The sequence below is a fragment of the Monodelphis domestica genome, chromosome 6, assembly GCF_027887165.1.
Source record: "Monodelphis domestica isolate mMonDom1 chromosome 6, mMonDom1.pri, whole genome shotgun sequence".
NCBI classification, from domain to species: domain Eukaryota; kingdom Metazoa; phylum Chordata; class Mammalia; order Didelphimorphia; family Didelphidae; genus Monodelphis; species Monodelphis domestica.
In genome coordinates this window covers 10,547,764-10,608,711 of record NC_077232.1, presented here as the reverse complement: position 1 = coordinate 10,608,711, position 60,948 = coordinate 10,547,764, and the positions used below count along the sequence as shown (strand labels likewise).

The 60,948-nt window shown below is 41.7% G+C and overlaps 2 protein-coding genes across 3 annotated transcripts in view; both read left to right on the top strand.

Annotated features, from left to right (window-relative positions):
* The first annotated feature begins 22,092 nt into the window (after nucleotides 1-22,092).
* On the top strand, nucleotides 22,093-52,169 carry LOC100012557 (zinc finger protein 239-like). 2 transcript variants are annotated; one of them, XM_056801597.1, is made up of 5 exons: nucleotides 22,093-22,145; nucleotides 23,129-23,181; nucleotides 36,553-36,679; nucleotides 38,071-38,166; nucleotides 49,077-52,169. In XM_056801597.1, exons 2-5 carry the CDS (start codon nucleotides 23,149-23,151, stop codon nucleotides 49,952-49,954), a joined length of 1,134 nt encoding a protein of 377 aa, XP_056657575.1. In that variant the 5' UTR covers nucleotides 22,093-22,145; nucleotides 23,129-23,148; the 3' UTR covers nucleotides 49,955-52,169. The 2 variants fall into 2 exon arrangements, with proteins under 2 accessions (XP_056657575.1, XP_016279070.2); XM_016423584.2 differs by lacking the exon at nucleotides 22,093-22,145 and having other exon boundaries at nucleotides 22,329-23,181.
* A 4,462-nt stretch (nucleotides 52,170-56,631) lies between these two features.
* The window catches only part of LOC130453590 (5'-3' exonuclease PLD3-like), a 24,188-nt gene continuing 19,871 nt past the window's right edge, over nucleotides 56,632-60,948 (top strand). Inside the window, exons 1-2 of the mRNA XM_056801595.1 lie at nucleotides 56,632-56,857; nucleotides 59,986-60,078. Coding sequence (XP_056657573.1) covers nucleotides 59,995-60,078 — 84 coding nt within the window. The 5' untranslated portion in view covers nucleotides 56,632-56,857; nucleotides 59,986-59,994. The remainder of the gene's footprint in view (nucleotides 56,858-59,985; nucleotides 60,079-60,948) is intronic.

Genomic DNA, 60,948 nt, shown 5'->3' with positions numbered 1-60,948 from the left:
GACTTTCAAATTCTTTTACTTCTCCAAGTAAGTGATTTTGAATTTTCTTACTTGATGGCTAACAAAGTGTTAACTCAAAATAGACAGAGAAAAAAGAATTCCCTTTCACAATCACCCCTGTGATTCTTTGGGAGACTGATCTTTCCAATGAATCATTTAACATAACCAGTTTATTCCTCTAAAGATCTTCTAGCTAAAGGTGCATACCATATTGCCCTTTCTAGGAAGAAACTGCAATACGTTGACATAGGAGAGAAATAAGAAAGAGAGAGAGAGAGAAATCAGTGTTTGCTAGGTGAATTGACAAAAAGCCAATTGGGGGCAATCACTTTTGGCATTAGAGTTTACATTCACAATAAATGTGTTCAACCCCTTTAGTTCAATCATTTACACTCCAAAGTTCATCCTGGGTCTTCTGCTGCAGTGGAGGTTTCTTCATGGCACTTTCCCTAAACAGTTCATTTTCTTGATTCAATGAGTTAGGGAGCTTCTTTTCCTGAAATTTTTCTCAAAACATTATAAGCCTTGGATTAAAAAAAATAATTATATAGAATTTAAATATAAAATTTAAAAATTCTATAATCTTATATAAAATTTTCAGAAGAAGAAGCTCAGCTCAGCCTGACAGAGCTTCTTAACCTTCAACCAGAGTACTTGGAGTTCCACCCACAGAGCCTCCTCTAAGAAGGGAAGTTCTCTCCAAAACTAATCTTTCTCCAGACCCCAGAGAAGGAAGTCTGGCTACTCACTCACCCAAGAGGCAGGCCAAGTCCCAAATTACTTCAAAGAGGCAGATCACCAGTGTAGGATGACTACTGAAGATGACTACTTCCCAGTCTTTGGGCAGTGTCTGTGGCATCCACCTCCTGTCCTCTGAGGGTATGAACTCTTTTCAAAAGGATTCACAAGTTCCTGATTGATTGGGTTAAAAGGGTGGAACTCCCCAAGTAAATGACTTGTGAATTCTCTTACTTGACCCCAAAGTGTCAAGTAGAGGTGTTTTCAGTTTTGGTTGATCAATTTAAAAGTTGCTGATTCTAGACAAAGAAAGTCTGATTCACACTTCACAGTCAGAACATAAATGGCTTTATACCTATTTCCTTGGGTAAGAAGAAAATTCTTCCAACTTAAATGGGCACAATTCATCCTTTGAAAATGCCATTACCTCAAATCTGAAGAACATTTTAATTAACAAAGAGACTCATATATGATCACATTACCTCTTCATAACAAACCTGTGATTTTGGCAAGAATAGCACTATTATATTCCTAATTCAGACCATGACCTCAGAATGGTGGCTGAGTGACTTGATTCAAATCCTGACAGCCGAGACCAAACCTTGTGACTGGGCATGCTGTGTCATTAATACTAAAGAATTCACTTCAAATCTTTCCATTTTGCTTTCAGTTTCGTTGCCTATCTTCATAGGTATGACACTACTGGGTAGTGTAAATGTTAAAAACTGTAAGTGCCAAAACTGTAAAGGGTTTTGGCTAAAACTGTAAAGGATAATTTTAATGTTTTAACTTAAAATCTAAAATAAGTGGTCGCCATGGGAAATTCCCAAATATGAAAATACCCAAGTCAGCTGGGATTTTATGGAGATTTTAATTAATAAAGAAAGAAGGAATTAAGGGAAGGAGAGAGAGAGAGAAATTAAATTGCTCTGGCTCAAGCTGAGCCAAGCAGTAAAAGGCCTGAGCCTAAGGGAGAGCAAGTCAGTCTTTATCACTCACCACAAGATTGTCTCTAAGCAAGCTCTGGTCCTCCACTGAATCTCCTGAACTGAATTCAGAATCCTATCCAAACTGAATTCAATTGCGAACTCAATTCAAAATGTCTCTGAATTCCTCTTACCCCTTCCTTTTAAAGAAATTTTCTCTTATGTCTCCTCCCCTAAATTTTCACATCTACCAATCACAGTAGATGCTTTTTTTCCAGGACTGTCCATTCTTAGTTCTCATCTTCTTTGGTTCTCACCTTCTCTGATTAGATTAAATCCTCTGAGTACTTCACACCTCTTTTGTTAAGCTTGCCTTTTGTAAGTTACTTGACCTTTTTGTGATTAATTTAACCTTTATAGATACTTAGCACCTTTTTGTATTAAATCTAAAAATAGACTACCTAGCTTAAGGTTTTGGCTTTACTATAAGGTGTGAGTTGGGGACTTTCATTGTTCAATCAGGAGTTTATATGTAAACATTATTTTAAAAAACAACAACAAAGTGATATATGCCATTGATCTGCAGGTACATTTATCATTTAGGAAAAACAAATCTTTCAGAGGTAGCGATGCATTTTGTTGACTGGTTAGAGAGCTCATTACAGTTCTCCTTTTTTCCACCTCATATAGATGCCAACATTTTCATGAGATTCTTCTTAAAAATCACAATGCAGGTCATGGTGCCTTCTAATTCTACCTCAGAAACTTCATAGGACTTCACAGGGGCTTTGTCTTCTTCTCCTCAACTATAACATGGGCACAATAATATCAAGTGACTCCTAGAGGTCCTATGAGGATGAAATGAGAAAATATTTACAAAGCGTGTGACACACAGTAGGTGCCATATGCAAATGGTGGCCTTTATTTTGTTATTATAATTTGGAGTATTTCCTCCTTTGATTGCTTTTCTTCTTAAAATGTCCTCTTCATTCCTCTATTTCCTTATTTCCCTGTTGAATGAATGCATTTCCATTCCTCAACATACTTTTCTCCCTGGATCATCTTTATAAACTACCTCCATGTTGGGATATTAGACTGTGAGCTCCAGAACAGGCCAGACTGCTTTAGTCTTTCCTTTGTATCCTCAGGGCTTAGCACAGTTCCTAGAACTTATTTGATATTTAATTCATGTTTACTGACTGGGATCAGGGCTCATGTCAGACCTAAACTCTACCAGGATCCTTTCTTGCCCTTATTTCTCAGGAGTCAACAATAACTCCATTGGAACCTGAGCTGACTCAATCCTGAAGATCCCAGAGGCTTCCTTCTGGGTTCTGATCTCCCTAAATTGCCATGGTGTGGGCACCCACTTTTCCAAGAACAAGACAAAAATAGAGCCTCAATGGCCAAGAAAGGGCCAAGAGCAGGTGAGATCTGCAAAGCTGAGCCTTGGATTGCTTCCAAGGAAGGCTGCATTCCTCACTCCTCTTCATGTCCTGCATGCCAATGGAGAGAAAGAAAATCAGGAAACCAGCTGCCTGGCTCCACTCCACATTTATTCTCCCTAATCTCAGCTGGGTCCTCACCATGGCAAGGCAATCCTGTGACATCTCCCTAATGGATTCCCTTTGCCACCCACCACAGCATCCTTCCAAATATGTCCCTGGTCTCTAGCTCTCCCTTAGAGTTTCCTTCCACCCCCTGCCCAGAGCTTCTGAGCAGAGAATTTGGCCTCATATTTCACTGAGCAAAAGCTGGGCCTTTCTGTAGAGCTCTCTTTTCCTCCACCTCTTGCCCAACTCAGCTGCCTCCTTTTCCTTTCTGGCCTCAGGATCAAAGAAAAAAGTCATTCTTTTCTTATCTAAAGAAAATTTCTTTACATGTGTAAAAAATCCCATTCCATTCCCTCACGTTAAGTCTTTTCCTTCCTCCAGTCTTCATAATTTTCTTTAATTTTCAGTGCTTCCCACACTGATGAACTAATGACTCTCTTCTTATTGGCACCAATACACCATTTCTCTTTAATCCTCCAGATGCTCTCCCTTGACCTATTCATCTCCTTGGGAAAGTATCCAATATCTGTCCTCGGGTTCAGGGCTAAATTGCTGCAGATGGCCATTTGCAATTAATTGTGCCAGAGCGTTTCCCTTGATTTCTCTGCTATACTCACCCCCAGTATCCTCAGTCTGATTCTTTTTAAGCTGGAGGTTTCCTCTCCCATTAGACCTCTCTAGAGTTCTTTCCCATTAGAGCCTTCCCTCTCTTGATTGGCTGCCATGGATTTAGTATCTAGAGGACCTCTAAAAGTTATTGGCAAGCTGTTCAGGTTCATGAGATCAGGGGATGTCCACTGCAGCCCTTTATATCCCCGATAACTTAGCACAGGACTTGGCACAGAGCGAGGCCTCACACATGTTTCTGGATACCACAGAGCTCAGAGGGGATAAGCTCAGTCCTTCCTGCACTTTCAGGAGAATTCCATGTTCCTAAATTCCAATCGATGACATCTGATAGGGCATACACTGATCTCCTGATGGGGGCTGACAAGATATGGAGCCCAAGTCACTTCTCTTAAAGATAAGGAAACAGGCTGAGGGGTTCAATGACTTGCCCAGGAAGTCACTGCTAGACACATCTGAAAAAGAATTCCACCTCAGCTCTTTCTGCCCTCAAATCTAGCCCCTGCTTCACTGCAGCACAAAGAAACATCTGGTAATCCCACTTTTCTCCTCACTCACCTGGATGGCAGTTTCTCAGGCCTTCTTGCTCTAGTATCCAGGGGGCTTTTGCTCAGAAGAAGAGATCACATCTTCTCTGGGAACTGTAAGCCTTGGGCAGAGGAATCAGACAGGGAGGATAATGGAGAGAAACTTGTCATTGACTTCTCCTGAGGGAAAGGCATGTGAATCAGGGGCTCCAGTTACAGAGGGGTTCATGGGGTTCCCACATAGTCTGCCCTCACCCCGAAGTGTCTATAATGCTAGGAAACTGGGATAGGATGTGCCTGTTATTGTGCTGTGGGACCTCTAATGAGCAGCAGCCAAATCCTCTGCTCCACTCCCCACAGCCAATCCTGCCACTTTCCCTTGTGGGAGAAACTCTTAACCTCAGGCTGGAGAAAAGGGTTTTTGTTCTAGATCAATCTGAAGTCCCAGACACAGGGACCTTGAGGAATCAGCTCTTGTCCCATCACCCGACCTGCTCCTCACTCCCTGGGCCTCATTCAACCTCAGTGCTCCCAAATCTGTTTCTCAACCAGTCAGTCAGTCCTGACAGCAACAGAGGAATGCAAGCAGTGACTGCAGGATGTTTACAAGGACTCCTGAAGAGTTTCCAGAACATTTATTTTGGGGGAAAAGAGGGGAAACAAGATCATGAAAGCAAGATGGAATTAGAAAATTGGGTTCTGGTGCATTTTCTTTGTAGAAGGATGGACTCATTCCATAGCTTTCCATTTTCCCAAAATTAGAGGCAGCTAGAAGTGTAGTGGACAGAGGCCTGAGGTTTGAGTCCAGAAGGTTTCAATATGGTGTTACAGTTAAGAGTGGTTGGCATAAACTGTGACCGCGAAAATATGGTTTCAAGACAGTGTCTTGAGTTATATCAAAAATAACGTGGTCGCCATGAGAAAATTCCCAAATATTAAATACCCAAGTCAGCTGGGTTTTATGGAGATTTTAATTAATACAAATAAAGGAATTAAAGAAAAGGAGAGAGTGAGTAAGAGGAAATAATGAGAAAAGGGCTAGGCCAGCTTAGGCTTAAGCCTTAAGAGAGAGATCAGTCAGTCTTTAATCCACTCACCACAAGATTTGTCCCAAGCAAGATTCTAGTGTTCAGAGAGACCCTCCAGTTCAGCTCCTCAGCTCAACTAAGTTCAGCCACCGAGACCTTCAATTCAGCTTTGCCAAGCTGAACTCCCTCAGAGGCCTTTCTGATCTCCTTTTAAAGAGAATTTTCTCCTATGTCACCTCCCCTAAGTTTTCACATCTACCAATCACAGTAGATGTTTTCCAAAGGATTGACCATTCTTAATTCACACCTTCTTTAGTTCTCAACTTCTCTGGGTAGACTAAAACTTCTGAGTAAGTTCACACCTCTTTGCCCCTTGCAACTTTGCAAGTTGCCTGACTTTTAGTGATTAATTTGACCTTCATAGGTACTTATCACCTTTTTCTATTAGATCTAAAAATAGACCCAGCTTAAGGTTTTTTAGCTTTACTTTAAGTATGGGTTAAGTACTTTTCATTGTTCAGTAAGGAGTTTTACAACTTTATCTTCCCCTAAAGTATGCTTAAGTATGGGTAGAGTAATGTTAGAGTTCTCACATTCCTGATCAAGTACCTTCATTGTTTAGGAATGGTTTTAACCAAATGTTCTAAGGTAGAGTCTGAGAATTTTTAACATTCACAAGTCTGAGAAATTTTAAGATTCACAATGGCCACATGCAATTATATCTGTGCCACAGAACAAGCCACTTAATCTAATCTCTTTCCTCAACTGTAAAAAGGGAATAATTGTGTGGGAAGATTAAGGTGAGGAAGAAGGGACATAATTTTTTTTTTACTTTTTAAACATTATTTTATTTGGTTATTTACAAACACTATTCATTGGAAACAATGATCATTATCTTTTCCTCCCCCCAACCCTCTCCCACCACTTCTCCCATAGCCGGTGCACAATTCCACTGGGTTTCACATGTATTCTTTGTTCGAACCCATTTCCATGTTGTTGGTATTTGCACTAGAGTGTTCATTTAGAGTCTCTCCTCAGTCATTTCCTCTCAGCCCCTGTAGTCAAGCAGTTGCTTTTCATCAGTGTTTTTACTCCCACAGTTTATCCTCTGCTTGTGGATAGTGTTTTTTAGATCCCTTCAGATTGTTCAGGGACATTGCATTGTCAATAGTGGAGGAGTCCATTACCTTCGATTGTACCACAGCGTATCAGTCTCTGTGTACAATGTTTTCCTGGTTCTGCTCCTTTCGCTCTGCATCACTTCCTGGAGGTTGTTCCAGTCTCCATGGAATTCCTCCACTTTATTATTCCTTTTAGCACAATAGTATTCCATCACCAACATATACCACAATTTGTTCAGCCATTCCCCAATTGAAGAGCATCCCCTCATTTACCAATTTTTGGCCATTGAGGTATATTTTAAACCTTCAACCATAGGATTATTTTAGTATTCTCACATATATAATCAAACTTCTCGATTTAATCCTTATATAAGAGAATTCACAAGTCACTTACTTGGAGATCTCCACCCTTTTAACCCAATCAATCAGGAATTGTAAATTCTTTTGCTAAGAGTTCACACCCTCAGAAACTCAATCAGTCAGGAACTAGTGAGTCCTTTTGATCAGAGTTCACACCCTCAGAGGACAGGTGGTGGATCTCACAGACACTGCCCCACCCTGAGCAGTTCTAGGCAAATTGGAAGCTGTGATTGGCCCCTGTGAAGAGGGGAAGGGGCAAGAAGGACTATAAAAGTTCTGAACTTTTTCAGCTGAAGTAGTCCTCTTCAGGAGTTGTCTTCAGGAATCGTCTTCAGCTGATGACCTGCCACTTGGAGGTAACTTGGGACTTGGACTGCCTCTTGGGTGAGTGAGTAGTTGGCCTTCCTCCCTTGGTATTTATAGAGAGATTAGTTTTGGAGAGGCCTTCCCTTCTTAGAGGAGCCCTTGTGGGTGCAACTTGGGATCCTCTGGTCCAGAATTAACAAGACCTTGCAGGCCGAGTGGAGCACCAGAACAGTATTTAGTGTGATAGGGTAGGCATCTCCGTTACACTTTTTTATGTATTTCTCTACCTTCACTTTTTCTATACTTTTGTATATAAAAGCTATTATTTTAAATTTACTACCACAAGATTATTTTATAATCCTCATATATTTAGTCAAACCATTAATTTACATCATTACATGACAGTGGAGGAATGGACATGCAGATATATATATATGGATATGTGACTATGCCTGTACATCTCTTAGAAGGAGAGATTAGACCTGATATGAAGATGACGCCAACAGAGACGAGCCTTTCTGTGGAAGAAAGTGGCCAACAGAAATTCAGAAGTGAAGGTCCCAAAAATTTCACTTGGAGAAAATTATGTAATGAATCTCAAAATTCATCCCTTATTGAACATCGAAGAATTCACAGTGAGCAAAAACCTAATGAATGTAATCAGTGTGGAAAGACTTTTATGAACAGAGGTGCTCTTGCTGTTCATCAGAAAGTCCACTCTATTCAGAGAACTTATGAATGCAAACAATGTGGAAAGACATTCTGCAAGTGGTCCAGACTTATCAAACATGAGAGAATTCACAATGAAGAGAAACCTCATGCATGCAAGGAATGTGGAAAGACATTTCATACGAGATCCAGTCTTGTTGTTCATCAGAGGATCCACACAGGGGACAAGCCTTATGAATGTAAACAATGTGGAAAGGCATTTATTCATAGCTCCCATCTTGTTCAACATCAGAGAATCCACACCGGGGAGAAACCTTATGAATGCAAACAATGTGGGAAGATTTTTACTTGGAGATACAGTCTTAGAGTACATCTGAGAATCCACACTGGGGAGAAACCTTATGAATGCAAGCAATGTGGAAAGAAATTTAGTGGGAAATCCAATCTTAGAAAACATCAGAGAATCCACACTGGGGAGAAACCTTATGAATGTAATCAATGTGAAAAGAAATTTAATGAGACCTCCAGCCTTATAAAACATCAGAGAATCCACACCGGGGAGAAACCTTATGAATGCAAGCAATGTGGAAAGAAATTTAGTGGAAAATCCAATCTTAGAAAACATCAGAGAATCCACACTGGGGAGAAAACTTATGAATGTAATCAATGTGAAAAGAAATTTAATGAGAACTCCAGCCTTGTAAAACATCAGAGAATCCACACCGGGGAGAAACCTTATGAATGCAAGCAATGTGGAAAGAAATTTAGTGGGAAATCCAATCTTAGAAAACATCAGATAATCCACACTGGGGAGAAACCTTATGAATGTAATCAATGTGAAAAGAAATTTAGTGAGAAATCCAATCTTAGAAAACATCAGAGAATCCACACTGGGGAGAAACCTTATGAATGAAAGTCACGTGGAAAGACATTCACACAGAACTCCACTCTTGATCAACATCAGATAATCCACACTGGGGAGAAACCTTATGAATGCAAGCAATGTGGAAAAACATTTCATCTGAGATCCAGTCTTGATAAACATCAGAGAATGCACACTGGGGAGAAACCTTATAAATGCAAGCCATGTGGAAAGAAATTTAGTGAGAAATCCAATGTTAGAAAACATCAGAGAATCCACACTGGGAAGAAACCTTATGAATGCAATCAATGTGTAAAGAAACTTAGTGAGAAATCCAGTCTTAGAAATCATCAGAGAATCCACACTGGGGAGAAACCTTATGAATGCAGTCAATGTGGAAAGAAATTTAGTGAGAAATCCAGTCTTGGAAGTCATCAGAGAATCCATCAGAGGGCAAAAACTCATGAATGCAAGCAATGTAGAAAGACATTCATTCATAGCACCCATCTTGTTAAACATCAGAGAATCCACACTGGGGAGAAACCTTATGAATGTAATCAATGTTAAAAGAAATTTAGTGAGAAATCTAGCCTTAGAAAACATCAGAGAATGCACACTGGGGAGAAACCTTTTGAATGTAAGCAACATGGAAAGACATTCACACGGAACTCCATTCTTGCTCAACATCAGAGAATCCACACTGGGGAGAAACCTTATGAATGCAAGCAATGTGGAAAGACATTCACACGGAACTCCATTCTTGCTCAACATCAGAGAATCCACACTGGGGAGAAACCTTATGAATGCAAGCAATGTGGAAAGACATTCACACGGAACTCCATTCTTGCTCAACATCAGAGAATCCACACTGGGGAGAAACCTTATGAATGCAAGCAATGTGGAAAGACATTCACTCAGAGCTCCACTCTTGCTCAACATCAGAGAATCCACACTGGGGAGAAACCTTATGAATGAAAGTCACGTGGAAAGACATTCATATGGAACTCCACTCTTGCTCAACATCAGAGAATTCACACTGAGGAGAAACCTTATGAATGCAAGCAATGTGGAAAGGCATTCATTCATAGCACCCATCTTGTTAAACATCAGAGAATCTACACTGGAGAGAAAGCAAGGAAAGCTCCACTCTTGCTCAATACCTGAGGAATCTCAGACTTTTACAGTTAGCTCTCACCTTGCTCTAAATCATACAATTCACTCTAATGACATAAGCTTGCTCAGTGTGAAGATTAAATTGTAACCCCCTATCTATTTTTAGATTTTAATCTCCAAAGGATAAACCCAGTACTTAAGTAGATCTACCCATTTTAACCACAAAAAGGTATGAACTAACAAAAAATGGTGTGAACACCCACTTCATACACTGAGTGGGAGGTCTCTGACCCACGTATGAAAGAGTGGGAAGTCCTGGAGAGAAACATCAACTGTGATTGGTAGATGTAAAATTTAGAGGAGGTGACCCAAGAGAAAAAGGTCTTTAAATGGTGGAAACAGAGACACACAGGATCAGTCACTTGGAGTTGGACTGGAGGACAATTACTTGGAGTTGGATTGAAGACAGTCACTTGAGCAGAGACTGGAAGGCAGACACTCAGACTTGGAATGAAGACACTTGAATGTGGAACTGGAAGCCTGGAGGAGCTCTGGCAGGAGACCTCAGACTGCTTTCTTTTTAGATGGTCACTGTGCTGAGTGTAAAGGCTGACTTCTTTCCTTGCCCTTTCTGGAGATGTAAACCTCTGAGAATGGCCCATCATCTTGACACTCCTTTCCCTGACTAGTTCATCAGAATTTCTAAGTGATTCAGAGGAAGCCGAACCTTTCTCCAGCATTCTCTCTCTCTCTCTCTCTCTCTCTCTCTCTCTCTCTCTCTCTCTCTCTCTCTCTCTCCATCTCTCCCCCTTACCCCTTTTCTCTCTTCCTTAATATCTTCCCTCTATTGTAAAATAAACTACCATAAATTACATTTTACTATAGTAATTCATTTGGGGATTTGGGGATTTGGGGATTTAGAAATTAAATCTCTGATGACAATCAATTTAATATTCAGTCCAACAATAAATTGAACATCAGATTAAGTCCAAAAGGGCATATGATTTAGGCTTAAATTTAGGCCTCTACCCATGCAAGTAAATTCTAATATAATTTAAGGGGGAAAAGGACTCTATGCCTAGTTTTATTTCTTATATGATGGTATCCACTAAGCAGAGGAGGCTCATTGATCTTTAAGGTTTTTAGAGGAGTTTAAAATAGACAGTAGGGCAGATCAGCTCAGGGCACCACCCACCTCCCACCTCAACAAGAAAAGGCTGTAGCTGTCACAAATTTCAGGCTTGGTCAGATAAAATCTTTTCCTTTTTTTGAAGGGGTTATTCCTTCTCCTCGGAGTCAGTTTTTAAACCCCCACATGGCTCCAGCCTTAGCATAGTTGGGGTAGGGTGTTAGAATTTCCCTTCAACCTTCCACATCACCTCCCAGCCAGTACCTCCCCATTCTGATTCTAATACCCACTCAGCTCCAACCCAAACAACAAATAAAGCTCCAGAAATCACAGACAAGTCAAATATAGTCCTTTTCCCTTAAGTGATGTTCCCACTTATGCTAAAAAAAGGGAACTTAGTAAATATTAGACATCATATAACTTTTTCTCCACAAGATATTGAGACATTCAAAGAAAAACTGTGATGTGTTTCTGTGATGAAGAAACAATACAGAATATTAAAAAGTTTAAAACATTTATCAATTTCATAATCCAAGCTGGGTTGACAATAATTAATTATTACAGGCATTATTAACAGAAATGAAATCTGGAAGAAAGAAAGTTGAGATGAAGTAGTGGAATGGGATTCTTTGCACATGTAGAGAGATTTTCATTAGTTGGAAGAAGAATGACGTTTTTCTCTTTTCCAAAAAGGAAAAGGAGACAACTGAGTTGAGTAAGATGTGGAGGAAAAGAGAACTCTGAAGAAAGATCCAGCTTTTCAAAAATTTAATTGGTTAATTAAAAAATTTTTTTCCATGTTTACATGATTCATATTCTTTCTCTCCCCTTCTACCATAACCAATGTGGCATTCCACTGGGTTTTATATATGTCATTGATAAAGATCTATTTCCATATAATTGATATTTGCACTAGGGTGATCTTTTAGATTCTACATCTCCAATCATATCCTCATCGACACATGTGATTAAGCAGTTGTTTTTCTTCTGTGTTTCCCAGCTTTTGTTCAGTGAACAAACAGCTAATGAGAATCTATGGATGCCTGTGAGCATGAATGGCCAACCTTCCTGGAATTTTGGAAAGAATGTCACGTTAAGTGGAAAAACTAAAAGAATATGTTACACTTAGTCAGAAGTCATTAGAGTTTGGGGTCATCACTGAATGCAGCCCCAAAGCACCAAATACCTGGTTATGATCATTTGGAAACATTGTAGGAAAAAAAAAAGATTCTGTTTGAAATACTTGTTGACAAAGAAGAAAAATATTATTATAACAAAACTGAGCCCTTATTTACTGCTTAAGGTGCCAGTAATTAATTTTTAGCTCAAGTCTGTTTCAACAATATCTCACATGTGCAAAGGGCTTATGAAACAAGAAATGGGAAGGGTTCAAAGGGTCTAATAATGAAGCATTACATATGGATGTACAAAAGGATGATGGTCTCAAGTTACTGTAAAAGGCATTTTTAAAAATTGGAAATGCCATTTCTTTGCTTAAATTGTATTTAGTAAAAAGGTTTTATTTTAGTAAAAAAAGGCATTTAAAGAAAATAATGGCTACTCTTGAAAAGTAGGGAGCAGAACAAAATCACTGATGACTTAAGTAAATGCAAAAAAGAGGGCTGGTTTTCTTGAATTTATCTCAGGTAACACAACAAAAAATATGTTTGACAGCAATCACAAAAATTACATAATGCTTACAGATAAGCTAGGTGATGAAATAATAAGAATATATTGCATTCATGCACCCAGTGGTGTCATACCTATGAAGACAGGCAATGAATGGAAGCAAAATGGAAAGATTGGAAGTGAATTGTCTAGTACCAATGACACAGCATGCCCAGTCACAAGGTTTGGTCTCAGGTGCCAGGATTTGGGTCAATTCACTCAGCCACCATTCTGAGGTCATGGTTGGAGTTAGGAATGTCATAATGCCAGCCTGGCCAAAATCACAGGCTTGTTATGAAGAGCCAAAGTGACCATATATTAGTCTCTTTGTTAATTAAAATGTTCTTCAGATTTGAGGTCATGGCATTTTCAAAGGATGAATTGTGCCCATTTAAGTTGGAAGAATTTTCTTCTTATCAGAGGAAATAGGATATAAAGCCATTTATGTTCTGACTGTGAAGTGTGAATCAGACTTTCTTTGTCCAGCATCAGCAGCTTTTAAATTGATCAACCAAAACTGAAAACAGCTCTTCTTAACACTTTGCTGTCAAGAAAGAGAATTCACAAGTCACTTATTTAGGGCGATCTGCCCTTTTAAACCAATCAGTCAGGAACTTGGGAATCCTTTTGATAAGAGTTCACACCCACAGAGGACAGGAGGTGGATGCCATAGACACTGACCTCCTGGGAAGTAGCTGTCATTGTCTTTGGTGGTCATCTTCAGAAGTAGTCCTCAACTGGTGATCTGCCTCTTGTAGTTAACGTGGAACTTGGACTGCCCCTTGGGTAAGTGAGTAGTTAGACTTCCTTCCCTGGGGTCTGGAGGATCTTAGATTTGGAGAGGCCTCACCTTCTTGGAGGAGGCCCTGTGGTTGGAACTCCAGGTCCATTGGTTGAGGGTTAAGAAGCCCTGCCAGTATGAGCTGAGCTTCTTTTCCTAGAATTTTGGTGCAATTTTATGCAATATTTAAATTTTATAATTTAAAATTTTTAATTTTATATTTGAAATCTTTTAATTTTATAAAAATCTATACGATGAATTCTCATAAAATGCAAGACTTACATTTTTTTTGAGAAAATTTTTGGTAAAAGAAGCTCACTAAGTGCTTGAATCAAGAAAATGAACTGTTTGGAGAAAGTGACATGAAGAAACCTCCACTGCATCAGAAGATCCAGAATGAATTTTGGAGTATAATTGATTGAACTAAAGAGGTTTATTCTGAATGTAAACTCTAATGCCAAAAGGGATTGCCCCTCATTGGCTTTTTGTCAATTCATCAAGCAAACATTGATTTCTGTCTCTCTTTTTCTTCTTTCCCTCTTATCTCAAAGTATTGTTGTTTCTTCTTAGAAAGTGCAATATGGGGGGCAGCTGGGTAGCTCAGTGGATTGAGAGCCAGGCCTAGAGATGGGAAGTCCTAGTTTCAAATCTGGCCTCAGACACTTCCTAGCTGTGTGACCCTGGGCAAGTCACTTAACCCTCATTGCCTAGCCCTTACCACTCTTCTGCCTTGGAGCCAATATTCAATATTGACTCCAAGACAGAAGGTAAGGGTTTAAAAAAAAAAAGAAAGTGCAATATGGTATGCACCTTTAGCTACAAGATATTTAGAGGTATAAACTGGTTATGTTAAATGATTCCTTGGGGAGACCAGGCTCCCAAAGTCTCACAGGGGTGATTGAGAAAGAGAATTCTTTATTCTCTTTGTTTATTTTGAGTTAACACTTTGTTAGCCATCAAGTAACACAATTCAGAAGTCACTTGCCAAAGTGAGAACTCAAAGCACTAAACACTAAGTAAGAGTGTCCTGAGGTCATTTGCTAAAGTGATAACTCAATCAGTCATAGACTTGTGAATCCTATGATGAAAAAAGTTGACACCTTCAGAGGCCTATAATAAGAGGTAGCACCTTCAGAGGTGAGAAGTGGATTCCAGAGACACTGCCCAATGGGCAATGCTAGGCCATTGGAAACTGGGATTGGCCCTTGTGAAGAGGGGAAGGACCAAGAAGTAACTAGAAAAGCCCTGAACTTCTTTGGCTGGGAGCAGTCTCCTGGAGATAGTCTTCCATAGGGAGTCTTTGGAGAAGAGAGCTTTGCTGGAGACTTGGGCTTGGAGCGTTAGCTGTTGACCTGCCTCAGGAGGTGACTTTGTACTTGGACCTCAGCTTTGACTTTGGACCTTGGCTCTTGGACTGTTTGAGTGAGTGAGTGAGAAGTTGGCCTTTCCTGGATTCCTGGAGAAAGATTAGTTCCTGAGAAGCCTTCCCCTCCTGGAGGACTGGAGCAATACTTAGTGTGATAGACATCATCTCAACCCTCTTTTTGTATTTCTCTACTTTCACTCTTTCCACCCTTTTGTAAATAAAAGGTATTAAAGGCTTTTTGACTTGAGGTATAATAGTTTAAATCTTCAACCACAGGATTATTTTAGAATTCTCACATACTTATTCAGATGCCTAGATTTAATCCTTACATAAGAGAATCCACAAGTCACTTACTTGGAGAGCTCCACCCCTTTACTCCAATCAATCAGGAACTTGTGAATTCTTTTGCTACAAGTTCACACTCTCAGAAGCTCAATCAGTCAGGAACTGACACTCTTGACTGGCTGCCGTGGATTTAGTATCTGGAGGGCTTCTACAGAACTGTTGGCATGCTGCTGAGCTCCATGAGAGCAGTGGATGTCCACTGCAGCCCTTTATGTCCTTGATACCTTAGCACAGGACCCAGCACAGGGCAAACCCTTCTACATGTTTCTGGATAACATAGTGCTCAGAGTGATAAGCTTTGATGGGAGCTGAAAAGACATGGAGCCCAAGTCACTTCTCTTAAAGATAGGGAAACAGGCTGAGGGGTTCAATGACTTGCCCAGGAAGTCACTGCTAGACACATCTGAAAAAGAATTCCACCTCAGCTCTTTCTGCCCTCAAATCTAGCCCCTGCTTCACTACAGCACAAAGAAACATCTGGTAATCCCAGCTCTCACACACCACTTTTCTCCTCACTCACCTGGATGGCAGTTTCTCAGGCCTTCTTGCTCTAGTATCCAGGGGGCTGCCCTTTGCTCAGAAGAAGAGATCACATCTTCTCTGGGAACTGTAAGCCTTGGGCAGAGGAATCAGACAGGGAGGATAATGGAGAGAAACTTGTCATTGACTTCTCCTGAGGGAAAGGCATGTGAATCAGGGGCTCCAGTTACAGAGGGGTTCATGGGGTTCCCACATAGTCTGCCCTCACCCTGAAGTGTCTATAATGCTAGGAAACTGGGATAGGATGTGCTTGTTATTGTGCTGTGGGACCTCTAATGAGCAGCAGCCAAATCCTCTGCCCCACTCCCCACAGCCAATCCTGCCACATTCCCTTGTGGGAGAAACTCTTAACCTCAGGCTGGAGAAAAGGGTCTTTGTTCTAGATCAATCTGAAGTCCCAAACACAGGGACCTTGAGGAATCAGCTCTTGTCCCATCACCCGACATGCTCCTCACTCCCTGAGCCTCATATAAACCTTGTGTACTGTCTACTTTGGTTAATCTGTGCCTTCCACTGTGGAACTCAACCACTCCTCAGTGCTCCCAAATCTGTTTCTCAACCAGTCAGTCAGTCCTGACAGCAACAGAGGAATGCAAGCAGTGACTGCAGGATGCCTACAAGGACTCCTGAAGAGTTTCCAAAGCATTTATTTTGAGGGAAAAGAGGGGAAACAAGATCATGAAACCAAGATGGAATTAGAAAATTGGGTTCTGGTGCATTTTCTTTGTAGAAGGATGGACTCATTCCATAGCTTTCCAGTTTCCCAAAATTAGAGGCAGCTAGAAGTGTAGTGGACAGAGGCCTGAGGTTAGAGTCCAGAAGGTCTCAGTTTCAATATGGCCACATACAATTATTTGTGTGCTTTATAACAAGCCACTTAATCTAATCTCTATTTCCTCAACTGTAAAAAGGGTATCCTCATGTGGGCAGATTAAGGTGAGGATGAAGGGACATAATTGAAAGAAAAACCTTGGCAGAGCATTTGGCAAAGAGCAGGTCAGTATAACTGCTTAAATCTCTTCCTTCCCTTTCTCATCAGCTGAGCATGCTTTAGGTTTAGGTTTAGGGCAACAGGAAGGACAATGAAGGACAAACCTCATCTACTCTGGACACCTAGGAGCTGTGAGCTACCAGTTTTTGTTTGTTAAAGAGAAAAATATCCCCAAAAGTAGATCCACCCTGTAAAATCCCGTACAGTGGGGGCTACAGAAAGAAATTTTTCCTTTGTGGATTGGGGCTCAAGAAGGGGCGAGGAGTCTGAGAATACGGGTGAAGAATGAGAGACACAGACAAGTAAGTATTTCTGAATAGGGAAGGCGTGAACCCTATGATATTCTCATTGGTAAGAAAATAGAAGAAAAATATAAGGACTAATGGAACACGTGGAAATGAAAGAAAATAGGGTAAGGGTACTCAATGAATAATTAACAAAGCATAGATAATTCAGATTGGACAGGATGGTACTGATGACACCTTTTGGGCCTGTTGACTTCAACCTGTGCTTTCACAAAGGAATTTGACTCCACACCAAATGTTAATGAGTTTGCCTTGAGCAAAGGCAGCATGGCTAGGTCAAGAGTCCACCCACAAATATTAGAGTTCAAACCTTGTGTCTAAAGACACAATAACCATACATCATTTAATATTTCTTAGATGTGAAGATGCTTGGAATGCTACACACCCTCAAGAGGAAGAGGTTGGGAGGAAAACCTGCCTGAACCATCTTCTGAGATGGGTTTGGGAGACATATATCTGGGTTAGGTAGAGGGGAGACAGAATCATCTGTGATTACTTCCTTATTCTTCAACATGGATTTGATCTCAGACTTCAGGAGCACCAAAGGGAACTCCCAACATCCCATTACACAATGCAGAGTCCTTTTACAGGAGAACCAGGCAGCAAGACGGTCCTGGCTCTGGGACTCAGCATAGGAGCCCTTGTCCCTTCCTCATGACTGAAAAATGCTCTTGCCTGCTCCTGAGGACCATATTCCCTTGGATGGCAGACTCAGGCAGTAGGGAGAGGGCCCCTTACCCACAGACAGCAGGTTCCAGGCATTCTCCAGCATCACCTCCTTGTACAGCTCCTTCTGGGGAGAGGTCAAGAGGCGCCACTCCTCTTGGGTGAAGTCCACAGCCACATCCTTGAATGTCACAGCCTCCTAAACCATCAAAAGTCATCAGAGGACAGAGGGCTGAAAGGCATGTCAGGATTAATAATCCAAGTCTCATCAGGCACAGGAGCACACAGAAGGTCTGGCCTGTAATCCTTTATGAGTGTCAGAGTCAACCCTGGAAACTAGTCTTTCAGAGCCCAATTGAATTTTGAGAGAACAGCTCTCCTTGGAGTAACACTAAGGAACGTCTAACTATGGAAGTGCCTCTCTATGAAATCATGGAGAGAGTCTGTGCTCTGTCTGTGAGTTGTGCAGATCGGTGGAGGAGAAAAGAGAGAGCAAAGCTCTTTCTTAGCAGAACTTATAAGTGACACCTGAAATCTGTGAAGAGTTTGAGGGAACCTTGCAAGTGTGGAGCACTCTGGAGGGAAGAGTTTTACGTGATGCCACTTTCTTTATGAGAAAGAAAAGACTTAAATACACCCCCGAGAACTCCAGAAACTCCAAAGAATTAGAGGCCAGGAAATGGGTTGAGAGTGTTACTGATGGATAACATCAAGGTTAGATTGGCCAGATCTGAAGACGCTCTTCTCCTCTGGAGTCATCCCTAAGTCTACTCTGCTGCTGCTCTCTCCAAAGGTGTGTTTGGCCACTGTGCCTGGAAGTGTCTTGCGTTTCACTTTCTTTATTCTTTTAATTTACTTCTCAACAACTGAGGAATGTGTTGCTATTTTTTATATTTCCCCAAGAATGTCTGAATGTTTTCTCTTCTCTAGTATCTCGAGTCGATCTTCTTCGTTGCATCATATTCACTGTGCTGGTTCTCACAGTCCTCTCATGGACAGATAACTGGTCTCGAATTGACTCCGTGACTTCCACTCAGCAGATGCTACTCGGAATCTCTTCCCTTCTCAAACCCGCCACATCCAGGAAAAAGGAAATCTCCAATATCGTATCTCTCACCTGGCTCTACTTTGGGGTGTCTTTTCTGACCCTTGATATGGGCACATTCTCTCCCCTCTGCAACCCCTGTTCATCCCTCTTTTGTGTTTAGTCTTCCAACGTGAGACTGCTGGAACCTTGATACTAAGAGAATAGAAAGCCTAGAATCTAGGAGGAGGTAACTGGTGATCAGACGGGCCAGTCACTGGCTAAGGGTCCCAGAGGGAAGGAGAACTCCCATCTGCCTGATTCCACCAGCAGTATGTGATCCGCTTTGCCAGGCTTCCCAGCTAACCGCTTGGACCAGGACAAGCTGAGATCCAGGCCCAGCTCCAGTGGGGAGGGCCCTCAGCACACCTCCTCCCCCTTTAACAAGCCTGTTGCCACCCCCTCAAAAAGTCAGACAGTGGGATCAGGGTGGCTGCAGCCAAATTCCCCCCGATTTCTACCCAGGCTCTCTCCTGAGCTACCAGCCTGGACTCCCAACCACCCTTTTGTTGGGCTCCAACTGAACTACGTCCTGTTGGAAGCTGAACCCAGTGATGCCCCCGACGGCCCCTTAAACACCTTTTCTGCCAGCTGTCCTGTGACTGTGGAGGTGCCTTCAGGTTCCTTGGATCACCCCCTGCCGGTCCTCTCGGGCTCCTCATTGTCCCTCAGCCCCACACAGGCCATCCATGAGCCTGTCCTGTGGATTCTGTCTGTGGCTCTGAACGACATCGTCCTCAGCACTTGGCAGCCAGAAAATGGCAGGTGTCAGTGACCGTCATTGCCAAGTCCGCTGGCCTCTTCTTCTTCCTCAGCCTTCCTGGCCTCCTCTGAGATCGCCGAGCACCTTCTTTAGATCTTCTCTCCTCTCTGGGTTTCCAGGACCCTGCTGTCTCCTGGGCTCCTCCAAGGGGCCCTACTGCTCCTTCTCTGCCTCACCCACTTCCTCTTCATCTGTGGGGCACCCATTCAGCATGGATCCATTTGCCCTGACTCTCTGTCTCTGTCTCTGTCTGTCTCTGTCTCTGTCTCTGTCTCTGTCTCTGTCCCTGTCTCTGTCTCTATCTCTCTGTCTTTCTCTCTCTCCTTCCCTCCCGCCCTCCCTTTCTCTCTCCCTGTCCCTTTTCCTCTCTCTCCTCTCTGTCTCTCCCTCCCTCCCTTCTCCCCCCCTCTGTCTCTCTCCATCTCTGTCTCTGTCTCTCTGTGTCTCTCTGTGTCTCTGTCTCTCTGTCTGTCTCTGTTTCTCTCTCTCTGTCTGTCTTTCTGTCTCTTGCTCTCTCCCTCTCTCTCTTTCCCTCTCTCTCTTTCTCTCTCCCTCTCTCTCTCTCCCTCCTTCTCTCTCTCTCCCTTCCTCTCTCTCTCTCCCTCTCTCTCTTTCCCTCTCTCTCTTTCTCTCTCCCTCTCTCTCTCTCTCTCCTTCTCTCTCTCTCTCCCTTCCCCTCTCTCTCTCCCTCTCTCTCTCTCTCTCTCTTTCACTCTCTCCCTCTCTCTCTCTCTCCCTCCCTCTCTCTCTCTCTCCCTCCCTCTCACTTTCTCTGTCTCTCTCTCTGTCTCTCTTTCGCTCTCTCCCTCTCTCTCCCTCCTTCTCTCTCTCTCCCTTCCTCTCTCTCTCTCTCCCTCCCTCTTGCTCTCTCTGTCTCTCTCCCTCTCCCTCTCCCTCCCTCTCACTCTTTCTTTCTCTCTAATAAGCCCTTACCTTCCACCTTGATTCTAAGGCAGAAGAGTGATAAGGGCTAGGCAATGGGGTTAAGTGACTTGTCCAGGGTCACTCAGCTAAGTGTCTGAGGCCAGATTTGAACCCAGGACCTCCATCTCTGGGTCTGGCTCTCAATCAGCTGCCCCCATGACATTCTCTTTTTTCTCTCCCTTCTGTCTCACTGACTTTCCCAGGTTCAATTATACTCTCTGTACAGATGAAGCCAAGATCCAGGCGCCCAGCACTAGGCTCTGGTGATGTTGGGAGGTCCAGGGTGGATGCCTGTGCCAGGGGCCTTGGCTCCATGAGGGAGCTCTGAGGGTGGGGCCCCAGGCAGGGGCCTGACTCAGGAGACAGAACCCAGGGCCGTGCTTGGACTCCCTGGACGGCCAGTGAGGTCTCCAGGCACCCAGGTCCAAGCCTGCTCCCCTTCCCCCATTGCTGCCTTCCCTCGTGTCCACACAGAAAGGCCCCAAAGTGGCCCTGGAGGGTTTAACCTATCATTGGCACCCACTGACATAAAGCTGGGCTTGTCCCCCACCCCTGGGCCAACAGAGAGCATCATGGGTAAAGCGGCCTCAGTGCCTTGGCAATGACAGGGCAACATCCAGCCAACAAGTGACCCCTTCCTTAGTCACTGATCAGGATGGAAAAATTCCCTGAAAACCCCGGGGGGGGGGGATGGGGGATGGGAGGGGAACATTCTGTGGCCAGGCCTGGCCCTCTCCAGGGCCAACCTACCCCCCTCCTCCCTCTCCATCAACATTGCCCAAGTCATGAATTCTTTGGACAAGACCCAAATCTCACTGCCCCCCCCCCATATCAGCCTCAGGCACTTCCTAGCTGTGTGACCCTGGGCAAGTCATTTCACCTTTCCTGCCTCAGGTCCTCCTGTGTAAAATGGGCTGGAGAAGGCGTGACCCTACAAAGTCAGACAAGACTGCGGGAGTTCTATTGCTCAGGGCCAGTGAGGGGTGACCGAGAACTCTGCAGTGAGCCCCCTGGGGGCCACGACGGCCTCAGCGAAGCCCCAGCCCTGGGAGAGACTTCCTGGGACGTTGCACTGACCTCCAGACAGTGGGGGCTGCAGAGCTTTAGCAGGGGGGCCAACACGTGAGTGACTCCCTGACGCTCGGGCCAGGCTGGGGACAGCGGCCGAGGCACCCGCAGGAGCTCCAGCGGCCAAAGAGGTGCTTCTGGGTTAAGAGTCTTCCTGGGCTCCACCCTGGGCAAGAAGGCAGAGGCAGGCCAGAGTTCCTGCAGTCTCTGCCTAGGAGGAGCTGGACTGGCTGGGAGGAGATCTCTGCTGCTTCAGCCTGGACCGGCCTCCTTCCAGCTCCGGCCTGGAAGTCTGCCCGCCGGGAGATGCAGGCCGACCACTGGCTCAGATGGCCCAAGGAAATGGCAAAGAACTCCTGTCGCTGCCCAGAAAACCTCCAAGGAGGGAAAGAAGCGGGACCAAGGGGAGCACAGAGGGGTGCATTGTGGGGGGCTTCCAGGAGGCCAGAGCTGGGCCTCGGGAGCCCCGCAGGCTCTGACTGGCCTCTTACCTCCAGGAAACTCTGAATCCCTTTCTCGAATTGAACTGGGGACCTGGAGGTCCTGTTACCATAGAGATGCAAAAAGACAGACCGGCCCACTGTGCAAGGAAGTAGAAACCAGGGAGACAGGAAGTGACATAAGAAGGGACAAATGAGGCCAGAGGGAGACCTGAGAGGGGCTTTCTGACCTTTATTAACTGAAAGTTGGTCCTTGGGAGGTCCTTGGTCCTTGGGGGTTGGCCACTGGTCTTTGGTCCTTGAGAGGGGGTTGGTCACTGGTCATTGGTCATTAGTCCATGGGGTTGGTGCTGGTGGCTGGGCTGGTGATTAGTTGCTGGTTGGCACATAGATTATAGAGAGAGATTCTGCCTGGTGAGCTGAGCTGGACTTTCTCTAGTGGCAGTTATAGGCAGTTTTGGGGAGCTCCTTGGGCAATTTCTCTCTATCTCTTTCCCATGTTTCCCTCCTTTTCCTCTATCCTCATTCAAACTAAGATTGCTCGAAGCTGCTCCCTCCTTTTGTCCAAGTCCTAATTTAACCCTTATACATCCCAAGGCCCTGCTGCCTCTTGGGGGTCTGGGAGGATGCAGAAGGAGACAGGGAGGGGACTCATCTGCCCCCTCAGGCCCTCTTCTTTTCCCAAGCTGCCCCTCACTCAGGCTGCCTCCCTCCCTCCCTCTGTTGGTGGCAGGCTCTCCCCTGAGGGCAGGCCTGGCCCTGGGTGACTCCTGTGGTCCCTCCACCTGTGGAGATCCCTGTGGGGCAGCCCCCAGCCTAAGTAGAGAAGGAGAAACCTCTGCCCCTCTGGGTCCCTTCTCCCTCCCCAGCTCCGGGTGCAGAGGCCCAGGGCCTGGCCCCAGGAGGGATGGGGCTGAGCCAGAGGCCAAGCTGGGAGGGAGATGAGGACAGCTTTCTTCTCAGGATCAACCAAGAGCAATTGGCCCAGAGAGTGAGCCCAAAGGCAGTGAGGGGGCTCCAGGCCATCTCCTGTTTCTCAGAAGGGCAGAGAAGTCAAACGTTCCCTGGGAAAGGGACGCCTTAGTTAGGAAGAGCTTTGACTGGAGCTTCATTCAGGGGGTCAGAATGTCAGGGGAAGGGGAGCAGGACCCCGAGGGGGAGAAGGCCCAGGAAAGATGGAGGAACTTCACCAAAGGGACTCATGGGGGCTACTTTGCTGCCTCTACAGGGAGCCTGGAGGCAGAGGGAATGGCCTTTGAGAGGGACAGACTCCCAGCCCAGGTAAGTGCATTCCAGCCCCACCTCTGAGCCCCATCAGCCAGTGAGGCTCTTCCATGGGTCTGACACAAGTGGGGCTGGGAAGCTGCACCCTCCTTCCTGCTGGGAAATAGATACACACCACTGTGTATACACCTTTGTAGCTTCTGTATCCCTGGAGGTGATCCTGTGGTTTGGAATATTTCGGTTTTGATTTTGATTATGATGTCATTTTCCTAATCCTTTTTCTGGTTGGCATGAATCCCTCGGGATCGTGATGGATGATTTCTTGGACAATTTGCTGTGATTTGGGGGGATAATATTTTGTTTGAAATTCCTGAGACAATGATCACGAGCGACATTGACTCGTAGTTGGCTTTCTGTGCACATGTTCTGATTCTCTCTTATATTTCTCATGGTTTCTGTGTGGTTTTACCTTTCTCATTTGCTATTTAATGCTTTGATTTTCTGCTCAATTTTATTACATTACCTACAAGTTTATTGATTTCTTAAAGAGTCAGATTTTAGTTTTATTTATCATTTCTATGATTTTTGGTTTCCAGTTGATCTAATTCCCGTCTATCTTTTAATATTTTCTCCTTTTTTGTTCTCATTTTAGGTTGTTCAATGTGTTTTCCCTAATTTTTAAAGTGTATATTGAGTTTATTCATTTTATCTTTCTAGTTTCTTAATGTGTGATTGCAAGGAGATGTTTTTCCCCTCTTAGGACTGAGCTGAATCCCACACATTGTATCACATTATTTTGTCATGATCATTTTCTTTTACAAAGTTATTCATGTTTGCTGGGATTTTGTCTTTGACATTTGTTTGCACTTTCTCAGTGCTTTATTATGTGGCTAATTTTGAGAAAGTTCCATGTGATACAAAGAAATATGCAGGTTCCACTTATAAGTTGCCATAAATCTTTTAAGGTGTTTCTTCAGAAATCTGCTCATCTCTCCTGCTTTCCATATGTTATATATTTCTTCTCCTTCCCTTTTCCTCTCAGTTAGTCAAATTTATCCCCCTTTTCTCTTTCATTTCAACTGGTCCATTGTATGGTGTTTTTTCCCCTTCCTTTTTTGTGCCCCTTTCCAGCAAAGAGCTCCTACTCTGTTGTTCTGTTTCTCTTTCTCTGTTATCTAGATTCTCATGCTCTGATTCATAGTCACAGAAATCATCTTTTCTTTCTTTTCTCCGTATCCTTGATACACTCAAAGCATCCTCTATAGGTGTTGTATGTTCTGCCCTCCCGATGCTTTCTGCCCCTGCCTTGTAGGGGATATCCAGTGGATTCCCCCTTTCCATCCTACAATACTTTCACAGTAATGTAGATCATTGTAGGTGTCACAGAGAACACTTTTCCACAGAGGAGAGCATCCCTTCTTACTGAATCGATACCCTCTTAGGGAATGACAAGAGCAAAGGGTTAGTGGTGGGAACTGATTGAACCACACTCTCCATCCTGAGACTCACTTCTGAAGGTGACTCCATTCCCTTTCTATTCATTGGCATGCCTAGTCCAAATTCTGTCTCTTGACAAAAGTTTATTCAGCTATGAGCATTGGGATGAAGCCTAATGACATTACTTGAACCTAGTCCTGCATAGCGAATCCATGAGTCATCTAAACATGTGATCCATGTCCATCAATCATTTATTGTTTTCCTGTTCCTTTGATTGTTTTCAGATGTTTGGGAAGGAGTGGGACACCTATTTCCAGGGAACTGCATCTGTACACTCTTCCCCCTCCCAAGTTGATGTAAGATTTAAATTAATGTCAATAACTCCAAGTATTTATTTTATAAAGTTTATTAATAGTGACTTGAACTAGAATAAATAAAAAAAAGAAATAGAAGTATAAAACCTAATTATCTAACTAACATAAGACCATGTGTGTAAATTCTCCTGCCTGGCTCAAAGCCAGCTTCAGCAGTCACAGGGAAGGGAAGAGAGAGGCAGGTCACAAGAAAATTATATCCTACCTATGTAAGCACACAGTGCTGGCACTGAGCACGAACTCACAAATGGAATGCTGGGTAAGAGAGTCCTGGGGAGCAAATTCTATCCACACATTGGCACATCCTACTCTTGTCTCCAATTAGAAGTCAGAAGGCCTAATATTGAATTGTTTCCTTTTAATAACTTGGTCTTCTTAAAATTACTTCATTTTAAGGAATAGAAGTCTCTTTCCCCCCTGTATTTGAGGTCCAGTCCTAAACCAGAGCAATGCATTGCTTTAATCAATGGATATTCTCAGAAAATCAAACCTTTGATTCCTCAGAAATTTCATCTTTTGCTTTTTACACTTGACCTCTTTTTCTTCTGCATTTGCCTAAACATCTGGACTCCAAGCCAAAGCTATCCTATTCTTCCAAGTTCCTGTTTTCTCCCCCCCACCTTTCCCCACACATACAGAAAGTTTGCAATCTCCCCCAAATCGAGACCAGACACTAACTCTCTCTGGCCTCAGTGTGAGGTCCTCATCTCGCTTCACCCATAAGAACATTCATCAGTGGAACCCCTTCCACTTCAAGGTAATGCTTCCTTCTTTTCGCTATCTTTTCAGGCTTTGCCTCTTCCTCCTCCCCTCCTCCCCTGAATGTGCTTTTCTTCCTGAGATGAAAGAGACCACCTTCTCAGTCCTCATTCTCTCAATCCTCACTGCAACCTTTGATGCTTTTGGCCAATCTCCCTTCCTTGATACTCTCTTCTCTTTGGGTTGTTAGGACATCAGTCTCTCTTGGTTTACCTCCTTCATCTCTGATCTCTGCTTTTCTGTCTTTGCTGGATCCTCCTCCAGATCACACCTTGTAACAGCAGGGTGAGGCTGAGGGGACCCTCAGGGACCTAACTTTGGTTCTCTTCTCTTCTCCCTCTACATTTCTTTTCTTGGTAATCTCATCATCTGCCAGGGACGTAATCACCATCCCTGCTGATGACTCTTTAAATCTACATTTTCTGTCCCAATTTCTGTGCTGAACTCCAGGCTTGCATCTCTAATTTGCATACAGTTATTTCAAACTAGATGACCTGTGGACATCTTAAATTCAATGTATCCATTACTTCCGGGTAAACATGGCAGCAGTCTAGACGGAGGACTCTTCCTTTCCTCAGCACCTATAATATAGACTACCTCAAAAGGCCAAAAAAACCAAATTCATATGAATGAAGGGACTCGACAGTAGGGCGAAGCATTGAATGTACATGGGATTTGGGCATTTCCACACTATAAGGGGGTGAAAAATCTTCCACCAAAATGTGAGCTGATGTACCCTCCCCCACCCCACCTACAGAGCCAGAATCAGAGCCAGCTCACGCTAGAATCAGTGAGTGAGTGAGTGAGTGAGTGAGGGGCACCTCTAGATCCTCGGCAGCTGACTTAGACTACCAAAGACCTACCCCTGAGAACAGCTAAACCTGAAACCCAAACAGGCTGAAGAGTGCAGACTGTGAGTGCCCATGTGGAGATAGCACAGAGAAGGGCAACAAAGAGTAGAAGCTGCAGATACATGAGAGGTGGTCTCAGGCCCTCTACACTCTACACTCAGTCCTCAAAAGACAACTCCCAAAAGACAACTCTTTAGCTTCCAAGCTAAAGAGAAAATTTAACAAGAAGCCAAATAGAGATAATTCAGATATCAAGGAGCATCAATCAGGATTACACAAGATCTGGCAGCTTCCACACTAGGGACCCCAAGGCTTGGAATATGATATTCAGAAAGGAAAGAGAATTGGATCTTCAACCAAGGATCACCTATCTATCAGAACTTACTATATACTTCCACGGGAAAGTATGGGCATTCAACAAAATAGAAGATTTCCAAGTATTTGTAAAGAAAAGGCCAGAACTAAGTGGAAACTTTGATATCCAAACACAAATATCAAGAAAAACATAAAGAGGTAAATAAGAAAGAGAGGGGGAAAGGGGGAAAATACTTTTTTTATTCAAACCTTCTTTAAGGGCTTCAATAAGATCAAATTGTTTACATTAATATATGGGGAAATGTTATTTGTAACTATCAAAAATTATATTCACTATTATAGTAATTCGAAGAATAATTCACAGGAAGAGATTGGGATAAGTGGTATAAGATGAAATGCAAAAAAGGAAAAAGGATGGGGGGAATCAAAGATGGCACCAAGAGAAACTTGAAGAAATAAGATAAATAGGATAATCTATATCACACAAAGAGGCACATGGGAATGGGGAGGGGAAGAATACTATTATAAGAAGGAGAGTAAGAGAGTGCTAGTAGGTAATTGCTAATAGGTTTCTTACTCTCAGTGAAATCAATTCTGAGAGGGAAGAGCATCTAGACCCATTGGGGTATCAAATTTGATCTTACCCTACAGGGAAAGTGAGAAGAGAAAACTAAGGGAGGGAGAGGTCCAGGGAGTACAAAAAGGGAGGGGGAAGAAAGGGAAGCATAGTAAGAGTGGGGATTAGAGGGACTGATTAAAAGCAAACCACTGGTTTAAAAGGATATAGCAAAAGAAGAAAGGACAGAACTAGGAGAGGATATCAAAATGCTGGGGAATACAGAAGTGGCATTAATAACTTTGTATGTGAATGGGATGAACTCACCCATAAAACTAAAACAAATAGCAGAGTGAATTAGAAACCAAAATCCTACCATATGTTGTCTACAAGAAACACCCATGAGGTGGGTAGACACTCACAAGGTTAGAATGAAAGGTTGGAGCAATATCTATTGGGCCTCAACTGAGAGAAAAAAGGCAGGAGTTACATTCATGATATCTGACAAAGCGAAAGGAAAAATAGATCTGATTAAAAGGAATAGGGAAGGCAACTACATCCTAATAAAAGACAGTATAGACAATGAGGAAATATGAGTAATCAACATGGATGCAACAAATGTTATAGCATCCAAATTTCTAAAGGAGAAACTAGTAGAGTTGAAGGAGGAAATAGATAGCAAAACTCTACTAGTGGGAGACCTGAACCTACCACTATCAAATCTAGATAAATCAAATAAAAAAACAAATAAGAAAGAGGTAAGAGATGTGAATGAAATCTTAGAAAAATTAGAATTAGTGGATATATGGAGAAAAATAAATAGGGACAAAAAAGAATACACCTTTTCAGCAGCACATCATACATTCACAAAGATTGACCATGTACCAGGGTATAAAAACATGGCAAACAAATTCAGAAAAGGAGAAATAATAAATGCAACCTTTTCAGATCATAATGCAATAAAAATAATAATCAGTAAGGGTACATGGAAAGCCAATTCAAAAACTAATTGGAAATTAAATAATATGATTCTACGAAATCAGTTAAATAGCAAATCATAGAAACAATAATTTCATTGAAGAAAATGACAATGATGACACATTCTTTCAAAATCTATGGGAAGCAGATAAAGCAGTACTCGGAAATTTATATCCTTGAGTTCATATATTAACAAATTAGTGAGGACAGAGGTCAATGAATTGGACATGCAAATCAAAAAACTTGAAAAGCCAACAAATTAACCCCCCAGATGAAAACTAAATTAGAGATCCTAAAAATTAAGGAAGAAATTAATAAAATAAAAAATGAAAGAACTATTGCATTAATAAATAAGACTAGAAGCTGGTATTTTGAAAAAACAAACAAAATAGACAAAATACTGGTCAATCTAATATAAAAAAGGAAGGAATAAAACCAAATTAACAGTATCATAGATGAAAGGAGAGACCTCACCTCTAATGAAGAGGAAATGAAGGCAACCATGAAAAACGATTTTGTCCAATTATATGGCAACAAATATGGCAATCTAGGTGGTATGGATGAATATGTACAAAAATATTAATTGCCTAGATTAGCAGAAGAAGAAATAGAATTCTTAAATAATCCCATATCAGAAAAAGAAATTGAACAAACCATCAAAGAACTCCTTAAGAAAAAATCCCCAGGGCCTGATGGATTCACAAGTGAATTCTATCAAACATTAAGAGAACAACTAATCCCAATATTATGCAAACTATTTGACATAATAAGCAAAGAAGGAGTTCTATCAAATTCCTTTTATGACACAAATATGGAACTGATTCCAAAGCCAGGCAGGTCAAAAACAGAGAAAGAAAACTATAGACCAATCTCCCTAATGAACATAGATAAAAAAAATCTTAAATAGAATATGAGCAAAAAGGCTCCAGCAAGTGATCACGAGGGTTATTCATTATGATCATGTGGGATTTATACCAGGAATGCAAGGATGGTTCAATATTAGGAAAACCTTCCACATAATTGACCATATCAACAAGCAAACAGACAAAAATCACATGATTATCTCAATAGATGCAGAACAATCCTTTTACAAAATACAGCACCCATTCCTATTGAAAACACTAGAAAGGACAGGAATAGAAGGGCCTTTCCTAAAAATAATTGAGTATCTATCTAAAGCCATCAGCAAACATCATCTGCAATGGGGAAAAACTCAAAGCCTTTCCAATAAGATCAGGAGTGAAACAAGGATGCCCATTATCCCCTTTATTATTTAACATTGTACTAGAAACACTAGAAGTAACAATTAGAGAAGAAAAAGAAATTGAAGGTATTAAAATAGACAATAAGGAGACCAAGCTATCACTCTTTGCAGATGATATGATGATCTACTGAAAGAATACTAGAGAATCAACTAAAAAGCTAGTCAAAATGATCAACAACTTTAGGAAAGTTGCAGGATACAAAATAAACCCACAGAAGTCATCAGCCTTCCTATATATTTCCAACACATCTCAACAGCAAAAAATTCCATTTAAAATCACCCTAGACAATATAAAATACTTAGGATTCTATCTGCCAAGATAAACATAGGAACTTATATGAACACAACTACAAAACACTCTCCACACAATTAAAACTACATCTAAACAATTGGAAAAACATTCATTGCTCGTTGGTAGGATGAGCTAATGTAATAAAAATGACAATCCTACCCAAATTAATTTATTTAGTGCCATACCCATTGAACTACCAAAAAACATTTTTTACTGAATTAGAAAAAAAAATAACAAAGTTCATTTGGAAGAACAAAAGGTCGAGGATATCCAGGGAAATCATGAAAAAAAAAATACAAAGGAAGGTGGCCCTGCAGTCCCAGATCTCAAACTATACTATAAAGCAGTGGTCATCAAAACAATATGGTACTGATTAAGAGACAGAAAGGAGACTTGGGGTAAGTGACCTCAGAAAGACAGTCTATGATAAACCCAAAGATCCCAGCTTTGGGGACAAAAATTCACTATTTGATAAAAAAAAACTACTGGGAAAATTGGAAGACAGTATGGGAGAGATTAGGTTTGGATCAACATCTCATATCCTACACCAAGATAAACTCAGAATGGGTGAATGACTTGAATATAAAGAAGGCAATTATAAGTAAATTAAGTGAACACAGAATAGTATACATGTCAGATCTTTGGGAAAGGAAAGATTTTAAGACCAAGCAAGAGTTAGGGGAAAAATCACAAAATGTAAAATAAATAATTTTGATTAAACGAAAATAAAAAGGTTTTGTACAAACAAAACCAATGCAACCAAAATTAGAAGGGAAGTAACAAATTGGGAAACTATCTTCATTACAAAAACCTCTGACAAAGGTTTAATTACTCAAATTTACAAAGAACTAAATCAATTTTACAAAAAATCAAGCCATTCTCCAATTGATAAATGGGCAAGGGACACGAATAGGCAATTTTCAGATAAAGAAATAAAAAGTATTAATAAGCACATTAAAAAGTGTTGTAAATCTCTTATAATCAGAGAGATGCACATCAAAACAACTCTGAGATATCCCCTCACACCTAGCAGATTGTCTAACATGACAGCAAAGGAAAGTAATGAATGCTGGAGGGGATGTGTCAAAGTTGGGACATTAATGTACTGCTGGTGGAGTTGTGAATTGATCCAACCATTCTGTAGGGCAATTTGGAACTGTGCCCAAAGGGCACTAAAAGACTGTCTGCCCTTTCATCCAGCCATAGCACTGCTGGGATTGTACCCCAAAGAGATAATAAGGAAAAAGACCTGTACAAGAATATTCTTAGGGGCCCTCTTTGTGGTAGCAAAAATATTGAAAAATGGGGGTATTCCCTTCAATTGGGGAATGGCTGAGCAAATTGTGGTAAATGTTGGTGAAGGAATACTATTGTGCTCAAAGGAATAATAAACTGGAGGAATTCCATGTGAACTGAAACAACCTCCAGGAAGTGATGCAGAGTGAAAGGAGCAGAAACAAGAGAACATTGTACACAGAGTCTGATACACTGTGGTACAATCAAATGTAATGAACTTCTCCATTAGTGGCAATGCAGGGATCCTGAACAATCTGCAGGATCTATGAGAAAGAATACTATACACATTCAGAGGGAAAACTGTGGGAGTAGAAACACCAAAGAAAACAACTGCTTGATTACATGGGTTGAGGGAGATATGATTGGGGATATAGACTCTAAATGATCATCCTAGTGCAAACATCAAAAACATGGAAATAGGTTCTGATCAAGGACACATATAAAACCCAGTGGAATTGGGTATCAGCTACCAGAAGGGGTGGGTGGAGGGAAGGGAGGGAAAGAATATGATTCTTGTAACTAAAGAATAATGTTCTAAATTGACTAAATAAAATTTTCAAAAAAGAAACTCGATGTGTCCAAAACAGAAATTGTTATCCCTCACCTAGACACAATCCCCATCTTCTCTATTACTGTACCCTCCTAGTCCCTCAGTCTCAAAACCATAGGAGTCATCTTTGACTCCTCATTTCTCTTCTCCCACTTATCCAATATGGTGCCAAAACCTGTCAGTTTCAGCTTTGTAAATGCCACTTGAATATGCCCCCTTCATTTCTATCTCACTACCATCATTCTGGTGGAGGCCAAATCACATCATGCCTAGACTATTCAGTCAATGGGTGGTGGGTCTGCCCCCCTCATGAGTCTCCACTACAAATCATTCTACCTTTAGCCACTAGAGCAATTTTCCTAAAGTGCAGTTCTGATTGTGTCACTCCCCTAACTCAATAAACTCCAGTGGCTCCCTATGCAGTGGCCTCCAGGATCAGATACAAAATGTTCTGTTAGCCATTAGACCTTCTTTACATTCTTCTTATATCTTATTCCCCAATGTGAATTCTTTAATCCAGTGACACTGGCCTCCTGGATTCTTTTTAACTGGGTTTTTTTTAAACCCCTTATCTTTTTTCTTATTATTGATTCAAAGACAAAAGAGTGATAAGGGCTGTATCTGTATCTGTATCTGTATCCATTAAACAACCTAACTGCCCCAACCCTTAGCTTCATATCAATTCTTAGATCAGGGTGAAGTGACTTGCCCAGAGTCACAGAGCTAGGAGGTGTTTGAGGTCCAATTTGAACCCAGGCCCTCCTGATTCCAGATTTGACACTCTATCTACCCACTGTGTGACCTAGCTGCCTCTGGCTCCAAGCATTTTCAGTGGTTGTATCCCATTCCTGGAATAATTCTTCCTTCCCAGTTTAGAACATGGACCCCACTTCCCTTAAGTCCTAACTAAAAACCTACAGGAATCCTAACCTAAACCCACTAAATTAGAGTGCCTTCATTCTTATAATGATTCCCAATTTCTCCTATGCAGACCTTGCTTGATGTATTTTTTTTGCATATTGTCTCCCTCTCCCATTGGGCTGTAAGTGCCTTGAGGACAAACATTGTCTTTTGCCTTTTGAGGAATCCCCAGGGCTTAGCACAGGGCATGGTGCATGAAAGGCATTGACTGTAGATGGAATGGAAATGATATTTTCTAGTCTGTGATATAACCTGGGTGTATCCGTCTCTTGTGTCTATCCTCTTCTTCCCCCATTTTGTACTCTAGCCCCACAAAAATGCATTCACCTGTAAATGGGACATCACAAGACTCTTCTCAGGATACCCTCTGTCTTTGTCTCTACTGTTACCCTACCAGGTTTTTTCATTCATCCCTCTCTCCCTGGACAGTTTAAGAAAGAAGCCTTTTCCTTATCTTCTGAGATTATTCTGCTACTATTGTTGTCTGGAGTTTCCAGAAGCAAATTTCAGGTTTTCTGTATAAAAATATTTCAGGTTCTCTTCATTGGTGACCATTTCCTTTTTTGGCCATTCTTGTTAAGCTCCCATTTGCAGGTGTTGGGAGGGAAATTTAACAAAATGATAAATCCAGGCAGTTCTCCAAACAAGATGAACAGAGTGTAATATTTATCGAGAAAGGAAATGGGAGGATATGAAAAACGGGGGATAAAGGGAAGGTCAGTATGGGGCTATGGAGGAGTTGAGGGGAGAGAGGGAATATTGCTCGCTGAGGCAAAGGAGAGAGATGCCCCCTGCTGAGAGGAAGCAGCAGGGCTCTGATAAGGACTATTTGTCCTGGAATGACTGAACTGAAGTTCAGCTCCCTCTATGACCAGAAAAAATAGTCCACTTATCTGACTGAATTCAAACAATATAAAATTTAATAACCAGTTGGTATTGGAGTTTTTTCCTCAGCTTCAGAGTTGAGGCCAGGCCCCAAGGCTGGCAGAAGGTTCTCCCACTCCCATCTACTCTATATCAATCCTGCTTTGTCTAATTCAGAATCTTAGCAGTTGACGGAAAGCAAAGAACAGTTCTGACCTTCAGAAGATTGGGCCTGAATCTTCGGGCTGAACCAAGAAGAGCATGCCACTCCAGACTGGGCTCAATGGGCTCCTCCCTCCTCCAACACCAGGAAGCAAGTCCCACCCTGCAGGAAGGAAGTGCTAGTCACAAGACCCAACTGCCACTCCTAGGTGCCCCTTCTCCCCACCTATTAGTCTAGTTTCCTTTCCACAATCATCCCCTTTTTTTGTTGTGACCTTCCCAAGGCATTCTGCCTGTCAATAAAGAAGTCAATGGCTTGCCTCACTTTATGTCATATATATACATATACATATATATGTATGTATATACATATATATTCCTTTTATATGTGTGGGGAATCACAGAACAAAGAAAAGAGTAGATGATAAAGAATTGAGGGCAACAAAACTGGTTTTAGAGCTGGGATATAGAAACACTATGATTGACTGGAAGTTTGGTAAAAAAGGAGGCAGTCAGCATTTGAGTCTGAATGCAAAGTCAAAGCCCTGACTTTAGTCAGCAAAATAGATATCTTTGAGGGATTGTTTGATTGTGAAAAAATACTGCACCCGACTCCTCATGGATCACCTGAATCTTCCAAGATCAGCTAATATCTTGAAACAAAAATAGAACAATGATTCAATACATAAGAGCTGGATTTTATACTTAACCTATAACTGATCAGATGAATACCGAGCCAAGTCAAGAGACAGAGAACCATGACTCAGGAAACCATGACAAAGGTAATTCACTGTAAATAGGATCAATAAAGAAATGACAGAAGATCAATTCAGTATTCTCGCAGATAGGTCACCCTGGGCTACATCTTCAGTTCTAATGCTTTCTAGAACACATGCTTTCATTTCTACTGGATTTGGAATAGTGAAATATTATTGCAATATCCTTTCCATGGTATTGGAAGGTCTTTCTACTGAAGACTTGTGGTACTTTTTTTGTTTTTATGCATGAAACTGTTTGATGTTACCACTACCTATCTTGGAGTTAATAGCTTTAAGTTTCTTTCTGAAGGCAATCTTTGAATTCTTTTGATTGGAATTTCATTTTCAATGTTCTGAAGTTCTAGCCAATTCTTTTTAATGATTAATTTCAATAGTGTGTTATCCAGCTGTGTTCTTCTGGGCAACCTGAGATCTTTCAGTTGTCTGTGTCCATCCTGTCTTTGAAATCAGTACATTTTAATTTGGATTTGGGAAGATCTTTTACCAGTTTTTAGTTTTCTTCTAAGCTGTCCTTCACTTCTGTGGATTTCTATTGCAAATCTATTGTTTTCTCTTTTGTTTTCTTTGGGGAGGCTTCCCATAGTAGATTCTAGGTTTTCTACCCTCTTTGTCTCAAGGTTCCAGCAATCTCACATTGGAAGACTAAACACAAAAGAAGGATGAAAAGGGGTTGCAGAGGGGAGAGAATGTGCCCATATCAAGGGTAAGAAAAGACACCCCAAAGTAGAGCCAGGTGAGAGATAAGATATTGGAGATTTCCTTTTTCCTGGATGTGGCGGGTTTGAGAAGGGAAGAGATTCTGAGTAGCATCTGTTGAGTCACGGAATCAATTCAAGAACAGTTATCAGTCCATGAGAGGACTGTGAGAACCAGCACAGTGAATATGATGTGACAAAGAAGAGCAACTCGAGATACTAGAGAAGAGAAAAGATTCAGACATTCTTGAGGAAATATAAAAAATAGCAACACATTCCTCAGTTGTTGAGAAGTAAATTAAAAGAATAAAGAAAGTGAAACGCAAGACCCTTCCAGGCACAGTGGCCAAATACATTTTGTAGAGAAGAGCAGCAGATTAGAATTAGAGATGACTCCATAGTAGAAGAGCGTCTTCAGATCTGGCCAATCTAACCTTGATATTATCCATCAGTAACACTCTCAACCCATTACCCTGACTCTAATTCTTTGAAGTTTCTGGAGTTCTCAGGGGTAGATTTAAATCTTTTCTTTCAAAAGCAGCAACAGTTTTTCTTATGAATAAGCTCAAACAAAACACAAATTAATTAAATATTGCTTTTTTATTGAATAAAAGAACTCTCCCTTCTGCATCATAGTCACTGTTATTTTTGTGTAATGAAGTATAAATAAGATATAAATGCTGTATACAAATGGAAACAATCATGAAGCTAAAGCTTTTCACTATGGCCCATCCTACCAAGAACCTCAAGACCTGACTGTAACAAGAGACAATTCTCCTTTACTTGCCTGAAAAGCATCCCAGATCACTCAGTCAAGTCCAGATGAATATCTTGTTAGAAACCTCCTCTTGTCCTCATCAAGATAAGACTCAAAGTCCGTCATGCAGAAAACAAACAAACAACATCTTTTCTTGAACTTTGTTCTCTTTTGAGGCATCACGTAAAACTCTTCCCTCCAGAGTGCTCCACACTTGCAAGGTTCCCTCAAACTCTTCACAGATTTCAGGTGTCACTTATAAGTTCTGCTAAGAAAGAGCTTTGCTCTCTCTTTTCTCCTCCACCGATCTGCACAACTCATAGACAGAGCACAGACTCTCTCCATGATTTCATAGGGAGGCACTTCCATAGTAAGATTCTCCTTAGTGTTACTCCAAGGAGAGCTGTTCTCTCAAAATTCAATTTGACTCTGAAAGATTAGTTTCTAGGGTTGACTCTGACACTCATACAAGATTGCAGGCCAGACCTTCTGTGTGCTCCTGTGCCTGATGAGACTTGGATTATTAATCCTGACATGCCTTTCAGCCCTCTGTCCTCTGTTGACTTTTGATGGTTTAGGAGGCTGTGACATTCAAGGATGTGGCTGTGGACTTCACCCAAGAGGAGTGGTGCCTCTTGACCTCTCCCCAGAAGGAGCTGTACAAGGAGGTGATGCTGGAGAATGCCTGGAACCTGCTGTCTGTGGGTAAGGAGCCCTCTCCCTACTGCCTGAGTCTGCCATCCAAGGGAATATGGTCCTCAGGATCAGGCAAGAGCATTTTTCAGTCATGAGGAAGGGACAAGGGCTCCTATGCTGAGTCCCAGAGCCAGGACCGTCTTGCTGCCTGGTTCTCCTGTAAAATGACTTTGCATTGTGTAATGGGATGTTGGGGGTTCCCTTTGGTGCTCCTATAGTCTGAGATCAAATCCACGTTGAAGAATAAGGAAGTAATCACAGATGATTCTGTCTCCCCTCTACCTAACCCAGATATATGTCTCCCAAACCCATCTCAGAAGATGGTTCAGGCAGGTTTTCCTCTCAACCTCTTCCTCTCGAGGGTGGATCTACTTTTTAGGATATTTTTCTCTTTAACAAACATAAACTGGTAGCTTACAGCTCCTAGGTGTCCAGAGTAGACGAGATTTGTCCTTCATTGTCCTTCCTGTTGCCCTAAACCCCCAGCATGCTCAGCTGACGAGAAAGGGAAGGAAGAGATTTAAGCAGTTATACTGACCTGCTCTTTGCCAAATGCTCTGCCAAGGTTTTTCTTTCAATTATGTCACTTCATCCTCACCTTAATCTTCCCACAAGATGATACCCTTTTTACAGTTGAGGAAATAGAGATTAGATTAAGTGGCTTGTTATAAAGCACACAAATAATTGTATGTGGCCATATTGAAACTGAGACCTTCTGGACTCTAACCTCAGGCCTCTGTCCACTACACTTTTAGCTGCCTCTAATTTTGGGAAAATGGAAAACTATGGAATGACTCCATCCTTCTACAAAGAAAATGCACCAGAACCCAATTTTCTAATTCCATCTTGCTTTCATGATCTTGTTTCCCCTCTTTTCCCCCAAAATAAATGCTTTGGAAACTCTTCAGGAGTCCTTGTAAACATCCTGCAGTCACTGCTTGCATTCCTCTGTTGCTGTCAGGACTGACTGACTGGTTGAGAAACAGATTTGGGAGCACTGAGGTTGAATGAGGCTCAGGGAGTGAGGAGCAGGTCGGGTGATGGGACAAGAGCTGATTCCTCAAGGTCCCTGTGTCTGGGACTTCAGATTGATCTAGAACAAAGACCCTTTTCTCCAGCCTGGGCTTAGGAGTTTCTCCCACAAGGGAAAGTGGCAGGATTGGCTGTGGGGAGTGGGGCAGAGGATTTGGCTGCTGCTCATTAGAGGTCCCACAGCACAATAACAGGCACATCCTATCCCGGGTTCCTAGCATTACAGACACTTTGGGGTGAGGGCAGACTATGTGGGAACCCCATGAACCCCTCTGTAACTGGAGCCCCTGATTCACATGCCTTTCCCTCAGGAGAACTCAAAGATAAGTTTCTCTCCATTATCCTCCCTGTCTGATTCCTCTGCCCAGGGCTTGCAGTTCCCAGAGAAGATGTGATCTCTTCTTCTGAGCAAAGGGCAGCCCCCTGGATACTAGAGCAAGAAGGCCTGAGAAACTGCCATCCAGGTGAGTGAGGAGAAAAGTGGTGTGTGAGGGCTGTGATTACCAGATGTTTCTTTGTGCTGTAGTGAAGCAGGGGCTAGATTTGAGGGCAGAAAGAGCTGAGGTGGAATTCTTTTTCAGATGTGTCTAGCAGTGACTTCCTGGGCAAGTCATTGAACCCCTCAGCCTGTTTCCCTATCTTTAAGAGAAGTGACTTGGGCTCCATGTCTTTTCAGCTCCCATCAAAGCTTATCACTCTGAGCACTATGTTATCCAGAAACATGTAGAAGGGTTTGCTCAGTGCTGGGTTCTGTGCCAAGTTATCAGTGACATAAAGGGCTTCAGTAGACATCCACTGCTCTCATGGAGCTCAACAGCATGCCAACAATTCTGTAGAAGCCCTCTAGACACTAAATCCATGGCAGCTAGTCAAGAGAGGGAAGGCTCTCATTGGAAGGAGCTCTAGAGATGTCTAATGGCAGAGTTGACCTGGGGCTTGAGGAGAGCCAGTCTGAGGATACTGGGGGAAAGTATAGCAGAGAAAACAAGGGAAAAGCACTGGCACCACTCATTGCAAATGGGCATCTCCAGCAATTTAGCCCTGAACCCAAGGACAGATATTGGATACTTTTCCAATTTGATTAATAGATCAAGTGAGAGAGTCTGGAGGATTAAAGAGAAATGGTCTATTGGTGCCAATAAGAAGAGAGCCATTAGTTCATCAGTATGGGGAAACTGAAAATTAATGAAAATTATGAAGACTAGAGGAAGGAAAAGACTGTGTTGAGGTGAGGGAGTAGAATGGGATTTTTTGCACATGTGAAGAGATTTTCTTTAGTTAAGAGAAGAATGATTTTCTTCTCTGATCCTGAGGCCAAAAAGGAAAAGGAGGCAGCTGATTTGGGTGAGATGTGGAGGATAAGCATGCTCTGCAGAAAGGTCCAACTTTTGTTCAGTGAAATATGAGGCCAAGTTCTCAGCTCCAGTAGCTCTGGGCAGTGTAAGATAATTTTGGCGTTGTGACTTTAAAAATCTAAATTTATTTGGTTGCCAGGGAAAATTCCCAAATAATAAAATACCCAAGTCAGCTGGAAATTATGGTGATTTTTAATAGAGAGAGAATGAATTAGAGAGGAGAGAGAGAGAGAGAGAGAGAGAGAGAGAGAGAGAGAGAGAGAGAGGAAAGAGTTAATTTAAACCACTCTGGCTCAGGCTGAGCCAGGCAGTAGTTAAAGGCCTTGGCCAAAGTGGCCTCCCCGAGCCCACGGGAAAAGGAGTCAGTCTTATCACTCAATCACTCACCACAAGACCATCTCCAGGAAGCTGTCTGAGTGAGAACCTCCAGGCTGAGTTCCAGTCCTGAACTGAACTCAATTCTGAATTGAATTACCTGAACTGACTTTTCTAGCCTCCTTTTAAAGAAATTTTCTCTTATGTCACCTCCCCTAAATTTTCACTTTTCTCCAGAACTGCCCATTCTTTAGCTCTCACCTTCTTTGATTAGATTTTCTCTAGGACTATCCACAATTTAGTTCTCACTTTCTCTGGTTAGATTATATCTTCTGAGTATTTCACACTTCTTTGTTAAGCTTGCCTTTTGTGAGTTCCTTGACCTTTTTGTGATTAATTTAACCTTTACAGGTACTTAACACCTTTTTGTATTAGATCTAAAAATAGACTTAGCTTGAGTTCTAGCTTCACTATAAGGTATGAGATAAGTACCTTCATTGTTCAATCAGGAGTTTACAACTTTATCTTCCCCTAGGGTATGTCTAATTAGGGTGGAGTAATTTTAAAATTCACAGCAGGGGGTGGGAGGAAGCTCTAATGGAGGGCTAGAGACCAGGGATATATTTGGAAGGCTGCTGTGGTAGGTGGCAAAGGGAATCCATTAGGGAGACGTCATAGGATTGCCTTGCCATGGTCAGGACCAAGCTGAGATTAGGTAGACTAAATGTGGAGTGGAACCAGGCAGCTGGTTTCCTGATTTTCCTTTTATCCATTGACCTGCAGAACATGAGGAGGAATGAGGACTGCTGCCTTCCCTGGAAGCAATCCAAGGCTAAGCTTTGCAGATATCACCTGCTCCAGACCCTTTCCTGGCCTCTAGAGCTCTATTTTTGTCTTGTTCTTGTAAAAGCAGATGCCCACACCACCTCAATTTAGGGAGATCAGAACCCAGAAGGAAGCCTCTGGGATCTTCAGGATTGGGTCAGCTCAGGTTCCAATGGAGTTATTGTTGACTCCTGAGAAATAAGGGCAAGAAAGGATCCTGGTAGAGCTTGGGCCTGACATGAGCCCTGATCCCAGTCAGTAAACATGAATTAATTAGCAAACAGGTTTTAGGAACTGTGCTAAGCCCTGAGGATACAAAGGAAGGACTAAAGCAGTCTGGCCTGTTCTGGAGCTCACAGTCTAATATCCCAACATGGAGGTACTTTAAAAAGATGATCCATGGAGAAAAGTATGTTGAGGAATGGAAATTCATTCATTCAACAGGGAAAAAAGGAAATAGAGGAATTAAAAGAATGATAGTTTAAGAAGAAAAGCAATCAAAGGCGGAAATAATCCAAATTATAATGATAAATTAAAGGCCACCATTTACATATGGCACCTGCTGTGTGCCACACACTTTCTAAATATTTTCTCATTTGATCCTCATAGTAACCACAGGAGTCATTATTATGTCCATGTTATAGTTGAAGAGAGGGAGACCGAGCTCCTGTGAAGTCCTAGCAAGTTTCTGAGGTAGAATTGGAATGCACCACCACCTGTATTGTGATTTTTAAGAATTATATCATGAAAATGTTGGCATCTATATGAGGTGGAAAATAGGAAGAGAATTGTAAAAGCTTTCTTCCTGAGGGAGGAAAATTCTTGTTTTGGTTTTAGCTCTCTAAGCAGTCAGCAAAATGAAGTGCTACCTAATCTGAGAAAGATTTGTTTTTCCTAAATGATAAATGTACCTGCAGATCAGTGGCATATATCACTTTGTTGTTGTTTTTTTTAAATAATGTTTACATATAAACCCACTGCTGTAAGGATGGCATTTCATTTTTTTCTACCACTGGCAAATTGGCTTTACTCTCCATGAACCTACTTAAAGACTAAACTGAGTTACCAAACAATTCCTTTAAGAAATTCCCAGATAGGACTTCCGGTTAAGATGGCGGCTTAGAGAAAGCTAAAGCTCAGATCTCCGGAAAACCCTTCCCGACCAATCTCAAACGATAAGCTCCTAAGGCGCCGAAATTCAAAACGATCAACAGCACAGACCCTGGGAACCCTCCTCCTGGACCTGGACCCGGTTCAAAAGGTACGGCTCCCCTTAAAAGCCAGAACCCGAGATCACTCGGACCTCAGGGGTAGGAGCACAGAGTCCAAGGCTCCCGGAAGCCACAGCCCGGCCGGCTCAGAGAGCAGGGTCCTCGGAAACAACAACCCTCAGGGCCTTCTACAGTCCCGGTGAAAGTTACTGCCTAGGGCTTCCGCTGCAGAGAGCTGGTCAAAACAACAGCAACCCTCAGGGCGGGCAAGACAGCCTCACGGGCTGGATCCTGCTATCCAAGTCTCAGTGAAAGTCTGTGCTCTCGGAGCTTGGGGAAGCGGCAGCCCATCCCCCCGCAGGCCTGCGAAACAGCCTCACGGCCAGCGATTCTGAAGGCAACTTCCGGAAAGCGAGCCGGGGGGGAGAGTGTGGCCTCGTGGTCCGACCCTTCCATTCCAGTTCCAGTGAGGCATATTCAGTTTAACCCAGGGAACGCTCATAGAACCAACATCTGCCCAGGACTAAAGCCACTGATCACCAGACAAAGACAAGAAAAGCCAATCCTCCACGTTCAGAGATGACAAATTCCACAGAAGCACAGAAGCCCCAAAATACCAAGAAAAATAAGAAGAAAGGGGCGACTCTGGACACATTCTATGGAGCCAAAATACAAAATACAGAGCAGATAGAAGAAGATATACAAGAAAATTCTCCAAAATCTTCCAAAGGAAATAGAAACTCTCCACAAACCCATGAAGAATTTGAATCAGAAAGGACCAAAAAGATGGAAGCCCTCTGGGAGGAAAAGTGGGAAATGATGCAAAAGAAATTCACGCATCTACAAAACCAGTTTGACCAAACTGTAAAAGAAAACCAGGCTTTAAAGCAAGAACTAATAAAGCAAAGCCAAAACACCAAGAAATTAGAAGAGAACATAAAATATCTCACCGACAAGGTGATAGATCTGGAAAACAGGGGGAGAAGAGAAAATTTAAGAATAATTGGACTCCCAGAAAAGCCAGAAATAAACACCAAACTGGACATGGTGATACAAGATATAATCAAAGAAAATTGCCCAGAGATTCTAGAACAAGGGGGCAATACATCCACTGACAGAGCTCACAGAACACCTTCTACACTAAACCCCCAAAAGACAACTCCCAGGAATGTAATTGCCAAATTCCAAAGCTATCAAACAAAAGAAAAAATCCTACAGGAAGCCAGAAAAAGACAATTTAGATATAAAGGAATGCCAATCAGGATCACACAAGACCTTGCAAGTTCTACGCTGAATGATCGTAAGGCATGGAACATGATCTTCAGAAAGGCAAGAGAGCTGGGTCTCCAACCAAGAATCAGCTACCCAGCAAAACTGACTATATACTTCCAAGGGAGAGTATGGGCATTCAACAAAATAGAAGACTTCCAACTTTTTGCAAAGAAAAGACCAGAGCTCTGTGGAAAGTTTGATACCGAAAATCAAAGAGCAAGGAATACCTGAAAAGGTAAATATTAAGGAAAGGGGAAAAATGTTATCTTCTTTTACTCAAACTCTCTTCTATAAGGACTACATTTATATCAACCTATGTATACTAATATGTGGGGAAAATGTAATGTATAAATAGGGGGTAAAGAAAGACCAAATAGAATAATGGTTCTCACACAAAGATTCACAGGGGAAGGGGAGGGGAAGAAAACTCCTATAAGAAGGAGAGGAAGAGAGGGGGGGGGGGTTACTTAAACCTCAATCTCAGGGAAATCAGCTCTGAGAGGGAAAAACCTCCAGATCCATTGGGATCTTGAATTCTATCTTACCCAACAAGGGTAAGGAGAAGGGAAAACCAAGGGGGGGAGGGGGAGAGGGAGAACAAAAAGGGAGGGTAAGAGAGGGGGGAGGGGGAGGGAACAAAAAGGGAGGGACTAAAAAGGGAAACATCAAGGGAGGGGACAAGGGGGACTGTTTCAAAGTAAATCACTGGACTAAAAGGTAGAGCCGAAGAAGAAAAGGTTAGAATTAGGGAAGGCAATCAAAATGCCAGGGAGTCCACAAATGACAATCATAACTTTGAACGTGAATGGGATGAACTCACCCATAAAACGTAGACGAATAGCAGAATGGATTAGAATCCAAAACCCTACCATATGTTGTCTTCAAGAAACACACATGAGGCGGGTTGACACCCACAAGGTCAGAATTAAAGGATGGAGTAAGACCTTCTGGGCTTCAACTGATAGAAAGAAGGCAGGAGTGGTAATCATGATATCTGATAAAGCCAATGCAAAAATAGACCTGATCAAAAGGGATAGGGAAGGTAATTATATTTTGTTAAAAGGGACTATAGACAATGAGGAAATATCATTAATCAATATGTATGCACCAAATAATATAGCACCCAAATTTCTAATGGAGAAACTAGGAGAATTGAAGGAAGAAATAGACAATAAAACCATACTAGTGGGAGACTTAAACCAACCATTATCAAATTTAGATAAATCAAATCAAAAAATAAATAAGAAAGAGGTAAAAGAAGTGAATGAAATCTTAGAAAAATTAGAATTAATAGACATATGGAGAAAAATAAATAGGGATAAAAAGGAATACACCTTCTTCTCAGCACCACATGGCACATTCACAAAAATTGACCATACATTAGGTCACAGAAACATAGCACACAAATGCAGAAAAGCAGAAATAATGAATGCAGCCTTCTCAGATCACAAGGCAATAAAAATAATGATTAGTAATGGTACATGGAAAACCAAATCTAAAACCAATTGGAAATTAAACAATATGATACTCCAAAACCGTTTAGTTAAAGAAGAAATCATAGAAACAATTAATAATTTCATCGAGGAAAATGACAATGGCGAAACATCCTTCCAAACCTTTTGGGATGCAGCCAAAGCGGTAATCAGAGGTAAATTCATATCCCTGAATGCTTATATTAACAAACAAGGGAGAGCAGAGATCAATCAATTGGAAATGCAAATGAAAAAACTGGAAAGCGATCAAATTAAAAACCCCCAGCAGAAAACCAAATTAGAAATCCTAAAAATTAAGGGAGAAATTAATAAAATCGAAAGTGATAGAACTATTGATTTAATAAATGAGACAAGAAGCTGGTACTTTGAAAAAACAAACAAAATAGACAAGGTACTGGTCAATCTAGTTAAAAAAAGGAAGGAAGAAAAGCAAATTCACAGCATTAAAGATGAAAAGGGGGACAGCACCTCCAATGAGGAGGAAATTAAGGCAATCATTAGAAATTACTTTGCCCAATTATATGGCAATAAATACACCAATTTAGGAGAAATGGATGAATATATACAAAAATACAAACTGCCTAGACTAACAGAAGAGGAAATAGAATTCCTAAATAATCCCATATCAGAAATTGAAATCCAACAAGCCATCAAAGAACTTCCTAAGAAAAAGTCCCCAGGGCCTGATGGATTCACCTGTGAATTCTATCAAACATTCAGAGAACAGTTAATCCCAATACTATACAAACTATTTGACATAATAAGCAAAGAGGGAGTTCTACCAAACTCCTTTTACGACACAAACATGGTACTGATTCCAAAACCAGGCAGGTCAAAAACAGAGAAAGAAAACTATAGGCCAATCTCCCTAATGAATATAGATGCAAAAATCTTAAATAGGATACTAGCAAAAAGACTCCAGCAAGTGATCAGAAGGATCATTCACCATGATCAAGTAGGATTCATACCAGGGATGCAGGGCTGGTTCAACATTAGGAAAACCATCCACATAATTGACCACATCAACAAGCAAACTAGCAAGAATCACATGATTATTTCAATAGATGCAGAAAAAGCCTTTGATAAAATACAACACCCATTCCTATTAAAAACACTAGAAAGCATAGGAATAGAAGGGTCATTCCTAAAAATAATAAACAGTATATATCTAAAACCAACAGCTAATATCATCTGCAATGGGGATAAACTAGATGCATTCCCAATAAGATCAGGAGTGAAACAAGGATGCCCATTATCACCTCTACTATTTGACATTGTACTAGAAACACTAGCAGTAGCAATTAGAGAAGATAAAGGAATTGAAGGCATCAAAATAGGCAAGGAGGAGACCAAGTTATCACTCTTTGCGGATGACATGATGGTCTACTTAAAGAATCCTAGAGATTCAACCAAAAAGCTAATTGAAATAATCAACAACTTTAGCAAAGTTGCAGGATACAAAATAAACCCACATAAATCATCAGCTTTTCTATATATCTCCAACACAGCTCAGCAGCAAGAACTAGAAAGAGAAATCCCATTCAAAATCACCTTAGACAAAATAAAATACCTAGGAATCTACCTCCCAAGACAAACACAGGAACTATATGAACACAACTACAAAACACTCGCCACACAACTAAAACTAGACTTGAACAAATGGAAAAACATTAACTGCTCATGGATAGGACGAGCCAATATAATAAAAATGACCATCCTACCCAAACTTATTTATCTATTTAGTGCCATACCCATTGAACTACCAAAATACTTCTTCACTGATTTAGAAAAAACCATAACAAAGTTCATTTGGAAGAACAAAAGATCAAGGATATCCAGGGAAATAATGAAAAAAAACACATATGATGGGGGCCTTGCAGTCCCTGACCTAAAACTATATTACAAAGCAGCAGTCATCAAAACAATTTGGTACTGGCTAAGAAATAGAAAGGAAGATCAGTGGAATAGACTGGGGGAAAGCGACCTCAGCAAGACAGTATACGATAAACCCAAAGATCCCAGCTTTTGGGACAAAAATCCACTATTTCATAAAAACTGCTGGGAAAATTGGAAGACAGTGTGGGAGAGACTAGGAATAGATCAACACCTCACACCCTACACCAAGATAAATTCAAAATGGGTGAGTGACTTAAACATAAAGAAGGAAACCATAAGTAAATTGGGTAAACACAGAATAGTATACATGTCAGACCTTTGGGAGGGGAAAGGCTTTAAAACCAAGCAAGATATAGAAAGAATCACAAAATGTAAAATAAATAATTTTGACTACATCAAACTAAAAAGCTTTTGTACAAACAAAACCAATATAACTAAAATCAGAAGGGAAACAACAAATTGGGAAAAAATCTTCATAGAAACCTCTGACAAAGGTTTAATTACTCATATTTATAAAGAGCTAAATCAATTGTACACAAAATCAAGCCATTCTCCAATTGATAAATGGGCAAGGGAAATGGATAGGCAGTTCTCAGATAAAGAAATCAAAACTATTAACAAGCACATGAAGAAGTGTTCTACATCTCTTATAATCAGAGAGATGCAAATCAAAACAACTCTGAGGTATCACCTCACACCTAGCAGATTGGCTAACATAACAGCAAAGGAAAGTAATGAATGCTGGAGGGGATGTGGCAAAGTAGGGACATTAATTCATTGCTGGTGGAGCTGTGAACTGATCCAACCATTCTGGAGGGCAATTTGGAACTATGCCCAAAGGGCGACAAAAGAATATCTACCCTTTGACCCAGCCATAGCACTGCTGGGTCTGTACCCCAAAGAGATAATGGACACAAAGACTTGTACAAAAATATTCATAGCTGCGCTCTTTGTGGTGGCCCAAAACTGGAAAATGAGGGGATGCCCATCAATTGGGGAATGGCTGAACAAACTGTGGTATATGTTGGTGATGGAGTACTATTGTGCTAAAAGGAATAATAAAGTGGAGAAGTTCCATGGAGACTGGAACAACCTCCAGGAAGTGATGCAGAGCGAGAGGAGCAGAACCAGGAGAACATTGTACACAGAGACAAACACACTGTGGTATCATCGAACGTAATGGACTTCTCCATTAGTGGTGGTGTAATGTCCCAGAACAACTTGCAGGGACCCAGGAGAAAAAAACACCATTCATAAGCAAAGGATAAACTATGGGAGTGGAAACACCGAGAAAAAGCAACTGCCTGAATACAAAGATTGAGGGGACATGACAGAGGATAGACTCTAAATGAACACTCTAATGCAAATACTATCAACAAAGCAATGGGTTCAAATCAAGAAAACATCTAATGCCCAGTGGACTTACGCGTCGGCTATGGGGGGTTGGGGGGGGGAGGAAAAGAAAATGATCTATGTCTTTAACGAATAATGCTTGGAAATGACCAAATAAAATATATTTAAAAAAAAAAAAAGAAATTCCCAGATAGAAGAATGATGACATAAGTGGAGATAAGTTCAGATCAGAAAAGTATCCTCACTTAGCAGTCAGTGGCAAGTGAATGGCTGTTTTTGTGAAAAGCTTGTGATCAGGGATGGTTTCCTAACACCCTCTACTCTGCATGTCTACTGACCCGGGTTTGCAAAGACTCTGCTGTCTCTGCTGCAAGAATGCAAACCCAAATGACATCTCCATCTCATGATTATACACTTGAAGAGATGTAATTGCAGGGTAATGAGGAATGGGGCTATTACTCATGTGTAGTGACAGCCAAGGAGAATCTGTGGATGGCTGTGAGCATGAATGGCCAACCTTCTTGGAATTTTGTAAAGAACGTGATGTCAAGTGGAAAAACTAAAAGAATATGTTACACTTAGTCAGAAACCACCAGAGTTGGATGTCCTCATTGAATGCAGCCCAAAAGCATCATATACCTAATTATGATCATTTGGAATCACTGTAGACAAAAAACCATTATGTTTGAAATACTTGTTGTCAAAGTGGAAAAATATTATTATAACAAAATTGGGCCCTAATTTACTGCTTAAGGTGCCAGTAATTATTTTTTAACTCAAGTCTGTTTGAATAATATCTCACATCTGCAAAGGTCTTATGAACCAATAAATGCGAAGGGCTCAACAGGACTAATAATGAAGCATGCAGTCCAGTTCCTTACAAAGAATAATGGCTTCAAGTTACTATATAAGACCTTTTTTTAAAAAATCAGAAATGCCATTTCTTTGCTTAAAATTTATTCAGGAGAAGGATTTTAGTTTAGTGAAAAGAGACATTTAAATAAAATAATGGCTACTCTTAAGAAGTAGTAAATAGAACAAAATCATTGATGACACGGGTAAATGCAGAAAAGAGTGCTGATTTTCTTTATTTGATCTCATATAACACAACAACAAAATAAGTTTGAAAGCAATCACAAAAAAAATACATAATACATACAGATAAGCTAGATGATGAAATAATGAGAATATACTGTATTCATGTACCCAGTGGTGTCATACCTATGAAGACAGGCAATGAAACTGAAAGCAAAATGGAAGGATTGAAAGCGTATTGTCTAGTACCAATGATACAGCATGCCCAGTCACAAGGTTTGGTCTCAGCTGTCAGAATTTGGGTCAATTCACTCAGCCACTATTCTGAGGTCATGATCTGAGTTAGGAATGTCATAATGCCAGCCTTGCCAAAATCATAGGTTATGAAGAGCCAATGGGATCATATATCAGACTCTGTGTTAATTAAAATGTTCTTTAGATTTAAGGTAATGGTATTTTGAAAAGATTAATTGGGCCGATTTGAGTCAGAAGGCTTTTTTTCTTATCTGAGGAAATAGGATATAAAGACATTTATGTTCTGACAATGGAGGAATGCAGATATGGTTTTATATATACACACATATATATGGATATGTGATTATTCATGTATGTCTTTTAGAAGGAGAGATCAGACCTGAAATGAAGATGACTCCAACAGAGGCAAGCCTTTCCATGAAAGAAGGTGACCAAGAAAAATTCAGGAGTGAAGGTCATGATAACTTCGCTTGGAGAGAATTCTGTGTTGAATCTCAAAATTCCTCTCTTACAGAACATCAAAGAATGCACAGTGAGCAAAAACCTAGTGAATGTGATCAATGCGAAAAGACTTTTATGCACAGAGCCGGTCTTGCTGGTCATCAGAGATTCCACACTGGGGAGAAACCTTATCAATGCAAGCAATGTGGAAAGACATTTAGTGCAAACTCCAATCTTAAAAAACATCAGAGAACCCACACTGGGGAGAAACCTTATCATTGCAAGCAATGTGGAAAGACATTCAGTCAAAGCTATACTCTTATTGTGCATCAGAGAACCCACACTGGAGAGAAACCTTATGAATGCAAGCAATGTGGAAAGACATTTAGTAAAAGCTATAATCTTATTGTGCATCAGAGAACCCACACTGGGGAGAGACCTTATGAATGCAAGCAATGTGGAAAGACATTCAATCAAAGCTCTCATCTTATTGGACATCAGAGAATCCACACTGGGGACAAACCTCATGAATGCAAGCAATGTAGAAAGACATTTAGTGCAAGTTCCAATCTTAGAAAACATCAGAGAATCCACACTGGGGTGAAACCTTATGAATGCAAGCAATGTGGAAAGAAATTTAGTGCAAGCTCCAGTCATAGAAAACATCAGAGAATCCACACTGGGGAGAAACCATATGAATGTAAGCAGTGTGGAAAGACATTCAGTCAGAGGTCCAACCTTACCAAACATCAAAGAATGCACACTGGGTCGAAACTTGATGAATGCAAGGAATGTGGATAGACATTAATATGGAGCTCCATTCTTGCTGGACATCAAAGAAACCTCAGTCTTTCACACCGAGCTCTCACCTTGCTCTAAATCAAACAATTCGCTCTAGAATGTCATTAACTCTACTCATGGGTATAACTCTACTCTCCAAATGGGTATAAGATTTAGACCTGAAGTGTTATGCCATAAGCAAATTAAGGAAGCATAGAATAGTTTTATATCCCAGGAGTTGGACCCCTCTTGTTTTTACAAACTGCTGACTTCTAAGATTGTTAGTAAAAGACACCAAGAGTGTAAAGGCCTTTGAAAGGTTGCATTCACCAGCTTAATTAGCACTTGAGTCACTAATTAAGAACTGCCTATGTTAAGAGATATGATCATCTTTTTCTATTTTTATATGTCATAAAATTTATCTCTATCAAAAAAGGCCAACTTCTAAGGCTCAGGGTTTCTGGTTCTGATGGGACCAGGGTCCGGTTTTATTGTGAGGTGGGCCTCCTCTCAATAAACCTATTATTTAGCTTGGAGTTCTGTATTGGTATGATGGATGTTCACCACAGAATCCATAATAAATATCAGTTCCGAGGGAGAAGAGTGATAAGGGCCAGGCAAAGGGGATTAAGTGACTTGCCTAGGATTACACAACTAGGAAATTAAGGTCACATTTGAACTCAAGACTTCTTGACTTCAAGTCTAGCACTTTATCTTCCTCCTCCTCTAGATAATTCACTCTCTTTTTTAAAACCACTGCCAGGCTTTCTGAGTAATTATACTTCCTTTTGACCCCTGATGAAGAAAAGATTCACAGGGGACACTTGTATCATCACCCTAAAAGACATAGGCTCTATCTTCAGTCTGATAAGGATTTGTGGTCCCAAACTAGCTGCCAGTAGGCATCTATCCTTGGTCTGAGACTCCTACTTGCCCTGGGGCAGAGTCTTTCCCCACTCATCCCACTCCTAGCCAAACCCTATCCCCAGTGCCTACATCTCCCTCTGTCTTTCCTCTATTGGACAAATGGACAGGACAAATGGCTCAGTCTTTTCCTTACTGGGTCACAAGAAAGTTTTTTTTTTCTCTGTTGGAAAGGGAAGAGCCTTTCTGTAATGATTCCTGCTTATTCTCCCTCCCACCCCACAGTCTTCTCCACCCATGTCTCCACATCACTCCTCCCTCAGACATCAAAATGAGGAAACAAAACTCACAGTTCTTCTTGGATATGGGTTCTTCAAGAAGTCATCTCAGCCCAGGATAACATTGGGGCCAGACTGAAGGGGTCTTGGTCTCCCCTAGGCTGCCCCAGGCTCCTCAGGCTGCAGAGATGAGGTCCTTTTCTTCAGATGTCCCCACTGGTCCTTCCTTATGCCTGGTTGCTGAGGGATTTATAACTCAAGGGGGGAAGTGACTAACTTGGTTGTTTCCTCCCTGAGGAGAAACGGTGGAGCATTCCAGGAGGCAAGAAGGAAGATGGGAGTGGGGAGTCACTCTTCTACTCCCAAGGATGACTCAAAGGGAGCCCATCCTGAGCTAAGGGGAGAACCTCAGGTCATTTCAAACAAGTCTCAGTGCACATTTTTTCCAATTATATTTTTAAGATCTCTATTCATTCTTCCTACTTGGCCTGAGTTCTTGGGGTGATAGGGTACATGGAACTGGGGACTGATCCCCAAGCAAGAATAAATCTGAGACAAAACAGAATTAGTAAAATGAGTTCCCCTGTCTGAATCAATTTGTGCTGGTGGGCCAAAGCAAGGAACGATCTCCCTTAAGAGAGCCTTAGCAACAAAAGCTGCTAAGGCCAGACAAACTTTATAATGTCCAGCCTTAAGCATGGTAATAAAGTCAATTTGTAAATGAAAAGGTATGTAAGCCAGAGGATGCCCACCAAAAGCTTTGTCATGAAAAGCATGTTAATTGGAACAGGCAGCACATACTTTAAAGGTGTGTGTACAAGGGGCTATCCACAGCTTTTTAACAGAGTCTTCAATGCCCTGAGTGTCAAAGTGAATGTTCTTGTGAAGATATAGGCATATTTAGTGATAAAAAAAACTTCTGGGCAGTAGGGATTTTCCTTCAAATGACACCCATACCCCACTGATCTGTTTTATTTTAAACTTTTGTTTCCATTTTTCCACCTCCTATTCATTATAAGAAAGAGATAAAATTGAGTCATTACTAGGTGTCAAAGTTAAAATCAATTCAGCTCCTTTTTTTATTTAATCAATCAATCAACTAATTAATTAACTTGGAAGTTTTTTTTTTTCAATGCTTACATGATTTGTGTTCCTTCCCTCCCCTCCTACCACCATCCTCCTGTAGCCAACCAGCAATTCCACTGGTTTTTACATGTGTCATTGATCAACACTCATTTCCATATAATTGATAATTCCAGTAGGGTGATCCTTTAGAATCTATATCCCTAATCATATCCCCATCAAATCATGTGTTCGAGTAGTTGTTTTTCTTCTGTGTTTCTATTCCCACAGTTCTTTCTCTAGATGTAGAGAGCATTCTTTCTCATAAGTCCCTCAGAATTGTCCTGGATCATTGCATTGCTGCTAATAGAGAAGTCCATTACATTCAGTTGTGCCACAGTGTATCTGTCTCTGTGTGGAATGTTCTTCTGGTTCTGCTCCTTTCACTCTGCATCAATTCCTGGAGGTTGTTCCAGTTCACATGAAATCCCTCCAGTTTATTATTCCTTTGAGCACAATAGTATTCCATCACCAACAGATACCACATTTTGTTCAGCCATTCCCCAATTGAAGGGCATCCCCTCATTTTCCAATTTTTTGCCACCACACAGAATTCAAGTCCTTCTAAAACTGAGCTTTACTGCAGTAACTGCCTAGTGGTTCCCTCTGGAGACAGGGTCAGTTCCACCTGTAGGAACAGAGCAATGAAGTACAGGTAGAGCTTCAGGTGGTTGGAGAGCAGAAGGAACTTTATTAATAGTTTCTGTGTCCATGATACAATTTCCAGCTGGGGTTTCTGTTAGCAGGACTGTGGCATTATAAGAGGGATAAATGCTTTCAAATTTATTTGTGACTACAATTGGATCACCTTCAGAGGTGTTATAAGTACATAGATTTGAAGAGGTTAAGGGAAGGAAATACAGAGGGAAACAGCACATTTAAATATTTCTTAATTTATTTAACATATGAGGGAGGAATGGAGAGGAAGGAGGGAGAGGAGTGGCTGACTGCTTAAACCTAGTTAACCCACTATCAAATAAGCTTAACTATCTAAAATAAAATCCTAAAGGCCAGTCCAACAGAAACCCCAGAGATCTCACAAATAGAGTCCTTGGCAGGTAGATGCAGGTATCCAAATGGAAAGTCCCAAGATGTCCCAAGAATGGCTGAAGTCCTCCAAATCTCCTTTGTCCAGCAAAGGGTATTGGGGAAACTCCTGTTCACTCTTGCTTGAAGGGTGGCTGGCTTGTCTGTTGTCCAAATGAAGTCCACAAGATATCAGATCTGCCACCTCCAGTCTCCTCTGTCAGATGCAGATTTCCAGTTGAGGCAAAACTGTCTCTCCAACTGTTTGGAACTTTACCCCTGTCAGCTCTGGAGATTCTGCGTCTCATGACCTGTCTGTCAAATCCTTGCAACATTTGCTTCCTAATGCTACCTAGGAGGAGGTCTTTTCCTTAAAGCTCTCACTGTCTTGTGGAGAGAAAGTCTATGATGGCCAATGTTCACCAAGCTCTCCTTCTTATTATAAGTGGGACCATCCCCTTGAGGGAATAGGCCTCCATTTGAATTGTCTGTGATAACTGCTATTTGGCTTGTTGTCTCAGTTGCAATGGAGTGGGTTGTGGTTTGGGTTGTTTGGGTTGTAGTTGTAAGAAGGGAAAAGGAAATTGGGTTATGAGCAGGCAACAGGAAGGAAAGTGTGCAAAAATGATGGACATTACCACATGCTGTGGAACTGCACAGGCTATGTTCGGGAATATGGGGAGTGGATAAAAGTGAACACAAGGCATGACTGGGGGCTTTGGGGACTTCCTGTTTCTGGGAGAGCCGGAAGCCGAGACTTCCTTCTGTGAGCTGAGGAGTTTGTTTCCTGTCCCCTTGAAGCTGAAGCTACCAACTCCAGGGTCTGGTTTGAAGAAATTCTTCGTGCTTTGTCATCCATTTCTTGCCTACTGAGAAGTGTTTCCAGTTGCTCTGAAATTAGTGACCAGTGATCCTATATACTGCCTGTGGAGGGAAGGCCTAAACCAACTGAGGCCTGACCTGACTTGGGTGAGCCCTATCATACCCAGAAGCTATTCTAAATAACTCATATCTTACTAAATCTGACTTGGAGTATCCGCCCACTGACCCAGAGAAGAGCCTTGTAGGCCCCTTCCTCCAGAGGGTACCAAGGAACGAGCTAAACAACAAGTTATATTGTCCACCTATTTCATAGTAGAATAGGGAAGGGAAGGGGAAGGAGTGGGTAAGCAGAGAGGGTGGGGTTGTAGTAGACATAGTAGTTGTAGTAATTGTAGTTGTAGTAGTTGTAGTTGTAGTAGTTGTAGTAGACATAGTAGAGACATAGTAGAATGGGTGGGGTTGAGAGGAGGAGACATAGCAGGATGGGTGGGGTTGAGAGGAGGAGTCATAGCAGGATGGGTGGGGTTGAGAGGAGGAGTCTTAGCAGGATGGGTGGGGTTGAGAGGAGGAGTCATAGCAGGATGGGTGGGGTTGAGAGGAGGAGACATAGTAGGATGGGTGGGGTTGGCCAGGGGAAGGAAGGCAGGGAAAGGAATGGCCCAGAGAGTAAGGAGAAGGATGGTTTGGATAGGAATAGGGAAGGTGGGTGGGGACTGGGGAGTAGGGAGGAAGAAACTCTCCAAGGAAAGGGTAGAGGGATTGTAAATGAGGGTAGAGGGGTGGATTGGGAGTGCTTAATTAGAATGTGGTAGCCTTGAACTTGAACCCACTCTGCATGCTGACATAGGCAAGTTAGAAATTCTGTGTAGTTCCGCCTCTCCTTCTCTTCTCTTCCTAATGTGGTATTGGTGGAGCAGTTCTTTTAAACAGGCAATGAGAGCTTGGGTACGTGGTTTTATTTTTTTAGATAATTACCTTTTTATTCCTTTACTTCTAGTCATTATTAATAAACTTTATAAAATATAAGACTTGGAATATTGGATATTAATTTTTAATCTTAGAGGAGGAAAGGAGATGGAATGAGCAGGGTCTGACAGGGGAAGGGCCCAAGCGGTAGGAGATGAAATTTCCTCACAGTCCAGGTGGGAGAATGATTGGGTGTTTTTCTTGCTAGGTCTAATCAAGGGTTTAGGAGGAGCAATTGAAGGAATTAAGCCAGGATGGTCTGGATCCCAAGAAAGAAAGGCCTCCTCAATGGAGGATAATGAGGGACTGGGTGTGGCCAATTTCTATGCCCACAGGAGCCAGTATTTATAATCTCTAGAATCTTGGTCAATAATGGCCATTTTTAAATTAAAAAAAAAAAAAGACCTTGGAGTCAGAAGAACCATACTCTGGCCAGTTAAAGGACTCATCTGTCCAGGCTTTGCAAAGTTTTCTAACTTCCTTCTTTGTCATCCAAGCCTCCTTAGGAAGATTAGGATCACCCCAAGAATTTAATAGTTTATACAGGGGTGAATCTAGAGGAATTTTTCCTGATTGCCCTTGATTTGTTGCAATATTTTCCATAGAGTCTAGCCTTTCTGTCTTAATCTGTCTATTTAAGCTGGTCTGACTATTGCTGAATGGCCAATTTAAACAATGAAAGCATCCTAAAACATAAAAAAATTGGAGACACAACTTCCTTTAATTTTATTGTAAAAGGCAACTAGAGTGGGGTTAAATAAGAAGCTAATGCAAGGCACTAAGTAATTGTTACAAGACAATAATACCAATAATAAATATATGCCTATTATTATTATTTTAAAATTATTATTTTTATTATGATGTTTGAAATAAAGCAATGAATTAATATGTTTAATTAATATTGTAATGAATTAGTTTGGTTTAATTTGGGTTTGTTCAATTTTATTCAATTTGTTTTATTTAATTCAATATTAATTTTTAATTATTAGTCATTGTTTTATTTAAATTTATTCAATTTGACTCAATTTGGTTTGATGTATTCAATTTCATATGATTTAGAAAAAAAACTTCCTTGTAAGAGTTCCATCCCTTCCACCCCTCCCAGGGGTAAAGCCAGTGGCCACATGTTTTCTAGGTTGGGGGGCCTTAGGGGTGCTTGGCAGTGGGTGCCTAACTGCCAGTGACTCTCCCACATTGGTAGGCAGTGTCTGAGGCCAGATTTTGAACCTAGGACCTCTTGTCTCTAGAGCTGGCTCTTCATCCAATGAACAATGTATGAAAATGACCAAATAAAATAATGTTTTAAAAACTAAAAAAAAAGTTGACCTATTTTTAAAAAATTGATTCAGACAGGGGAACCCGTTTACTAATTCTGTTTTTTCTCAGATTTATTATTATTTGAAGATCACTCCCCAGTTCCATGCACCCTATCACCCCAAGAGCTCAGGCCAAGTAGAAAGATCTCAATAATATGATTGGAAAATTGTGCACTGAGACTCCCTCAAAATGGCCTGAGTTTCTCCCCTTCGCCCAGGATGGGCTCCCTTTGAGTCTCCCTTTATACTAGAAGAGTGACCCAACCTCCTGAGTGTCTCCACAAAGTGGGCTCCACCCTTTCTGCTCAGGGAGGAAATAGCCCAAGTTAGTCACTTCCTCTCCTTGAGTTATGAATTCCTCAGCAACTGGGTATAAGGAAGGACCAGTGGGGGCATCTGAGGAGAAGAACCCCATCTCTACAGCCTGAGGAGCCTGGGGCAATCCAGGGGAGACCAAGACCCCTTCGGCCAGGCCCCAGTGTTAGCCTGGGCTGAGACAACTTCTTGAAGGACCAGAGCCAGGAAGAACTGTAAGTTTTGTTTCCTCGTTTTGATGTCTAAGGGGGAAGTGAAGTGTGAGAACTGGGAGGAGACTATGGTAGGAGGAAGAATAAGCAGGAATCATTACAGAAAGGCTCTTCCTTTTCCAAGAAAGAAAAAACTTTCTTAGAGGTGCCCCAGCAAGAAAAAGACTGAGCATTTCTCCTGCCCGTTTGTCCAACAGACGGACACAGAGGCAGCTGTTGGCACTGGGGATGGGGTTTGGCCAGAAGTGGGATGAGTGGGGAGAGGCTCTGCCTCAGGGCAAGTAGGGGTCTCAGACCAGGTACAGATGCCTCCTGGTAGCTAATTTGGAATCACAGATCCTGAGCAGACTGAGGATGGAGCCCGTGTCTTTTGGGATGATGATACAAGTGTCTCCTATGAACACTATCTTCATCAGGGGTCATAAAGGAAGGATAATTACTCACAAAGCCTGGCAGTGGTTTTAAAAGAGAGAGAGAGAGAATTATCTAGAGGAGGAGTAAGATAAAGTGCTAGACTTGGAGTCCAGAAGTCCTGAGTTCAAATGTGACCTTAACTTCCTAGCTGTGTGACCCTGGGCAAGTCACTTAATCCCCTTTGCCTAGCCCTGTAAACCTTAAAATTTCTTAAACTTATGAATGTTGGAAATTTCACCATTGGAATGTGAACCCCATTGGCAAGGGAGGTTCCTCCTCCTCCCTTCTTGAGATTACTTTAGGACAGAAACCTTTTGCTGAACAATGGAAAGGGCTTGGACCTATGCTTAAGCATAGAACAGGAAGTTCTTTGAGTCATGATTGATTTTAGAATTGATACAATAGAGATACTTGGAATGACAGAACCAGGTCTTGGAAATTACAATCTATACCCTACTCAGTCCTAACAGGATTTAGGAAGGGCTGCAGCATAGATCAAAATTTAATTATTCCAATCTCCACCCTACTCAGGGTAACAGGATTTAGGAAGGGCTGCAGCAAAGGATCAAGATTTAATTATTTGAGAATATGACCTTCAACAGACATGTGCAAAGCCATAGACCTCTGGGCGGTCCTGGGTTAAGATAGAGCCACCATTGGCACAGGGAAGGCATGGACAGTGATTGGTAGATATGAGAACTGAGGGGAGAGAACTTGGATGGTTTCCTTAAAGATAGTGGGGTCTGAGGACTAGGGGGGTTGGAGAGGTTTTGCTCTGAGAGGTTGTGCTCTGAGAAGCTTGCTCTGAAGGAAGCTGGAGGTGGGGGCCCCTGAGACTGTTTCTCCATCTTGGTCACGTGAGTGATAGGGACTGATCTCTTTTCTTTGCCTCAGCTATCTAAGGGCTTGGGCCTTTTGGCCCAGCCTAAACAGAGGGGGTATTTAAGCCCTATTCCCTTCTCTCCCCTTTCTCTCTCTCTCTCTCTCTTTCTCTCTCTCTCTCTCTCTCTCTCTCTCTCTCTCTCTCTCTCTCTCTCTCTCATACCTTTCTTCCTCCTGTTTGTAATTAAAAACTCCATAAAAGGTTGACTGCTGACTTGAGTTTTCATTTAGGAATTACATAGCTGAATTCCTTGGCGACCTTAAATTAATATATATCAGTCTTTTAAAGTGATTTCCTTGTCACAGCCCTTACCACTCTTCTGCCTTGGAACTGATATTTAGTATGGATTCTGTGGTGAAAATTTATCACACCAATACAGAACGCCAAGCTAAATAATAGGTTTATTGAGAGGAGGCCCACCTCGCAATAAAGCCGGATCCTGGTCCCATCAGAACCAGAGACCCTGAGCCTTAGAAGACGGCCTTTTTTATAGAGAGAAATCTTATGACATACAAAAAATAATATCATATGTTTCACATAGGTGGTTCTTAATTAGTGACCCAAGTGCTGATTTAAGCTAGTGAATACAACCTTTCAGAGGCCTTTGCACTCTTGTTGTCTTTTACTGACAATCTTAGGAGTCAGAAGTTTGTAAAAGCAAGAGGAGGGGACGCATCTGGTGACTCAGTTGGCTCAGTGGATTGATAACCAGGCCTAGAGATGGTAGGTCCTGGGTTCAAATCTGGCCTGACACTTACTAGCTGGGTGACCCTGGGCAAGTCATTTGAACCCCATTGCCTAGCCCTGACCATTCCTGCCCTGGAATCAATACTGATTCCAAGATGGAAGGTAAGGGTTAAAAAAAATACAAGAGGGGCCCTCCTCCTGGCTGACCATCTTGGGCTTCCTCCCAAAGCAGGCCTCCATATCTTTACCCAAGGCAGGGCTCCCCCTCCTTCCTGACTCTCGAGCTGTTACCCAACAGGGTGTGATGGGCTTGGCAGGAACTTATGGTTATAGCCTTAAGGTCAAAAGATGTAAACAAGATTGGCTACCACCCTAAACTGGACTTTCATAGCTAATCCCAATACTTTTGTAAAGCAAACTGTATCACTTTGACTATTCACTCAAAATAAATGATTATGTTATTAAAATAATCAAGAAGGTTAATAGTTTTATAATCATAAGGGGGGGGGTAGTTTCACACTCACAATTCTAAGACAGGAAGAGCTAAAAAAAATCTGACCTTAGACACTTTCCAACTATATGACCCCAGGCAAGTCACTTAGCCTGTGTCTGCCTCAGTTTCCCCAGTCTGTCAAATGAGGGCATCTGCCTCCCGGAGTTATTAGGATTTTCAAAAAGATGATGTCTATAAATTGCTTTTCAAACCTGGAAAGTGCTATCCAAATGATTCTAGTGCCCCCTTGATCTCCCTGATTATTTCTCTGTGATGCTCTTTAGAGTATGTGGATGGACCTTTATTCTGTCATCCAAACTTTCTTAAGTCTCTTGGACAAGAGGGACACAAGTTCTTTCTTCATCCATAAAGTCCTTTTTCCCCACCATTAAACTCTTACCTTCCATATTTGAATTAATAAGTAAGTATAGGTTCCAATGCAGAAGCCTAGGCAATGGGGGGTTAAGTGACTTGTCCAGGGTCACACAGCTAAGAAAAATCCAAAGTCAGACTTGAACCCAGGACCTCCTGTCTCCAGTCATGGTTTTCTATCCATTGAGCCACTCTGCATACAATCTTAATATAAATTAATATAACCAGTCTTAATACAATCTTAATATAACTTATGACCTTCCATTTTTTTCCTATTCCAAGTCTTCACCCATGCGTCTTCGCAGGCAGGAAGGATCAGGATCTGGAAAGAGGAAGCTACAGTCAACCTCTGGCCATGTTGCTCAGAAGGAGAGGGTAAGAAGCCCCCTGAAAAACGGGGGTGAAATCTACTCCCCTCCATCACTACCACCACCCCCATCATGGCTCTAGTAAAGTCTAGTAAAAGCTACAAGTTTGCAGGAAAGGAGTCTTGGCTTCCTGAAGCCCAAGTCTGACAGATCCACCACCCTCAGAAGGATAAACAGGAGCACTTCATCTGTAGGACAGCCTAACTAAGCATGGAAAGATGGATACCACAGGGCCTGGCCCTTGAGGTCTACCCACAGCAACGCTATCTCCTTAGGGATGGACAGATTGTGATTTGCCATGGGCAGAAGAGAGAGAGAGATGGGGACCCATGTTACGGAATCACCTGTGCTGGATTTAGAATCAAGACAACCTAAATCAGCTAGCCAGGTGACCTTGGGCAAGTCACTTAACTTCTATTTGGCCAAGTTTCCTTATCTATAAAATGAGGATAAAAATGATAAAAAAAAATAGCACCACCCTCCTGGGGTTGCTGTAAGGCTCAAACAAAATAATGTATATAAAAGACTTTGTAAACTTTAAAACACCATTTGATCATTTTATATTATAATTATTTTGTTAGGATGAAAAAAATCAATAAATCAATATTTATTAAGCACCTGCTATGCGCCAGGCACTCTGCTAAATGCTAGGGATACAGGAAAAGGCAAAAGACAATCCCTTCCCTTAAGGAGCTTACAACAACCTGAGAGAAGACAACATGCAAACAAATATATACCAAACAAGCTAGATACAGGATAATAGGAAATAATCAACAGAGGAAATGCACTAGAATTAAGACAGGTTGGGGAAGGCTTCCTGTAGGAGGTGGGATTTTAGATGAGACTTAATACAAACCAGAGAGTTCAATAGTTGGCA

What these genes read in the sequence shown, in the direction of transcription:
- LOC100012557 (XM_016423584.2), top strand. Translation starts at nt 23,026, where the DNA reads ATGTCAGGGGAAGGGGAGCAGGACCCCGAGGGGGAGAAGGCCCAGGAA. An exon ending in CTGGAACCTGCTGTCTGTGG is followed by an intron (nt 36,680 to 38,070) that starts GTAAGGAGCCCT and finishes TCCTCTGCCCAG; the next exon opens with GGCTTGCAGTTCCCAGAGAA. An exon ending in CCTGAGAAACTGCCATCCAG is followed by an intron (nt 38,167 to 49,076) that starts GTGAGTGAGGAG and finishes TATGTCTTTTAG; the next exon opens with AAGGAGAGATCAGACCTGAA.